This window comes from Haliotis cracherodii, unplaced genomic scaffold, assembly GCF_022045235.1.
Source record: "Haliotis cracherodii isolate W230 unplaced genomic scaffold, xgHalCrac1.p SCAF_5, whole genome shotgun sequence".
NCBI lineage: Eukaryota > Metazoa > Mollusca > Gastropoda > Lepetellida > Haliotidae > Haliotis > Haliotis cracherodii.
The window spans coordinates 40,051,446-40,123,534 of record NW_027266308.1 but is presented as its reverse complement, the minus strand read 5'-3'; the positions used below and the strand labels follow the sequence as shown (position 1 = coordinate 40,123,534).

Below are 72,089 nucleotides of genomic sequence, written 5' to 3'. Positions count from 1 at the left end.
GATATAACTGGAATAATGTCAAAAGCAGCGTTAAACCCAACTCACTCACTCAGGTGTCCCCCGCCTTGATATAACTGGAATATTGCTAAAAGCGGCGTAAAACCATACTCACTCACTTGAGCGTTTGCCATATTGCTATGCTATGCAATATCAATGTCTATGATTATCTTGTACTTATACTCAAATTGAATAGATTCGCTCACTGAAATAAATGAATCTATAGTCAGTATAGCCTGTGTTCACTCAGCGTATCAGCGACAGTAAAAGATAACCGGCTGACATGAGTTTCGTCGGGGCCCCTTTCACCAGAATAGACTATAGTCGGCCAACTACCGATGCGTTACAAAGTTCCAGTTCTTTATGATATTAACATATGTATTTCCATAAAGTGGAGGGATTGGCAAAAAGGCAAATTTTGCTTAACTGAATGCCTCTCCCAAACATGATACACATACAAATTACAATGTATTAAAGTGATATGAGAAATAGCATACATGATATAATTGACATTAAAGATGATTATTGTTCTGTAAGTATTTTATTACTGGATTATCTTTCGAAACTACAGCGACTACTAACGGGATCGGGTGGTCAGACTCGCTGACTTGGTTGATGCATATCATCGATCCCAATTGCGTGGATCGCTGCTGATGATGTCAATCACTGGATTGTCTGGTCCAGACTCGATTATTTACTGGCCGCCGTCATATAGCTGCAATATTGCTGAGTGCGGCATTATACAACAACAACAAAATTAACTTCTGAAATATGCAACCAATATACTTACTTAAACGAATGAGTGTTCAACTATCAGTAGTTGTGAATAAGCATCGGAGTTTATAAAAGACAATAGTTAGGTAATAATTTTCTTTCAAATCTAAAACAAGTATACTGGAACATGTGATATTCATTTCCCCTTGTACGCGAGTCACAATTCGGGCAGAGTCTCAATCAAAGGAACATTCTGCCTCGACCCGTTCTCTACGGACAAAATAGTTTTACAAAATTCAAAAACTTGTATTGAAGGACACTTGACTTATAAAAATCATCCATTGTCTTTGGAATTATATAAACGTCAAAACTTGCATCCAAATAACATAAAATAGCAAATATTTCAGTCGGAGGCTTGGAGGCTTGCTCATTGTTACCTCAGACTGTCACTGGCTACAATCATTAATGGCTATGTATGACTCCCTGTTGCAATTTTCTTGAGGTTGGCCATTTATTTCGACCAAAATGACCGGACTAAGTACTTTTAAAACAATTAGGTAACAAAAAGCGCCCTCTGCCCAGTTCTCACGCACTTCAGGGTTACAGTGACTGTGCCAGAGCGTCCTGCCACATAAACCGATCTGTTTGAGGACATTTATCATGGAGTTTTTTTCTTTGTCTGTAACGTTGCCTTGTGGCTGCATTACGACAGCACGACTATATCTTGTCTTACGTGCTATTTTGGGAGTACTGGTGACACATTGGTCTTCCGAAGACGACACAACGTGGCGTGTTGGGCTCTATCTCTCAGTTGGCAGATCCTCTGAACCTTAAAACAAACTCACTCATATTGATCCGGTTGTTCTGAGATTATGCACTGGGGAATTGTGGGGAGCAGTTATTTTTATGTGACAAAAGCTTCCTGTCCAAATTAATGGAAGCAGGAGAAAGATATGATAAAAAAGGTGTAGTATAATATCATTTTAAACAATACATAAATTCTAGAAATATTTTGCATTTTTGTACGGAGGTGTGGGGTGGGGTTTGGGTGGGTGAGGAGGACAGTGACGGGCTAATTATCTAATGCGCCCCCAAACACTGTGAAGACTTAGCTACCAAGAATGCCAAGATTCGCAGATCGTGAATTTGAAATCTAAGATTGGACCCTATTATTTCCCTTGGTTTGCTATGCTCATTGGTGTTGATCAAAGTAGTACTACATGTATTGGACGTTTTAACCGTACCTATTTTGGGCAATCTCATTAGTCCATAGGGACGGTTGGGTAGCCTAGTGGTTAAAGCGTTGGCCCATCACGCCGAAGATCCAGGTCCGATTCCCGACATGGGTACAATGTGTGATTCCCGACATGGGTACAATGTGTGAAGCCCATTTCTGGTGTCCCCCGCCGTCATATTGCTGGAATATTGCTAAAAACGTCGTAAAATCAAACTCACTCACTCACTCATTAGTCCATGGGAGGTTACGTAAGGTGAGCCCTGAGCGAACTTAAACCGCCCAATCAAAATGAAAGCCAATATCCAATCAGATGTCAGCTTTCTAAAGGAGTTAGCTTGATGTACTCTTACGTTTGTCAACACGATCGTAATTCTCAGTCACAACTGATATTCCGGCTTTCCAAATTTCGGTCTGGACAGACGAAACTCCCTTTCAAAAACACACGTGTTTCTTCCATAATACACCCGGTCCTACTTTAAAGTGAAAAACAGCGTTTAATATTACTTTCTTAATTTCCATTTAGATATGCCCATTAACTTTCAGATTCGAAATCATTTATTCCGCTTCAAACGCTTCGATGTGGCACGGGTAACTAGTCGTTTTCGCTGTCTAGAGTTGCGTCCCTTGGGCACCAACAAACCAATTGTCTTGGTTTGGGGTCCCGGTTCTCCCCGAGTACGTTTCTGGGTTTGTCAGCACCATACCCGTACTTGTGGGTTTCACCTAAGTGGAAAACGTCTGAAAGCAGCATCACTTCGGGCTTTCCTCCCTCATTTAACTGACACGCTGTGGTATTACTGGAATACTGTTCAAAGCGGCGTCAAACCCAACTCATTCACTCACTAGAACGCTTCGAACACGTCTCTTACACGTGCCAAACATTTAGAAAAATCACGCTGATTTGCTTATCAGAAAGTTCAAATGACGCGACTTCCTATGGGAGGACTCTCAAATCGTAACGGACATGCTTTCGACTTGGATTTGAATATCTGATTATGAATAGATTGTATTTGTAAACTCACGACCTAATATTTTATTGGCAATTTAAAAAAATCAGATTCAGGAACATATAGTTCACCAGAAGTAAAATGTGAAAAAATAATAGTGCGCAGTGTGGATTTTCTCGCGTCGAAAAGACACAATAACTTAGATTTAGTCTGTCTTACAGACCCTGATACAAATATATATCAAATACAGCCCATGCAAGTCTATAGTGTTTGGCAAGTCTAGATCACTGCAGTATCTGAAAATGAAGAGAGTCACTGGGCTCCTTTTTATTATATTTTTATTAAGATAACTGAACAACTGTTTTTATGTACGATATGTTCATTTCAGAGACTAGATTTTAGTCTAACTTAGATTATTTAATGTCAATTGAAATGTAAAGACTGATTCTTGATTGTGTTATTCCAAATATAAATATTGTGGTTTTAAACCTTAGCAGAAACTCACAATCGTGTCGGCATGTTCACTGATATCCTATTTCGTTGGCTTTTACATATTCGTTATCAGATGAGGTATGCCATTCACAACATATGTTCTGTGACCGTGTGAAGCAGGACATGTTTGACGTCAATGCTCGAGTTTGCCTCGTATATTTTATAATGACGTATTCTGTTGAACTTTCGCTTGGGGTTAGTCTGTGAATGTGCCACATTTCAGCCGAGCAGACAGTCACACGCGTCCCTTCCTTCCACAGTTTGTTGTCATTATCAGTGGTTCATTGATACTCAAGGCACAGCTGTCTGAAAGGTCTACAGGTGTAGTTGTAGGTTATATCATGATGGGCTTCACCTTGGTGTGCCTTTTAAGACAATTTGATAGCATTGGTTTGAGTGTGTGTTTGTGGGGTGGGGGGTGGGGGTGGGGGGTGGGGTGGAGGGTGATATGGAAGTGTTCATTGTGATCTACATAAGAGTATGAACCACACACTCTCACACAATCAATAACCCCCCCCCCCCCTTCCACCCCACCCACCCACCCACCCCCAAGAAAAACGGAACCGAAACAAAAGTAACAACAACAAAGAACGCGCTGCACTGACGTTCTTTAGTACACATTGTTCTTTCTTTTCACATGACGTCTTTTGCTTGAGTGTTGCTCCTTGTTATTCTTTTGTTTTTCGAATTCATTATTCGTATGTCAATACTGACCTTTACATGTTGCATTCATTCTTTATTCGTAACATTTGACAACCATTGCGTATTTTTGCCCTTTTCAAGTGAAGGTACATGGGTTACGTGATTCAAGTGATAAGGAAAGTTGTGTGAAGGTCAAACATATCAAAACCTGCTGTCCTAGTTCGTGACATAAACCTGGTCCTAACCCAAATGAAAAAATGACAAAACTAGACTGCATTTATTACACACACTCATCGGACTCTGGAAGCTGACAAGTAATTCAAGATTTATGATCAAGAGAAATTCAGCTAGCACAACTATATTATCCTGATTAGAAAAAAAATCATGTCTCATTTCACACAGAGCACGTAAATAAAGCCTAATGTTTGAAAGAAATTGTTTCAGTAAAAGATATATTCAATCCAAAATAATATACATTTTATGGACATCATTGGTCACATCCCGACTGAATTACGCTGTCTAACCTTTCCGGATTTTAGCAAATTGCCAAGGTAGATAACTCTAAAATTTATTACCACAATTTATATCCATGCCACGATGAGACCTGATGAGCATAAGAAGAAAAAGAACACACAGTATAAAAAGAAACATGGAATAAAGTCAGGAAATAATGAAGCAACGGAAACGAAGCCGGATGACAGAAAAAGAAATGTCAGTAGTCGAAGGGGAGGCAAGAGTGCTGACGGAAGAGCGCGTGAAGTTGCTGCCCCGTTCGGATTTCGATCCGGACAAAGTTTTGGCCAAGCCTCAGAGAAAAAATCTGATGCCTCTGATTCTGACGTAAGATGACATCCGAAAAAATACATACATGACACTGTGTAATAAATTCGATAATCATATGTCACAAATACAGTGTTTCTCAGCGCTTCATTTGACGGGTACCTCAGTCACTTAGCGGACCAGACGATTTGGGCGGTTTTGTACAATGGCGCATTTCAGCATTTTTTTTAGTCAGTTAGGTTAAACTGTAAGTCAATGTTTTGTCAACATCCAAATCCTAAGTGACTGAGATTGGTCTCAGGACTGACACATCCAAATGTCTACGGTGTGAGGGAAGGTTACCCCGAAATCTATCCTTAGCCCTTGGATGCCTTTACGATCAATCACCCCTTTACAATCATTAGGGTTAGGTAACCGTTTAGTGGCTATATAAGGTTACCCAAACTCTATCCTTAGCCCTTGGATCCCTTTAAGATCAATCACCCCTTTACAATCATTAGGGTTAGGTAACCGTTTAGTGGCTATAAGGTTACCCAAACTCTATCCTTAGCCCTTGGATCCCTTTACGATCAATCACCCCTTTACAATCATTAGGGTTAGGTAACCGTTTAGTGGCTATAAGGTTACCCAAACTCTATCCTTAGCCTTTGGATCCCTTTACGATCAATCACCCCTTTACAATCATTAGGGTTAGGTAACCGTTTAGTGGCTATAAGGTTACCCAAACTCTATCTTTAGCCCTTGGATCCCTTTACGATCAATCACCCCTTTACAATCATTAGGGTTAGGTAACCGTTTAGTGGCTATAAGGTTACCCAAACTCTATCCTTAGCATTTGGATACCTTTATGATCTATCAACCCTAGCTTCACAATCATTTGTTTTAGGTACCCGTTTAGTGGCTATTATCAGATTATAGATTCAATAGTGACTTCAAATAATCTTCACACAAAGACATCGAGGAAAAAAGTATGAAATGGTTTAATGTAAAATATTTTGGCTACTAGAAACTGACCTGGTACGTTCACACGAGCCACTTTCACCCACTACATTTATTCGGTACTGATTCAAAAGTGAACCCGCCCTTGTGTCGTCACTAGCTATGCTTATACCTCCCTCTTCCTTACAATTATCCACATTATCCTGTCAGTGTTCCCTACCATGCTTTTCTGTCACAAAAATCACCCGACGAATTGTTAGATACCATGTCATTCATGCGTACCCACGAGTTCGACATTTTACGCCAAGAGCAGTTTTCAGTTCACGCCATATCAGCTCATTCCTCACCACCTGGTTATGGAATGGGACGTGCCAAATGGCATCGGGATCACTCGTCCGTTATCAAAAGTCACATGACACCATGCCTACCCATTACCTTCATAAGCGTCTGCAATCTATTCCACCCTTTTCGTTCAGTTCTGTAACGGCGAAGACATCACTAGGTCAATTTGCACTTCGTTTCACACTGTAGATGTAGCTCATTCAGATAGCTGTCGGGCTAACAATTCGTAGGTCGCGAGTTTGTGTCAGACAAATTCCAGACAAAACTAAAACAAGATGCTGGTCTTTGACACACATGACCTGTGACAGAAATCGTCCTCACTTGAAGTTATGGAACTGTATTCTAAAGGTGCTCCATATGTGTCTTTTGCCCCTATAAATAGTGAGTTTTTTCATTATCTGTCATTGCTCTAGACTGAGTCAAGTGATCCAAGAGGCCCTGTGTATGAGCGGCGGACATTCAGCCGGCGACAGATTGTCAGTAACTGGGACAAGTATGATCTGCCAGACCAGGGGGAGGAGTCTGCATCATCTCGGGGGGAGGACTTCAGCAGGCTGTTGTCTTCAGCAGGTCAGTATCCATGATGCATGATAAGGGACAAATAGTCAGGAACTGGGACACGTAAGATCTTCCGAACTGATGGGGAGGAGACTGCATCATCTCGGGGGGAGGACACTGCAGTTTTAGGTCATTTTAGATGTTTTATATATTAACCATACTTTTTGTTTCTCGAAATCAGCTATCTATCAAGCTATGTATCTCTGAAAAAAACTGCATTCTAGTATAATGATATAAGTCCTTCACATTGTAACTTGGGAGTTGTCTATACATGTTTATTACTTGCCCGTGAAGAGATCACCCGTTTAATAAACATACAGCTGTATTACACATTGTGTAATACCAAAACACGTGCTTATGTACTCTCGGAACACGTTTCACGAACAAATATTGAAAGCTCTCAACATCCCTTGGCTTATTCAACGACATTGAGTGTGGAGATGATAGATCACTGAGAGGAGCTTATGCACACTCGATGACCCCAGCAACCTTGTTGCTAGGTTGACGTCACATGGCATTGTTTCGCCGAAGGATCTTGCAACACAATTCCACAAATTATGTCATCGGTATTGTGACGTCATTGTAAACTTTGAGGTGCAAGGCCCAGTTCCACAAGGTGATCGTACGGTAGCGCAACGACAGTCGGTCTAAGTTAAAGTATATGAGTTGGGATAACCTTAACGCTACGATAATTTTGTGGAACGGACGCCTGAATTCTAAAGGTGGACCGTTGGATGGTATTAAAGTCATACGTTTCAACTTTTGACGTATTTGAATTATTACTGTGTTAAACTCAGTTGGATTATGCCGTGGATCGTGTAGGTGTCAGCCTATTTACACTCAACAGTATAATTCTAAAAATGTTATAAATAGCAAGTAATAAATAAAATACTAAACTCGCTCCCGTGTAAAACCAATTTTATGAAACTCGTGAATAGCTGTGGTATCTGACTCGCTTTCGCTCGTCAGATACCAGAACTATTCACTCGTTTCATAAAATTGTTATTACATGGGAGCTCGTTTAGTATTCTATATATATGTAAATGTCTTTCAGGGGATGCTTTCGCACAGTTTCGATTTAAGGATGAGAGGGATTGGGAAGATGGACCCTCCCCTGCTGTTGATAACAGTCAAATTATCTCCCTTGATTGTCCAAGTTTAGCCACAGCCATTGACTGCATTCCACTATACCGGAGACTCGGGGTAGACAAGGACACTTTTACAGTAGGTATATTACACTATTTGTTTTTATTGGGGGATCACAGATTTACTCCAAGGGTATTCGGGTTAGAATAGGTTCCCAGCAACCTATTCTGTTTGGAAGGGGCAGCTGAATGGATCAGTTGGTCAGACGTAATGATTTGGTTGATTGCGTGTTATTGAACCCAATGGCATTGATCGTGGCTCACAATAGTGATCACTGGATTGTCTGGTCTAGACTCGGTTGTTTATGGTTAGTCGTCATATGGTTGGAATATTGCTGTGTGTGGCGTGAAAAAAACACAGAATTTTCATGCCAACATCAGAAGTCAGTTGTGGGTGGGTGGGCGGGTTTGATTTTGTGGGTGGGAGAAATAATAGACATCAACAACAACGATACAATTGCTGTGGTTGCTGTAAATAACGGTGTGTTGTGCGATCTACCGATCACTTCGCATACGATTTCGCCAAAATTATTGAATGAAATTTTGAATATAATTTATCAAATATATTGCAAACATTAGTCCATATATACAATGAACACTTTTTATTACCAGATATTATAATAATGGGATTGCATACTTCAGTCAGATTTGTTGACTGGTATTTCCGTTGTTACGCGATCGGGGTGATCAGCTGATAATGTTTTCTGAGATTGGGTGAAAACATTGTGTCATTGGAAAACTTGAGTTTATTTAATATGTTAGTAAATTTTGGGAGCCATGCTTTACCACGCGCTATAACCGAAGCGTGCATTAACGAGGGAATACTTATGTAACAACTTGTAATGTGTGTGAAAAGTCGTACTTTAATATGCTATTTGAAAGGGGCGTGGCCTAAATGCAAATGTCCGATTGGGATTTTAAATTTTCCGGACCCCTGCAATTGCTGTATGTTATCATCATAAAGACTAAGGGACTAAACATGTTACTATTGCCGTGAACTCTGTACGGTGTAAAACATCACTTATTCTCTGAAGACTAAGGGAGCTAATTGAACCATGTATAAAGGACGAGGGACAGAACTCTGGATAGATTATGAATGCAATCAGCTATGACTGATCGTCGGGGATAAATATGAATGTCAAATTGAGCAAAATTATTTTTAACATTTCAAACAATAAAATGTTGGTATACATTAAACTCTCATGGCTATTTATAAGATAACTTTGCCTGTTAATAAGACATCTACCTCCCCATGATTTGAAGCAAAATGTATTAGCTTTACCATGTTTACAGAGATTTGATAGACGCCCCTGATAGAAAAATAGGAAAGAAACATATTGTGCAAAATTAAGGATTTATTTTCCGTTCATATTTCCTATATTTACAGTAGAGGTATTTTTTATTGCATAAATGTAAAACTAAGTATAAAATCATGTTATTTTAGTTCCAGCTTTACTATACATTTGAAATAAATTAACAACTATAAGCGTAGCACTTTGGTACAGCTGATCGCTATTACTCGATATTTTTTCATATGGAACAATTTGACCAAACTGTGCTTGTGATAGTGAAAACTTTATGTTGGCATATAATAGTACAACTACAACAAATATGACTTTCAAAGAGTCAATACATGGTATTTATGATATATATATCCATTAAATATATCCACTAAAGTTCGTTTCATAGCGTCATTAGCGGTAATCTGACCCTTGTTGCTGTAAATAACGGTGAGTTGTGCGGTCTATTAAATGTAAGTTAATGTGTCTTTATTTGTAACAATAAGGTGCATTTTTTAACATGTTTAATGAGGGCCTAAATAGGTTAGACAGGGCCTGCCACTTCTAAAGTCTGTGGGTCCTGATGGCAGCCTGGCAATTTGTTTTACTTCATACATTGAACATAAATTTGGAAATTCGAAGTTCCAGGTTGGGAATATTAACTGACATTTTCTGGAGACGTATGACTGGCTATTACCCTGAGCAGGTTGAAAACAATACCTGGTTCCCCAGAGAAGTCTTTTTGAATATTGTACATATTAATGACAATCAAGGACAAATGTAGAATGATGATGTTAATATCTAGATGTTTAGAGTTGTGGAAAATTGAAAATTTCTTTGCTGTAGTATAAAATTTGACCGCATTTATGATAAATGTAAGGTGCTGTTTTCGCATTTCTTTCAGTGTTTTCATATCAAATGACGATGACCCTGTTGGTGGTAAAAATATAATTTTCCGTGTTCGATTTGGTCTTCAGCAATGCATTCTTGTCATAAGAGGCAACTATGCTTGTCGTAAGCGGCGACAAATGGGATCAGGTGGTCAGGCTCGCTGACTTGGTTGATGCATGTAATTGTGTCTGAATTGCGTTGACCAATGCTCATGATATCAATCACTGAACTGAATGGTCCTGACTCTATATTTACAAAATGACATTATATAGCTGGAATATTGCTGATTGGGTAGTTAAACAACAAATAAACAAGATAATTCCAAACTATGTATTTTTCAGGAAAACCAGATCATTCTTCAGGATCTAGAAGCAAAGAAAAACCTTGATTTGTATTACAGCTCTCCAGGTCTGCCAATACCAAGTGATAAGGAACACTCTGATAGTTCACCTATCTTAACAGATACCACAGGAACAAGTAGTCTCAACCTGAAGCAGAAAGCTAAAGGGGAGATAACTCTAACAGACTTAGTTAAATCAACAAGCACTTCTCTGGACTTTAGAAAACCAACTCCAGGTGTGTGTCAGGATGGTGCACAGAGAACAGTGAATGTAGGAAATGTGAAAGTGGAAATGGAAGATCAAACTAAGCTAGATGATGATTTAGACTTCCTGTTGTCCCTGGATGCCCCTAGCAACAAGACACGGACGGATGCCCCTAGCAACAAGACACGGACAGCAGTTTCAGCACAGGAAAAGACTGGTAGGAATTTATGCTTGTTAGCTATAATTGTAGATGAGGCATGGAGAAATTGCTTGCAGATAACTCTATCATGAGGTCAGATCAATTCAACTTGTTTTATGGATTGCCCACAATGTCTTTTGACCTATTTGTTTTGGCAAATACTTCACCCAAGCAAATAGTGTGATGGGAATGCTTCTGTTATCGTTTACATGGTTTAGTCATTTCGTATTCATTACGAAAGTACATATTTACTTGTGACATAAAATCGGTTGTTTACGACCTCTATTTCTTATTGGTTGGTTTAAAAAATATTTGGCCTATTTTCAGTGTAGGTGGTATAAAAAAAATGGAAAACTTCCAAATTACTGCTTGGTCTACAAACTGAAGACTTGGTTCATCTTGTTGATTTGACAACATTCATTTATCCAGCTTAAAATACAGCAAAAAATATGTTTGAGAAAGGTCTTTAATTCTTGCTCCAAATGTCTCTAGATTGCATCATTCGCAGTTCAAATTTTAAATTTTTCAATGGGTGCATGCCCCTGCACTCCCCAAGACTTCCAAATTGCATGTTTCTTATGTCGGGGAGGGGCGGTGGGGTAGCTAAGTGGTTCACACTCCACACCGAAGACCCTTGTTCGATCCCCGATGTGGGTACAATGTGTCTAGCCATTTCTGGTGTCCCCTGTCATTATATTGCTGGAATATTGCTAAAAGTGACGTAAAACCATACTCAATCAACCAATGTTCTTGGCCTTCCATAATACATTTCTTTATAGCCCAATGGGCTATAAATGAAATTTCTTGGTGACATACACTGCATCTTCCATCTCACTGGGGCTCCTTTTCAATTTAAATGGAGATATTTGTTTCTGTCAAAATTATATATTTTCAGAGAATAAGCAGTTTTCTAGAGTGGAGTGAGTGAGCGAATAAGGTTAAAAACTTGCTGACATTAGAATCATAGAAAGGATAATTTACCTTTGTATGTACCATACATAGAAAATTTTTTTGTATACTTGGAGTCATGGAGTCTGAAGAAAAACATTAATGAAAAACCATTGAGGCAAGCAGAGCTGAAGATAACTTTTTGAGCAATTGAGTTTTTACTCTTTTTTACTTTTATAATTGGGTTAATACATTTTTCATTGGGTAACTAATATTTTTTCACTCCTCTATTCATCTCTTTATTGGGTTCTTCCTAAAATTAGTGAACATTTTAAGATTTAAAAAAAATGAAATGATGTTTTAGATGTATATAACTGTTCTAAATATATAGGCTTGACTCGGAACGTAAATTAGCTAATAATTGCATTACAGAAATTAGCTTCTTTGTGCACATGCTGAAACAGTTTCATCGGGTATTTACTCGTGCTGTTTTTATATATTTGTGTTTTTTATTTAATGCATGCGTTTCTGTATGCAGGTTGGAAGGGAAAATAATATGGTTCGGGGACTGTGAGACAGACTAACTCCACTCCACTCGGCCCTGCTTCAAGCTAATTCGCTAACTCACTCCACTCCACACTACTCCCCTCTGCTTCAGGGACATTCCCTCACTCGCTCAACTCCACTTTGCTTCATACTCATTCACTCTGTCCACTCCGCTTAACTCCACTCCACTCGCTCAACTGCACTTCGCTTCATACTCATTCACTCTGTCCACTCCACTCCACTCCACTCCGCTCCACTCGCTCAACTCCATTCTGCTTCATACTCATTCACTCTGTCCACTCCACTCCACTCCACTCCGCTCCACTCGCTCAACTCCACTCTGCTTCATACTCATTCACTCTGTCCACTCCACTCCGCTCCACTCGCTCAACTCCACTCTGCTTCATACTCATTCACTCTGTCCACTCCACTTCACTCCGCTCCGCTCTACTCGCTCAACTCCGCTCTGCTTCATACTCATTCACTCTGTCCACTCCACTCCACTCAACTCACTCAACTCCACTCTGCTTCTTCATACTCATTCACTCGGTCAACTCCGCTCCACTCCACTCAACTCAACTCCATTCCACTCCACTCCACTCCACTCCACTCCACTCCACTCCACTCCACTCCGCTTCACTGGCTCAACTCCACTCTGCTTCATACTCATTCACTCGGTCCACTCCGCTTCACTCCACTCCACTCCAAATCATCATAGGGGTTCTGTACATGAAGTATTTGAGATCACGTTTCCCACTTTGTGTCTTACTAATTTCTACATGTAATTTCGCGGGTGATTTAGCTGAGTGGTTAAAGTGTTCGCTCGTCATGCCGAAGGCAAGGGTTCGATTCCCTACATGGGTACAATGTGTGAAGCCCATTTCTGGTGTCCGTTGATGTGCTACTGCTGGAATATTGCTAAAAGCAGCATAAAAGCATACTCACTCACTCCCTCACCCCATGTATTTTCAGGTACATCTAATCCAGTGACAACAGACGCCCCAACCAAACCCAACTCGAGTACCAAAATAATTCCATCTGCAGCCAAATCAGGTTGGTTGCACAGCAATAGTGATAATTGATGGAAGCCAAGTCTAAGGAACATTTAATCTAAAGACAATTTCAAATTTATAAAAATCCTGATTTATAATTTATGCATTACAAGAACTTGTATGAGAATATATATATCGGAATATTCTACACTGCAGAGTGTATTCTGTTTCTTGAATCGGGGGCACGGCTGGCCCAGTCGTCTAAGGAGTCACGATTCGCTGTGCCGAGTTGCATCCCTAGGGCATGCCAGAAACCTAAGATTGTAGGTTCGAAACCCGGTTCGCCCCAATTATGTTTCTAGGTTTGTCAGCACCGTACGGTGCTCGTGGGCTTCACCAAAGTGGTAAACGTCTGAGACCTGCATCACTTCGGGCTTTCCTCCCACATTAAGCTGACACGCCGTGATAGAACTGGAATAATGTTAAAAGCGGCGTTAAACCCAACTCACTCACTCACTGTTTCTTGAATGCATATTGTGCTTGTGATGTGAAGGTTGTTATTCTCGTTTAATGTTTGTCAGGTGGTGTCAAGGAGGAGGACCTAGAGGATTGGCTGGACAGTGTACTTGCTGACTGACACCCTCACAGACATATCAGCCAGGTTCCTGACCAGGGGAGGGAGTGGTTGAGGGAATCTGGGTTATAATTGGTCAATGCTTGTCGTAAATGGATCAGGTGGTCAGGCCAGGTGACTTGATTATTTACAGGGCGTCCTCATTCAGCTTGAATGTTGCTGAGTTCGATGTTAAACAACAGTCTGATAATAGTGTAATAGAATTTCAGATTCACCCTGCTTAGATCATCTTCCGTAGTTGAGGGCGTTAGCTGACTATAAAGTTCCAGTTTCCACCCTTGCCGAACTTGGCTGGAATTCCGGAGTTATATTTTGACTGGACTAATGAGTCTATGCATGGAATCTGATTGGTCAATAGGAGGGACAAAGAAGGCCATTGGTGCCTCTACGATCGAGCCTGGAAATTCCAGCCTAATTTGGAAGATGGCTTAGATTCATTCAGCCCTCTGCTTATGGGTTTCACCAAGTGGATTAGTGTATGGCCTATATCATTTTGGGCTGTCTACTCATAAGCTGACTTGCTTTGATGTAACTGAAGTACTGTTTATGGCAGGGTAAAACCAGACTCACTCACTGTGCCAGTAAGAGAATTTAAAATATCAATTGCTGTGTTATTGTCATTAATTCTGTATCTCTGAACAAGCTGAATATATGATGGAGATAGTGAATTGTACACGGTGTTGTGCTGTATGTAAATATATACATATGTAAATGCTTTGTATTAAACGTGATAAAGGAATTGTGGTGTGTTTGTATGCTTCTCACAGTAATGGTTTGTTCACTTGACAATAGCCATGGCTAGAAGTGGGTCCCAGTGACCTATGATGGTCGTAAGGGACGACAACATGGATCTGGTGGTCAGACTCAGTTACTTGGTTGATGGCATGATTGATGTTGATCCTTGTCCACAATGTCAATCACTTGATTGTCTGGCCAGATTTGATTATTTACAGGCCTCCCTTATCAAGTAAAAAGATCGAATATTCCTGTGTGCAGCTTTAAACAACGACAGTTGACAATGGCTTGACAATAGCCATGGCTAGAAGTGGTTCCCAGTGACCTTTGCTGGTCGTAAGGGACGACAACATGGATCAGTGGTCAGACTCAGTTACTTGGTTGATGGCATGATTGAAGTTGATCCTTGTTCACTATGTCAATCATTTGATTGTCTGGTCCAGATTTGATTATTAACAGGCCACCCTTATCGTGTATATAGCTGGAATATTGCTGAGTGCAGCATTAAACAACAACAATCGATAATGGCTTGAAATGAAATTTGTACTTTTGAGGTTAAGCACTATATGACAGAATTGTATACTGCTTTTAAGGAAAAACATAATCAATATGATATCAAGGGAGCCAGTGTCTGAAACTCAGCAGAGTAAACTGAGAGCCTTAAGGGCCAGCACATTTAGCAAACTGTAGGCCCAGTGGAAAAACTGTATGGCCAAACCTTTTTGCTGAAGACATACTCTTGCAATATAAATTGCAAAACACGGTCAACCTGAAGCTTTTATTGCAATCACACCGAGTTCCCAGAGCCTCGGTAGTGATAGATGAAGCCAATGCATTTATCAGGAAATTATAAGCTTGTTAAACATCTTTGCGACTACATGTCATCCGAAAGGTGTAATCCTACTGTTTATAAATATGAAGGTTATGGTTATGACATTACTTGAATAATGTTTAATAAATAATTACTTAAATAAACTGCAGGACCTAAGGGCCTGCTGAAATTTAAATTTATCAGCCCGAGAACAATTCTGTCGGCCTCGGGCCTATGGGCCAATGTCTATTTCGAACGCTGCAGGGAGCACACTTTCACTTTAAAACCCCGTTAGCACAAAATTGTAAACCGTTTAATCAAAATAGTATGGCTTTATTTTTATGCTTTGTAGTTAATATCCGTTTGTGATTCCTCCAGATCGATTTTATGGCACATCAGGACACAGTACCCCAAACCTGAAACAGGAGTGTGTACCCAAAACTTGTAAGAGTTCATCAAGCTGGGACCTTGGTGCTGCTCAGTATGATAATAATAGTAATAAGCTACATCACTTGTCTTGAAGAGTTACTGTGTGTTTTATAATCTTTGAATCAGTGTTAGACAGGGCCAAAGTACTAGCGACACTCGGAAGTCAGACCGCCTCCTTGGCCTAGTGGTTACAGGGTCTTCCGGGAGAGCGGAAGGTCGGTGGTTCGATCCCCAGGGCGAGTCATACCAAAAAAAAAGTTGAAATATCGTACTTGTTAACGCCTGGTGCTTAGCTTTCACACCGAAAGGTCGGTTCGGAGTCAGGGCATGGCATCTCAGTGGGGTAACACTTTAAAACCGATGAACAAGTACAAGCAGTCACACACACTCATGTATGCACGTTGTTATATAAGTGTAATAATCTTCAACGCGACGTTAATCTCCATTTCGACCGCCTCCGTGGCCTAGTGGTAGAGCGTCCGCCCGGAGAGAGGAAGGTCCGAGGTTCGATCCCTGCCGCGTCATACCAAAAGACGTTAAAAGATGGTACTTGTTGGTACCCTGTCTGGCTCTCGGCATTAAGGGACTAAAACAAGGACTGGTCGGCTCGGAGCCAGTATACTGTGTCTGAGTAGGGTATTCATGCTAAACTACGGCATGGTATCTCAGTGGGATAGCACTATAAATCGATATCAGTCCGGACTAGTACAAGCAGCCACACACGCACACGCACGTACATGCACGTCGCAATATGAGTGCAATAATCTTGGACGCGACGTTAAGCCCCATTTCACCTCACGTAATCCCATTTCACCTCACCTGACCTCCCCTCAGAAGTCTCGTTTACTTGTCGCTCATCTATCTACCCTTAAGATCGCCTGAACTGTGCACAATACCATTTTTTATCACAAAAAGTTATCCGGAGCTGATAGCTGTGGAAGAAGAAGAATATCCCGCTGGTCACTCGTGTCTTGGTTAATATGATAGCTTCTAACTGCCACTACCTGATGTAGCTATGGGTCGGATGACCGTCATTAAAGCCCAAGTGGTCACACTGTGGATCATCGGTTTGGATGATACAGACTTGATCACGTGCTACAAGAGTGCATGGTTGGCTGATGGTGGTTGTTATGTCAGCCTACAAGACTGCATGGGTACAGCTGTAATAGGATCAACTCATAAACGTCTGATGTGTCGTGTTTTGTTTGTTGTTGACACTACACATAGCTATATTCCAAGCTTTGTGACGGCGGTCTGTAAATAATCGAGTCTGGGACAGATAATCCGGTGATTGACAGCATGAGCATCGATTTACGCAAAGGGGATACGATTACATGCATAAACCAGCGAGCCTGAACACCCCATTATGTATTTTTGAGACCGGTTCTGACCCAGATCTTTTCAAGGGCTGATGTGTCAATGTGAGATAAAGACGTGATTTTGTGTTTGATTAAAAAGGACAAAATAGAGTCAGTTTGATACATTTATTACAAAAATGAAATACAAATGGTAGAAAAGCACAAGCGTTCCTTTAGTGAGTTGTCATTGGTTGTTAAAGGACAAGGGTATAGCTGAAGACCTGCACATCTGCACTATATTACTACCCAAAGCATGGCCTATTGGACGTAGTTTAAGATACACCAAGCAGAGTTCACGGAGCCTGCAGAATTGAATAATACACCCATTATACAGTATGTCCTGCACTTCCAGTGCCAACATAATATATGGTTCTTCATGTCAAATTGTTTAATGGGTGCATATTACGTTGTCAGAATAAATCCAAAGGGTGAGTCTGGATTAAGCCCACTTTTAACAGTATTCTAGTTATATCACGGCGTGTCAGCTTCATGTGGGAAGTAATGCAGGTCTTGACGTTTACCACTTTGGTTAAACCGACGAGAACTGTTATGGTGCTGACAAACATAGAAACAGTTCGGGCGATCTCGGAATCGTACGCACAATCATTGCTGACTGGTCTCTGTTTTATTTTCATCAAATGGACAACCGTCTTGGTTGTGTGACCTTGCAAACACACAAACATCGATGTTGATAGCCTGTTTTTGTCGCACGAAAACCATGATTTCTGCGTTCAACCTGTACAACACTATTTACACTGAATGGACTGTACAAGCAGAAAGTAAAATTGAAAGCAAGTGTATAAACCAGTACAAAATGATAAAATGCATTATGCTTAAAGTATTTCCAACACATTGTCATTAAATCGATTAACTCTTTGATACAAACTTCTACATAGTATATCTTAAAATGTATCATTCAATATCCAAGAATAAAATTAAAATATACCACTGAGCATTGTGGGATCATTTGTTTACCACAATATTTAAACTGAATCTGAACAATTTAGAAAGGAAGAATTATTTTTTATTATCCCTTCATCATGGAAAGTATTTTATAGTGGAAATTTAGAGTTTTACAAATCTGAACTCTATTTGCCTAGATGCATGTATTATATTACATTATTAATTACTAAAGCCAATATAATACATATATATAGAATGGTAATATTTGGATTAATCCATAGATGTGAATAAACTATTAAACGTTCTAAGACACTGCATACATCAAATGAAAACAAGATTAATAGATATGGCAATAACCTGTTGAAAAGGACATGAATCTCTTAATGAAAATGATTGAGACAATGTGTTGAAATATGACTCATAGTAAGACTGCATTTAAGCTATCTTCTTGATAAATATGGAAACGATATGTACATGTTGATATATTTACATAGAAGAGTTGTTAAATGTTTATATGACATCGACCCAGTCATTGGCAATATTTAAAAAAATAAATATACATTTGATATATACAATATATGCAGTATGTACATCATTTCATGTAAGTGTATTGAGAAGCTTAGGCATAAACGACAGAGGGATATTGTAATTGCACTTTGCAAAGTTCATTTTCTTTAAAATAAATGCGGCTAAAATGCAGGGAATTAGTGATCTATATTGAAGTTCTTGGTGTAAACTCTGATAGAAGCCCTGTTATATTAAAATCAGATCATTCACTCTGATTCGTTTCCGTATCAGTCAATCCCTGACAAACCTACCGGAGGTGTCGTCATTTGAGTCTTCCTCTGAGCCAGTCAGCGTGGAGGCTTTTCAAATATCGGTACGAGCGAGTGGCACTCGGGGCATCATGTCTGATTTCCAAATTGTCTTTTTTTATTTGTTAAGGTAAAGTGATGAACTCAATCGTTTTAGAGCTGAAACCTGACTTGCCCAAGAGCCCACGTTTCCTTCATTTTGCTCATGGTGTCTTGATCTCCTATTGATCTTTACGGAGAGAGGAATCGAATCGGAGTAAAATATCTCATTCTGATTAAAAGGAACGTGACCAAGAAGATATACCAGTTGACTACAATGGTATACAGTTCTTGTGCAATACCATTCAGATAACGAACAAGGAATGTAGAAAAATGGAACAATGGATTCATTGAAGAAGGTTCCCAACACAGAAGCCGAAATACATTACTCCTTTGAAAGATCACTATAAGAATTCACAAGAACACTAGGAGTGTGTTTTGTCCAGGGTTGGTTGATATTTCAAACACATTTTCCTTACCACTTTTAATCTCTGGATATTATGTTTCCTCTGAAGAATGATATTTTCATTTACAACAATAATGAAATTCGCATTGAAGAGATTGTGCAAATGCACCTGTCATTAAGCAGAGTACTGGTTCAGGAACCCTTTACTAGACACGTGCTGCTATCAGAACCATCGGACCAACCCAGCTGTGACAATGATGCATCCGTGATTAATATCTCTCTGAGCTGAAGGTGCTCTCGTGCCAATTGTCAAACAGCTGCCTATACATGGACGAAGGCAAGGCGAAACAGAAGTCTCTGGGGCCTTTCCTTTGACTCACACAGAGCCAGATGAGGCCGATGATGACGACGATGAAGGCGATGAGGAAGATGATACCGAGGAGGATGGCGAGGGTGATAGGGTTGATGCCGTACCGACCTCTTCTGACTCCAATAGGCGTCACTGGCTCCACGTATGTCGTGATGTTATCTGTGAAGGAGGGAGGTTGTTTCAAGTGAACAGTAGATAGGAGACATGTATATTTATGAGAACTGTCTGTCTTTGTTTACGGTTCTACCATGTTCATGTCGGTTGCTTGTAGACACTATATAACGACAAGGCTGAGGTGAGTGAGTGAATGTTGTTTTACACCACTGTCAGCAATATTTCTGCTATATCACGATGGCATGTAAATAATCGAATTTGAGATAGTCAAACCTATTGCTGATAGCACTAATAAAACACACAATCCCAACAAGTTGATTAACGAGGGACCAATAGCAACAAAGCTAGACAAAAAACTAGATACGGTCGGTTGCTAGATGTAAACTGAGGTGAAATAGGGTTTAACGTCGCGTCCAAGATTATTGCACTTATATAGCGACGTGCATGCACGTGTATGTGTGTGTGTGTGTGTGTGTGTGGCTGCTTGTACTTGTCCGGACTGATGCCGAGTTATAGTGCTAGCCCACTGAGGTACCATGCCGCAGTTTAACATGAATACCCCACTCAGACACAGTTTACTGACTCCGAGTCAACCAGTCCTTGTTTTAGTCCCTTAATGCCGAGCGCCAGACAGGTTTACAACAAGTACCATCTTTTAACGTCTTTTGGTATGACGCGGTCGGGGGTCGAACCCCGGACCTTCCGCTCTCCGGGCGGACGCTTTACCACTAGACCACGGAGGCGGTCTCGGTTGCTAGAAGAATGTGAGCTAGTAAACCACCTACCGCACACTTTCCCGTATGTCCAGGCAGGGCAATGACAGTAGAAGTCATCAATCCAGTCGATGCACTGGGCTCCAGACAGGCATGGAGAGGGGATGCAGTTCTCCAGGTTGGTTTCACATTTCGTACCTGTGAAACCTGCATCGGAAGACAACGACAGGGGTGAGCAGGTGGAGCTATATGGACTCACATAGACCTTCTTAGAGAGAATTATTATTCAACGTTGTGTAGTGACCTTGGGCATCCAAGGTCAAGCTTTGCCACAACCACCATCAGGTGGTTGAGTTAGTTAATATACAACGTTTATAGAGATCTTGTTGGACATCCAAGGTCAAGCTTTGCCACAACCACCATCAGTTGGTTGAGTTAGTTAATATACAACGTTTATAGAGATCTTATTGGACACCCAAGGACAAGCTTTGCCACAACCACCATCAGTTGGTTGAGTTAGTTAATATACAACGTTTATAGAGATCTTATTGGACACCCAAGGTCAAGCTTTGCCACAACCACCATCAGGTGGTTGAGTTAGTTAATATACAACGTTTATAGAGATCTTATTGGACATCCAAGGTCAAGCTTTGCCACAACCACCATCAGTTGGTTGAGTTAGTTAATATACAACGTTTATAGAGATCTTACTGGACATCCAAGGTCAAGCTTTGCCACAACCACCATCAGTTGGTTGAGTTAGTTAATATACAACGTTTATAGAGATCTTATTGGACATCCATGGTCAAGCTTTGCCACAACCACCACCATCAGTTGGTTGAGTTAGTTAATATACAACGTTTATAGAGATCTTATTGGAATCCAAGGTCAAGCTTTGCCATAACCACCATCAGTTGGTTGAGTTAGTTAATATACAACGTTTATAGAGATCTTATTGGACACCCAAGGACAAGCTTTGCCACAACCACCATCAGTTGGTTGAGTTAGTTAATATACAACGTTTATAGAGATCTTATTGGACACCCAAGGTCAAGCTTTGCCACAACCACCATCAGGTGGTTGAGTTAGTTAATATACAACGTTTATAGAGATCTTATTGGACATCCAAGGTCAAGCTTTGCCACAACCACCATCAGTTGGTTGAGTTAGTTAATATACAACGTTTATAGAGATCTTACTGGACATCCAAGGTCAAGCTTTGCCACAACCACCATCAGTTGGTTGGGTTAGTTAATATACAACGTTTATTTAAATGTAACACACTTAATTCTGTGTTAATATTACAGGCACCAATTTGACTATCTTGTTTAATTTACAGTATATCAAAGATGTCATATTCCCGAGGAAAGGGTGTTAGCTGACAATAAAAGACCAGTTTTCACCCTTGCCGAACTAGGCTGGAATCTCCAGGCTCGATCGTAGCACCAACCGTTGCTATTGTGAGTTATGTTCCTTCCATGTCCCTCCTATTGACCAATCATATTTAATCTCTCACATCACACATTTGCTTCAAACAAAATGGCGACGCCCAGTCAAGACGATCTGATCTATATTTCCAATCTATGTTGTAATAAAACGTGTCTTACCACACGAATAGCATCAGATCACTTGAGCACCTTGAACAGATTTGCAAAATATCTGTCGACGCCCAGCTGACAGTACACATGCTTTGCAAATCCTGTAGTTGACCGAAATCTGCTCAATGTTGTTTTCGAACCGGATGTTTGGTTCGTTACGCGTTACTGTCCTGCCAAGATGTTACTCCGGAATTCCAGCCTAGTTCGGCAAGAGTTGAAACTGGACTTTTATAGTCGGTTAACGCCCTTGCCTCGGGAAGATGACTATTGTATGCGTTCTGAGGTTAACAAAGTTTCATAATCACTTAGATGTTTACTGGGAGATGATTCAATGGTGGCATGAGACCATGATGGTTGGTCTGCTATTCAACATTTTCTAGTCTAGTGAGTGTTGCTATAATGGAGCATGAGAAATCTTACCTTTTGGACATTCACATCTGAAAGTATTGTCGGCGTTCAGCCAACAGACACCCTCATTCAGACACTGATTTTTCTCGCATGGTCGGTAAACCCTGCCAGGCGAGGACTCATCTGAAATACCACGATATATATGTGTACTCCGATTATAGTGTTTTGACTGGGTAAAAATGTGTGAAAGCCAAGTTTCATATAAGTGTTGGAACGGTTCGCATAAACTCTTCCACATATATAGGTAAGACTTAGATCTAAATAAAACTCAAATGCATGGCCTAGAGCCTAAAATAAAAAGCAGGATTCTGTCATACTCGATTCTGATTGGTCAAGCAGAGGTTCTAAACCACAATAACCACCTCTGATTCAAACAGCTGATTTAGAGGCCTCATTACCACGGGAGGTAATATTCACAGAACAGTTCTTCTATCACAACCATTGTCAACACAAACAAGGTTACAAAATGCAGATTGCGCTCTGTGCAGTATTCATATCATGTTGAAAACACGAAAGAAAACCCAGTATGTTCATCTCCTAAATTACATCATTTATATGTATTAGAACGTCATACTACAACATGAGTGTATATATCTGCCACGAATTAGACACAATGTCTCTCATAAGAGACACGCCATATATCTGGGTCTTTCTTATAAACCTCCAGTGACGTCATCCTATTGTTCTCCAGTAGGGTTAAATCTCAAAAATAGGGACGTTATACTAACCCCGGTATTTTACATAATATCCCAGTGATATTTGCTATATTATGTTATAATATCGCCGGGATTTTTAATAATAACCCAGGGATTTTATTAATACAACTTCCGTTAAGATTGTAACATAAGAATGTCCGCTAGAAATTTATGTCGTATTTTAACACAATGTAATGAAATTTAAAATCAAATGACTAATGTTTCTTTATATTCCCGAGGATCCAACAAGCCACCTTCGTATCTGTAGCCCAGTAAGTGTACCACAAGGCTACAGAGGCACTGATAAATCATGTTTTTAGGATGTCCTTTTCAAGTACGCCAGCAACAGATATTTTACGCCCGTTTCTTAAGGTTCATGGAACGTACGTTTGAAACATAAAAATGTTGATAATTGTTGTTTTAAGTTTTCTTTTGTCGGTTTATAAGTTAGATTAAACACTTCCCCTCGGGTTTTTATGATATTTAAACCCCATTTTGGATAAAATCTCAGGGCTGTCGGCCCTCGGGTTTTAAATATCACACAAACCCTCTGACGTGCGTTATCCTTCGCACATTCAGTAAACTACGGTTATAACGAACTCAAAGGGGCCACTAATTTTAGTTCGTTATAACCGAAGTTCGTTTTAAGCATAAATACAGCATACATACAGTACATTTCCCCGACAAAAAATAGATTCGTCATATCCGTTAGTTCGTTATAGGCATGTTCGTTATAAACGTAATTTACTGTATGCTCAGTAATGATAACGTAGGCGTGACGTACTGCATATTTTGCCGGCGATACCATCAGGGCACATGCAGTAGTAGTCATCTATCCAGTCCACACACGCTGCACCACGGAGACAGGGGCTGGGCTCACAGTCGTTGATGTCCACCTCGCACAAGGCTCCAGTCGTGCCTGTAAGAGAGTCTCAATGACATCACATTCAATCATCTCCTAAACAAAATATTTGTTTGCTCTTTATCCGATATATACTTTGATACGGTTGTTGGTATTTTCTATTTCCTTTGTATCCCTCTGGGATAAACAAAGGGTAGTCCGGTCTTGGACATAATAAAACGGCAAATGAGAATCATCTCGAATATAAATTCCCGATAATGTCACCTTACCTTCTTCCATACCTTCACACTAGTCCTGGTTGATAGTGAGTGTTACCTTACTCTATGCATTATCAGCGGTACTGGTTGACAGTTTCACCTTGTCTTCCATACATTCACAGCGGTACTGGTTGACAGTTTCACCTTACCTTTGATACATTCACAGCGGTACTGGTTGACAGTTTCACCTCACCTTTCATACATTCACAGCGGTACTGATTAACAGTTTCACCTTACCTTTCACACATTAACAGCGGTACTGGTTGACAACTTTCGCCTTATCTTCCATACATTCACAGCGGTAGTGGTTGAAAGTTTCACCTTACCTTTCATACATTCACGGCGGTATTGGTTGACAGTTTCACCTTACCTTTCACACATTAACAGCGGTACTGGTTGACAGTTTCGCCTTATCTTCCATACATTCACAGCGGTAGTGGTTGAAAGTTTCACCTTACCTTTCATACATTCACGGCGGTATTGGTTGACAGTTTCACCTTACCTTTCACACATTAACAGCGGTACTGGTTGACAGTTTCGCCTTACTTATCATGCATTCAAAGCGGTACTGGTTGATAGTTTCACCTTATCTTCCATACATTCACAGCGTTACTGTTTGACAGTTTCACCTTATTTATCATACATTCACAGCGGTACCGGTTGACAGTTTCACCTTACCTTTCATACATTCACAGCGGTACTGGTTGACAGTTTCACCTTACTTTTCATACATTCACAGCGGTACTGGTTGACAGTTTCACCTTACCTTTCATATATTCACAGTGGTACTGGTTGACAGTTTCACCTTACCTTTCATACATTCACAGCGGTACTGGTTGACAGTTTCACCTTACCTTTCATACATTCACAGCGGTACCGGTTGACAGTTTCACCTTACCTTTCATACATTCACAGCGGTACTGGTTGACAGTTTCACCTTACTTTTCATACATTCACAGCGGTACTGGTTGACAGTTTCACCTTACCTTTCATACATTCACAGTGGTACTGGTTGACAGTTTCACCTTACCTTTCATACATTAACAGCGGTACTGGTTGACAGTTTCGCCTTACTTATCATGCATTCACAGCGGTACTGGTTGATAGTTTCACCTTATCTTCCATACATTCACAGCGTTACTGTTTAACAGTTTCGCCTTATTTATCATACATTCACAGTGGTACTGGTTGACAGTTTCACCCTACCTTTCATACATTCACAGCGGTACTGGTTGACAGTTCCACCCTACCTTTCATACATTCACAGCGGTATTGGTTGACAGTTTCACCTTACCTTTCATACATTCACAGCGGTACTGGTTGACAGTTTCACCTTACCTTTCATACATTAACAGCGGTATTGGTTGATAGTTTCACCTTACCTTTCATACATTCACAGCGGTACTGGTTGACAGTTTCACCTTACCTTTCATACATTCACAGCGGTACTGGTTGACAGTTTCACCTTACCTTTCATACATTCACATCGGTACTGGTTGACAGTTTCACCTTACCTTTCATACATTCACAGCGGTACTGGTTGACAGTTTCACCTTACCTTTCATACATTCACAGCGGTACTGGTTGACCATGTCCACACACACACCCATCTGCCTGCACGGGTTACTGTTGCACTCGTCGATGTTGATCTCACACATGCGGCCCGCGAAGCCTGTCACGCACTCACACACATAGTCGTTTGCAATGGCGGTGCCGTTGAACAGTTCCTGCAACAATATACATGGTGTGAAAGCCTATTCACATACTTTACACCACATTAAAGCTGCTTTGTGAGATTCATATATTGCACAATGTTGTAATTAACACGTTTATTGTAAATTATATAAATTATAATTGAAACAAATGTAATTGTAAAAAAATATACATGCACAATGAGTGAGTATTGTTTTACGCTATATTGAGCACTTTTCCAGCTATATCACATGTATAGATCTGAAATTGCGCAGGATTTATTTGTTTGTTTGTTTGTTTGTTTGTTTAACGCCGCACTCAGCAATATTCCAACCATATGACACGGTTTTAAATAATCGAGTCTGGACTAGACAATCCAGTGATTGACATCATAAGCATCGATCGACGCAAATGGGATACAATAACATGCAACCAAGACAGCAAGCCTGACCACCCGATCCCGTTAGTTAGCATAGTCGCCTGTTTTGGCAAACATGGGTTGATATTTGAATATCCGTCATGAAGTTTCGATAAAGAGAGCGAATGAGCACTACAACACAACTGTACCGACGCAAATTAGTTAACATCTAACTTCGACCGAATAAAATTCTGATTCAAAGATAAGTTTAAAATTGACAGCCCATTTTCGGACTATTGGATAACGACCAATTCCAATCTTCCTCATATGCAAATTTTAGACGCTGAGTAAATTCAGAGAGAAACAAATCAATGTTAACTTTTTAACAATGTTTCTTTCCCAAATCCAAAACCACACAACAGCAGTTTTATTTCAGGAGTCAAGTTGATTCCATAAGTTCTTTGATAGGCATTTAGAAGTTGGAGTACTTGGTAAGGATATGAATTTATGAATGAACAACTTTTCGGTGTAGGTTCGTTGTTTATATTACTGGCTTCATCCTTTATTTATGTCACTGACTTCACCCATGATTGTCATCACTACCCTTGTGTATACATAACAGGCTTCTCTACTCCAGTATAACAATATCTACTCTACTGTATAAACATTGCCTCCTACTTGTATATATACTTGTCAACCACACTCTGGATATCACTTACGTGTTAGAACCTACACCGAAACGTCGCTCCTAATTGTAATAAAGAAGTTGTACATCCATAAATTCTTATCCTTACTCAGTTGATACCGGACGTAACATCATATTGTAACTGTTCTTCTGAAATCTAATTTAGGCATAGAAATACGTTTACACCAACACTGTACACCTAACTGATCTTATGACAACCATGAGGCACTGCGGACCTTAGACAGCTATCCTGTAATGGTCGTTAATGAATGCCTCAAAGTAAAAATACTTACTTGACAAGTGCCGCCGTTTTGACACCTGTTGTGACATATCTCCTCTGAAAACAAAACCAAATGTTGCCTCATCATCCGTAATTAGTGCCATACACATTTACAAATGCGAATCTCCAATGTACGTTCACTTGGTAAACATGTATACTCTATTATTTCAGTGTACAGGTATACTGTAAGGACGAGAATTTATGGACGTCAACTTCTTAATGAGGAACACAACGTTTCGGGGTATATACTTTCTCCATCATCAGGTGAATCAGTCACCTTATGAAGTAGTAGGGGGCACGGGTGGCCCAGTCGTCTAAAGCGCCGCTCTTGCAGAGTTGCGTCCCTTGGGCACGCCAGCAACCCATGATTGTAGGTTCGAATCCCGATTATGTTTCTAGATTTGTCAGCGTGCTCGTGGGTTTCACCGAAGTGGTAAAAGCCTGAGACCTGCATCACTTCGGGCTTTCCTCCCACATTAAGCTGACACGCCATGATATAACTGGAATACTGCTAAAAGCGGCGTTAAACCCAACTCACTCACTCACTCACTATGAAGTAGTAAGTACATACTCCGAAACGTTGTGTTCCTCATAATAAAGAAGTTGACATCCACAGATTCTCTTCCTTATGTGTATCACTTCTAAGTGCCTTTCAAAGACTAGGTATACTATACCTTGTTCACAGCGCAGACCAAAGTATCCCGTTGCGCATGTGCAGTTGTATGTTCCTGGTGGTCCCTGTACGCAGGTTGCGCCATTCTGACAGTCATCTGTCAGACACTCGTTCACATCTACAACATTCCACTGATTTAGCATTCGGAGACCAGACTCACACATGTTAGTCTGTTCGTTCAGGGGTTCTGGACCCCCCTCCCTCTTTTGAAAACCAAATGTAGTATTTTGTAGGGAGTACAATTGACTGAGAGAGGATTTTGATATTTTGAACTCTTTGATATTTTGGACTCCTCCATTTTAAAAATGCTGAATCCGAACTTGGTTGATGTGACTTGTGACTGTGTCCTCAACACCAATAAGGGTAAAATATATTCTGTAAAATCCTGTTATCTCAAAGTATTGAAATCTGCCAATTGAAAATCACTGTCTTCCGTAGTTTGATAATGCTATGACACAAACGTGTCCGTTCTTGCAGTGACCATGAACTCACATCGTGGTATATGATATATCGAGTTATAGGTGTTCGACTATAGGTTTTACAGAACATTCAGTGCTCAACTGATTTACATACTAGTCTTGTCACAAGAACTGATACAATATTACGCAAAGAGTCTTAACCATTTCACGGCGACATGGCGGCCCAGGTGTCTGAATCGCTGCAATTCAGCAGAGTGGCGTCCTTAGGGGGTCCAGAAACCTATGATAATAGGCTCGAAAACCAATAACCGTGTTCACGGTGAAGGTCTGAGACAGGCATCACTTCAGGTTTCCCTCTAACATAAAGCTGGCCCGCCCTGATATAACTGAAATACTGTTAAAGCGGCTTGAAATGAAAAACACTCAACCCTTCCTACCTTCAGTACAGTTGACTCCAGTGTACCCTACTTCACATGCGCAGTCGTAGGTTCCTGGGTCGCCTTGGGTACAAGTACCATTGTTCTGACAGGGGTTAATCTCACACTCGTCGATATCTGCAGCCAGAAGGACATGTCGTTGATTACATTACACTCTAACGACAGAACTGTATACACACCGTACACAACGTCAAATAATATTTCTATTTGGCAATTATATTTATAAATGTATGCTTGACATGACAAATGTAAGTATTAAAGCGTATTGGTTGGGTATATTTTGAAACCTCTGTTTAAAGTACATCTATATATTTAAGCTGAGTCTGCATCAAATATGTGATGGTGATGAAAACATGATTTTATACGATGATATGGTAAAGAGTGAGAAAGAAAGCAGTGGGACTGACAGGGGAACTGGAAAGAAACAATTAAAGAGCAACATAAGTACACGGTGAAACAAAAAACTAAAAATAGGCACACGGTGAACGAATAAAACATGATGGCTATACAGAAAACATATGTGAATCGGCGAGTCAGTTCATGGAAGATATGGAACATATATAATAAAACGTATACATGTAAGAGTTTTGGTTTCAAACATATAAACCCTAGTTGGCCATTTTGAAATCGCAAAAAAATACTTTACCAATTTCACAACGATCTCCCATATATCCGCTTGTACACGCGCACTGAAAACTGCCAATGATTGGCTGGGAACAGGTACCACCATTTGTACAAGGGGAACTATCGCACTCGTTCAAATCCTCTTCACAGTTGAGACCGGAAGTTCCCGCAGGGCAGGAGCAGCTGTAACTTCCTCTCCCAAGAGAGTTGCAGGTGCCCGTATTACGACAAGGGTTGGAGTCACAAGGGTCGACCTCGATGTCACAGCGCAGACCTCGGAAGCCGGGGGAACATTGGCAGGAGTACGATCCAATGTTTGGTTGTACACATGTGCCCGAGTTTAAGCATGGGTTGGAGCTGCACTCGTCAATGTCGCGCTCACATGTGGAACCAGTCCAGCCCGGTCGGCATCGACATTCATATGTCCCGGGGGACCCTTGGAAACATAGTCCACCATTTCTGAAAGGAATACATTTGTTTGGTTTTGATGGTAATTCTGAATATATAAAAAGAAACAAAGAAATATTCTGGAAGACACGTGATCATATACTCTGAGTGTGTGTTTGCGTATTTGCTCAATGGGGGTATGGGTCACAGGAACTCGTTATTGGCTATTAAATAAATTCTCTACTTACATATATGCGGTATATATTTTATGCCCGACCAATAACGAGTTCCTGTGGCATGGGTAGGCCTGTCGTCTTAGGCGCCGCAATTTGCTGTGCAGAGTTGCGTCCCTTGTGCACGCCATTTTTGATGATCGTTAAATGGAATTCCTGTTCGTTCTTAGATTTGTCAGCCCCATACCCGTTCTCATGGGTTTCACCAAAGTGGTAAACGTCTGAGGCCTGCATCACTTTGAGATTTCCTCCCACATCGATCTGACACACCGTGATATAACCGAATTACTGTTAACAGCGGCGTTAAAGACAACACACAGCATGCTAAGGGAAGAAACAATACTTACACGAGGCTGTGGTTGAATGCAAGACATGGTTAGTGCGACGTTATATATATATTTTTAGAGCACACTTTATCATCACCTTAATTTGGATCAATGCAATGTGGAGATACCTCTGTTATCATTTCTTAAAAAAATATATGCTTCCCGACTTATATTTGCCAACTCGTTTGCAACATCGTTATTCTCTGTTCCAGACACTTGTGATCACGGGTTCAAATCCAAGATTCGCCCTTTTTATGTTTCTAGGTTTGTCAGCACCATACCTTAGGCAACACTTCTGACACGATGTGATACAACTGAAATGCCTTTAAATGGCGTTAAACCAAACTCCTTCACCTACCCCTGACTTAGTTCCACCAATCCCTATCAACTTTACGGCAACATATCATACCTGCATGGCTGACTGCGACACTCGTCAGTATCAATCTGACAGACATTTCCCTCAAATCCCGTTCGACAGACACACAGGAACATTCCGAAGTCAGGCTCGCTGCAAGTTCCACCATTCTGACAGGGCCTAGACGCACATTCCTGAATGTCATCCTCGCAGTCCCGACCTCGGAATCCACGGGGACAGGTACAGAAATACTGACCCAACCCCTGGCGGCACTCTCCCCTGTTCTGACACGGCCTCTGGGCACAGTAATCAATTTGACCCTCACAGGTTGATCCGTTGAAGTTAGTTGGGCAGGCACACACCCACGTCCCAGGAACACGTCCTTCAGTGCATGTGCCTCCGTTTTTGCAGGGTCGGGCGTCGCATTCATTAATGTCCGTCTCACAGTTGGTACCCGTGAAACCCAAAGGACATGTACACGTATACTCTCCGGCGGCTCCTTCAGCGCATGTCCCACCATTGCGACAAGGTCCGGAGTCACATTCGTTAATATTCGTCTGGCATCGATTCCCCTCATACCCACGAGCGCATTGACAGATGAACTCTCCTGGTTCGCCTTCTCTACAGTCGCCATTGTTGAGACAAGGGCTTGAGGCACACTGGTTGATCCTCTCCTCACACCTCTGCCCCTCCCAACCTCTTGGGCACTGACACAGCCACTGGCCGAATACTGGACTGTTAACACACGTGCCTCTCCTACAGGGGTTGATGAGGCCGCACTCGTCGATGTCATCCTGGCAATTGTCACCAACCAGACCAAGGGGACACTCACAATTGTAGGTTCCAGCTGTGCCTTGTCGACAGGACCCTCCATTCAAGCAAGGACCTGACGCGCACTCGTCGATGTCGTCTTTACAGTCAACACCTTGAGAAAACAATAGCCATATATCAATCCCTACATATGGCTATTTATTTGTGAGCTGTTTAACGCCACACTCAGCGACATTCAAGCCATATGGCGGCAGTCTGTAAATGATCGAGACCAGACAATCCAGTAGCTGACATCGTAAGCATCGATCTACGCAATTGGGATACAATTACATGCATCAACCAAGTCACCGAGTCTGACCACCCGATCCCGTTAGCTTCTTACCTTATGTGGTTGTATGATGCATATTTGTGATCCTGTATGCATATGCTAATTTAGGGATGTACTTCTTTGAACGTTCGTTGCATCTTTGTAATTAAGTATAGTATACCGATTAGAATGAGTTAACGTCCTCATCACGTCTCAAATTATTAAAAACCAATCAATGTGAACAATATCCCTTACAAACAATATAGTACAATATTTGAATAGGACCTTGTGACCCCCAAATCTGCATAATTTATTAAATGAATAAAACTAATTAGGAATTGTTATGGAAGTTATCAGATACACTCTTCAACACTTGCATTCATATGACGTAAAACAGTACTCAGGGAATAGGTAAGGGGTTCGAGGTTTTCGGGGATATTATGTTTATTGGAACGCGATCCAGACTTTGACCAAAACTAATTTTCTTAGAAGTAGATAATGACATTAGAACCATGTGTTACAAATTTTATCTTTGGTCAAGGACTTGTTAATAGTTAGATTCTCCATTGAAGCTGGACAATCCGCCTTTTCATCATTCTTATGTTCTTGAAGATGTCAGAAGTCCAAAGGTTTAAGCGCAATTACGAAAAAAGGCTATTTGTCAGTATTTTTAACATATCTGAGGTAATTCATACATTGGTTACAAAATTGTCGTTTAGTTTAATATTTGACATTTTCAGTGGACCAAACTGGACCTTGTCTTCGTACCTCGTCTTTTCTTTGAACGAGGATGAATAATACATACGTATAACACATTACTAACTCTCTTGTATTTCTGGAGTACGACGCTTACCTGTAAATCCCACGGGGCAGTCGCAGATGTAGGTCCCAGGTGGCCCTTGTCTGCAGGTCCCTTCATTCCAACACGGGCTGAAGACGGCGCACTCATTAATGTCCACCTCACACCGACGTCCGGTGAAACCACTTGGACATATACACTGGTACTTCCCCGGCCTCTCTTGTCTGCAGGTAGCGCCGTTCTGGCAGGGGGACGTGGCACACTCGTCAATGTCTACATGGATGAAAAACAAGGGAAAAGTAATTTGAAAACTATCCTTGTTAGATGTTTGGTTTAACGCCGTTTTGAACAGAATTCCAGTTATACCACGTCGTGTCAGCTTAATGTGGAAGGAAAGCCTGAAGTTATAGCAGGTCTCACAGACGTTTACACTTTGGTGAAACACACGGGCATAGGTATGGTGCTGACAAACCGAGAAACATACATAATTAGATCTTTAATTGACATTTCTGTAATGTCAATCAAGAAAGAACTGATACAGGTTGTACAGATGTCTATGACTTTGGTGAAATCAACAAGTATAGTCATAGGACTGATCCTTGGAACGCAACTCTGCGAAGCCTAACACGGCAAGATAACTCACGCCTCTTCAGTAGGGGGCGGTGGGTAGCTACGTGGCTAAAGCGTTCGCTCGCCATGCCTAATGCCCTGGTTCGATTCACCACACACATGGGGTAAAGGCCAACTCACTCTCTCACACAATATATAAGTTTTGCAATATACAAATGAACACATAGAGCACTTTAAATCACCTTCGTCGCATAACCGTCCTCTGAACCCAGTGTTGCAGGAGCACCTGAAGAAGTTGATCTCGTCGATGCAGAAGCCATTGAGACAAGGATTGCTGGCGCATTCATCAATACCTGAAACATGGAACTTCAGCGATGTAGGCCCCACTCACTGAATGGTGTGCAATCAGCTTAGGTTAATGCATGAAGACATAAACAGCGAAACATATAAAAAAACGGACCCTGGTCCTGAAATTACTGCCTCAATTGAAATCCAAATCATTGCTAAGCTAAAAGTAATTACGTTTCCGGTCTCTCCATATGACCTAAAATAACGCGACGACGTGGATGTAATGGTTCATTGTTTTAGACAAGCCTATTCGCATGACTTTAAGAATCCTTGTATTCTGGAGGTAAAATGTAGTTGTCTCCGGTATTAAAATGTCTCCTGCAACCTCAGGTGCTAGCCCAGGCCCAAGTCAACTAAAATGATTTCGGTTTAATAACGAATGGGAACTTCCCAGCTTATGATGGCAAAATATGATAGCAACTAAACAGTTGGGATATGATACCGCAATACATGATTTGCCAGAATGAGGCTGTGACCCTGACCTCGTTCACACAGAGTGCCCGTATATCCAGGGTTACAGATGCACGTGTAGTTGCCCTGCTCCGCACGAAGCTGCTGACATGTTGCTCCGTTCTTGCACGGCGCCTGTCTACAGGGATCTGTAAGGAGAGTCATTGTTAGCCATTTGCTGAGATGGGATAAAAATTGGATCAAGCTCTATGCTTATAAATAAATAGTTACAGTATTTACACAAGTGTAAATCAAGGAAATTCACTAACTGTCAGAAAGGATAAACATTTGATCAAGTTCTATACTTATACAGTTAACAGTTACAGTATCAACCGAACCTTAAACAAGGTGACTCATCTCACTGAAACCTACGCAATGATATATTACCATTTTCTTTGAGACCATTTGCCATTTTTGTTAGAGACCGTTTACTAAATTTGACTATTTACCATTAATTGGTTCCCGCATCAGGACATAATAATTTTTTCTAAAGAATGAAACCGAACAATATTACCCTTTTCACAACACATTTTTGAACACCAATATTTTGTTTGTCCCTTACAGGCGGACGTTTTTAGTACTCACTTGAATCCACTAGCTGCCGCTTCTGTCTAGAAAGAGTCCCTACGTCGTTGATGATATCGCTGTGGTCTGAGTATAAATATGGCTTCTTCTCGACAGTGTATGTATTGTTCATTGGCGTGGCTGAAAAAATGTGTTTTTACTTTGAACGACCGTTATTAACAAACCTTTGTGTTCTAAAACTATATTAAGAGAAATCGGATGCCCTGGAGTTGGGGTGAATTAATCACCCTCGAAACTGACGACACCGTGTCCTATTTAGTTCTACTAGTAACCTTTCTAACCAATCAATGATCATCTTAGAATAGATCGTGCAACCAATCCGATATCTTGTCCTATAAAGCTGAAAAAAATGTGTGATATTTGTTTCTTCATGTGTTTGTTGTTTAAAGAAGTATTGTTAGCTATATGCCAATCAAGCCTGGACCAGATAATCTAGTGATTGATATTATGAGCAACGCTCCACGTGGGGACACGAGGCTGACCACCCTATCCATTAAGACTACTCTTTTATAAGTTGCTGTAGCTATATTCTAACTTGGAAATACTTCTCAAAGCAGCATTAAATCCAAAGCACTCTCACTACACAGCAATGTGTACCTGTATCACAAAGGATCCCCGTCCATCCAATATCACACTTCCTACTTCCGTCCTCCAGGCAGGTAAAGCGACCTTGACCTGACTCTTCGTCACAGTACACGTCACATCCGGGCCCATGGAAGGTGTCTGCACACTGGATCTGACATCATACATAAAGGTCATTGCATGGCATGTTTCAGATGGTCAATGAGATGATAAATGGACATCATTATACGATGCCTGTTAATGGGGCCAAATATACACATCTTCTTTCTCAGGTGTAGTCTGGGTACAAACTGGTGACTTGAATAGGATGAAGATGGGACTCATCACACAACAGTCACATCAACCTGTTTAATATATTATTAGGGTATATATCTCACCAATCCTGCAATCATTTCTATAAGAAAATACACAGAGCACTCTGAACACAATTCACTCAAAACCCAATGCTTTTAAACATTGGACGAGGCAAATGTTGCTACGTGTTTTATGATAACCACAATTGGCAACCACAACCATCTTTTTGCAAAATGTAAAGAGTGGCAAGTCAAGGACCTTTGACTTTGTTCCGCCTTGGGTATTTACTTTGTGTCAGTCAATCTTTGGATACACTTACTCCTGATGACTCGTTTCCTATCAACCCTGGGAGGGTGCCACACTCTTGCGTTTAAAGTACCTGATTGTCCAACACAATGGCTGCTCTTGCTTCACACCATGCGTGTTTGTTCTCTAGACTTGCCCCACCATAAACAAATTAAGTTACAAGCAAACATTAACAGGCTTTTGGCAAAGTGTAACCCAGAGACTGACAGTAGGTCATACTTTACCTGTTGTACCCGATACTCTGGAATGTCCTTCAAATATCATGACCAGGCTCCAGTTGAGGTGAGGTGAGGTGAAATTGGGGTTAACGTCGCGTCTAAGATTATTGCACTTATAAAGCGACGTTCATGCACGTGTGTGTGTGTGGCTGCCTGTACTAGTCCGGACTGATGCCGATTTATAGTGCTAGCCCACTGAGATACCATGCCGCAGTTTAACATGAATATCACACTTAGACCCTTAATGCCGAGCGCCAGACAGGGTAACAATAAGTACCATCTTTTAGCGTCTTTTGGTAAGACGCGGCCGGGGATCGAACCACGGACCTTCCGCTCTCCGGGCGGACGCTCTACCACTAGACCACGGAGGCGGTCGGCTCCATTTGATCAAATCTAAACACGATACGTTGGGCTTCTGTTCAAGCTTAAGGGATCATTTTTTATAGTAACAGAGATTCCTAAGGGACCCAAATTTAATATTCTGGGGGAGAGGAAGAGTGTCTGGGATATTTTATTAGACACAGGATATTTTTGGGATTACTTCTTTAAAATATACAGAACGAGCCGAGATAGTTTCATACAATATTTTCAGGACATCTAGGATGTTCACCGAACACATTATTTTGGACTTCACAAATTCAACCCAGAATAACAAGTAACGGTTTCTAATTTCTCAGTGGAGCTAGCTTCGCCTAAAAGACCTACTTGGACTCTAACGACGGCATCGTTAACGACGCCCCTCCTTCCTTTCTCCACCCACGTTGTCTGCGGTCTGTGGGAGGTCCAGTCTGCTGTCTGACCTGGGAGCTGGACAATGTGTTGAGCCACTGGCCATGGAAGGTCGGTGCCCGTCTTGTACTCTAGTCTCAGTATGAGTTCCATTGGCTGATAGAAACAAAGATATGATCATCAAAATTCTCTAAACCTGTATTTTGTAAGACACAGACTAATGTGAACATGGCATGACGTTTTATAGGAACAGTCAGGAGTGAGTGATTTTGGTGGAGTCTATGAGGTTACAGTTAGGAGGCAACCAATCAATATTCGGGTGGGGTGTGGGTGTGGATGTGGGTGTGGGTGTGGGTGTGGGTGTAGGTGTGGGTGTGGGTGTTTGTGGGTGTGGGTGTGGTTGTGGTTGTGGTTGCGGGTGTGGGTGTGGGTGTGTCCGTTGCTTGGATTTCTGTTGGTCAGAATACATCTTCGGCCACTGCTTCAGGACATTGTCCACGTCATCCAACATTTCCAGTAAACACGAATTTTGTTTTGTATAACAAGAGGTCAAACTATTTCCGGCACTCTCTGAAATGAATTACCCCCTCACCTTCCCGAATATGAAATGATCCTGTTATCGGTTTCTACTGACGTCTGAATTATTTATAACACTGGTCCGTGAGGAAGGAACAACGCCGTCACATCACCTAGGATTGCCATCCGATGTTGATATTAGGGGACACTTAAGCACATGGTATGGATCCATATTCTGCCCCACCATCCTCACTTTGGCGCGCATACGGATATGTAAGTTATCATTCCTCTATGAACCATGACCCTCACGCCTGGGAATTTATCGAAAACAAATAAATTGTCCCCGACCATTCTTGAAAAAACAAATATGCTTCAGACTGTTAAAAAAAAAAATACTTGCCACTAAATTGACATTGTTGCAAGGTACAAATAAATTGTCCCCGACCATTCTTGAAAAAACAAATATGCTTCAGACTGTTCAAAAAAAAAATACTTGCCACTAAATTGACATTGTTGCAAGGTACAAATAAATTGTCCCCGACAATTCTTGAAAAAACAAATATGCTTCAGACTGTTCAAAAAATAAATTACTTGCCACAAAAATGACATTGTTGCAAGGTATTTTTCTGAAAAGAAATTCAGGCTCATAGTTTTAAATGAAAAAAAAAACAACCCCAAAAATATCTGGTTGTGTAGCTGTAGCTGAAAAATCTCCCAGGCCCACTGGGTATGGTGCTGAAGAAGATAGAAACATGTTCAGGGCGAATCTTGGATTCGACCCCACGATCATACGTTTATGGCACGACTAAGGGCGCCTCTAAGGGAGATAACTCTGTACTGCGAATTAGAGTGCCTCAGACGACTGACCCATCTCTCTTCGTAGGTATACGCTACAGTTGGAAACCGCTCATGTCAACTCCATTTGTAATTGAGTTGTGAAAGGTACACCATGCTCGTCAAAACAAGCTGCTGGCGACACCGTCTTAATTGAAACCCTATAACAATTGAAGGTGGGAGTTGACAGTCCGTGCTTTTAACTATCATTCCAATGTCGACATAGCAATGGTTCCAAACAATTGTCTCGTGCATTTGTTTAAACGTCACAAACACATGGCCGATATACTGACCACGGGCCGGCTGGCTGAATCTGGCCACTTCTCGTGGAATGGCGAAATGTGGCCACAACTCAACAAACATGCGTATGTCTAGAACGACAGAGATGGAGACATCTTGAGGAGTATTAATAGAGACGAGTGTTTGGTTACACATTCCTCACCAAGAACCATGATCATAGTGAGATGTGAATTTGAGGGTAGAATTTGTGGTATGAAAATTCTTTGGGGCGGTGTAATCAAGGGTGATTTCTGAACATTTAAAAAAATATTTTTTGTTATTCATCTCAGCGCAGGTACAGCATTTATATATACATGTCATGTCAATATAATTGTGGTACATTTTTAAAAAAATGTACATCTTTCCATACAATAAATTCTTGCCTGTAAAGTCCAAGTACTGTATCATTGTATCACTGTTCAGTTTTTAAACAAAGTGTGGAAGGAAGACCAAAAACTAAAAAAGTTTGCATAGTTACAATTTGTGAATGACATTACCTTTGTAGCATTGTAATAACTTTTTATCTCATGCTGTATGTGTTCAAAATATGGCCTTAATCCTTTCCTACATTGTCTGTATATTACTTGTTTTGTTATTAAAAGTACAATATTCAATGGGTTGTTGTGTTTGCCTTTAAATCCAAACAAAACATTTTCTCTGTTTAAATCAATGGTTCCTTCCACAACAGATTTTAACCAGATATACAGTTTCTCCCAAATATTTCTTACATGTTCACATGGACTTCTGAACATTGTTTTACGCCATCTGGGGAAGGTGACACCCTAAATCAGTCAGTTCACATATGTGAACTTGTGTTCGCTTGTGTTCACACATGATAACTTGTGTTCGCTTGTGTTCACACATGATAACATGTGTCCCCCTGTGGTCACTCATGTGGTACTTTTCACCCTCTGGTCACCGTTCAGTAACGTGATTAAGTGAGTAAGGTTTGAAGCTGCTTTTCTCAAATTTAATACACCAGCTTCTTCACGATGGGAGCGCGTGTAATGGGCTTCACAGAATGTACCGATGTAGAGAATCGAACACTGGCTTTCGGCTGATGAGCGAAGCTTTAACCACAAGGTCATCCCACCACGCTCTCGATAAGGACAAAACAAGAACATTACTTGGAAGGAAACTATATACGACTAAGCACAAAGATGCACATTTTCTTTCCCGTTCGCGTCATTTTGCACCCCACATCGCGTAATCGTAAAGACTCTGACAAACCCAAAACACTCCTCTGAATACGGTTTTGTGTGAAAATTATACAAAGCAAGGCTACAACGTTTGACTGCAATGTCAGTCCAAGCTATTACTGCTATAGTCCTGGCGGAAAATAGAATGTAGCCTGGGACATCTGTGTGACTGCCTAACACTTGAACCACCTGACTATTCCACCGTTCATTATTAATGGTGTAGTGAGTACGAATTTTAAGGCAATAAAAGGCATACTAATGATGGAGTGAGTTCGTGATTGGTTGAGTACGCATGATGTCACGTCACTTTTAATAATTATTTCGACACTATCACGACCATAGGACATCATAAATATGATTTACACATTGTACACATGTGAAGAATCGAACTCGGGCATCCGGCGTGACGGTCAACGCTTCTCCCACAAGGCTAACCCACCGCCCTAACCCTTAAAGTAAATACATATTCTTATAAGTATATATTTTAATACAATGGAACCCGGACCTTCGGCGCGACGAGCAAACGCTTTAACCACAAAGCCACGCCACTGCCCTTAATAATGTAGGAAAATACAGTGACAAGCGTCCACAGGTCTCGAGAGACGACGAACCTACTGTTCATGAAGTCACAGCAAGATCTCACGGCATGTCACCTACCGAGGTGAGCGTTCCGAGCTGTGGCCGGCTCGTGTTTGTTCTACCTGCCCCGTCAAGGTGTGTAGGTTGGTGGTCTGGGGTCGGGAGGACTAAACACTGCGTCTCCGTGACGGGGACGAAGGTTGGGGGATCGTAAATTGCGTCCATTGACCTTAAGAATAACCGGAGCTGGTTTTAGAGATAATGAGAGTCTTACAGAAGCTTTTCTGTAGGATGAACAGTGTTTACGAGGCTTTGACTCCTAGGAAATGTAATTTGTCGATCATTGAAGTAAATGGCGCTTGAAAAGATTCTTCACGAATGATGTTAACAAATATTTGTTTATTTTTAAATGGAACTAAACGACGAAATATGACACGGATCTGTTATAGTTTAATAGTGAATATTTAAAAATATATATTGGATTGAACGATGTTTTCATAAGAATAAGAATTACACTAATCATAACGACACCACATGTGAAAAAAGTGTTTCTTTTCTAATATTTGACTCAAATTGAGTACAAACGTGTTGTGCTTTACTTTATATCGATCTCTGGATATTAAAAAATATTTGTTTGAAAGTTGTCAGATATGTTCATTAGAATAAAATAGAAACAAATCAGGTTCGTTAAAAAACATGAATGATAAATTTCACGACGCTATTTCAGTTTTTGCTGTAAGTTTTGGTTCTCTGAACTTCAGACAACGTATTTCCATTACGTATAGCGGAGATTTCTTAGACACAAATTTCAGAAGAAGATTTTAAAATAATTTCTTTGTCGTAGTGTTATACAATCTTAACGTAATTTGAATCTCTTTTGTGATATATCCAAACACATACGATTAAAAAATATTTAAAAATCTGCATGAACGGTTTGGGAAAACTAATATTTAGCTTACCCTGGGATCCTGATTTTGCTACTGAAACATCTCAAACTAGCCTCAAGCTGTTGAAATAATTCAGGCTGTGACTAATTGAAAAATAGATTAGTGAGAAAGGTCAAGTTCCGTCTCGCTGCTCCGTAAAACCAAGAATAAACTTTCTGTTTGGGGTTGTCTTAGCAGTGTGGATATTGGCTGTCCTCGTTTGGCTGTCCCCGATATTGGCTGTAGGTGACAAATGTACCAGCAGCCCCTGTGATGAGACAACTATGAGTGACGAGGTTAATGCTGCTGTTGGCAAGGAACTGAGTTTGGAGACAGTAAAGGCGCGACGGGTGGCTCAGATGGCTATGTGTTCTTGCGCACTATATACATGTGAGTTCATGATTCAAGTCAGGGATACCAAAGGTATTCAAGGATTTGCTCATTTTATGTTTCTTATGCTCATGGTGAGATCACGTTGGCCCAGAGGTCTAATAAATCTTAGTTACCAGGTGCTTGTGGGTTCGAATCCCAGGTTTAGTGTGAAAATGATCTTCTGTCTGTCCATACAGTCGGTGATCAAGTAGTCGAAGGCACTGGAATGTACTTTGCAGAGTTACGTCCCTTACATAAGTCAGGATCCACTTATCATAGCTCGAATATTGTTTAAACCTGGTTATGATCCCAATCCGATTATTATGAAATGTTTGACTGTGGCCACCTCTATGGGAGCTCGCGTAGAGGCTACTTAATTCTCAGTACGAGCGAGTAAAACATTCCACCGAGCATATGTGATCTCTGTGTTTTTGTAAACGAAGATCGAGGAGTTCCCAATGCAAAAAACAATAATGCAACATTATCATATTGTAGTTAATATTTGATACATCGTTTCTGAACACAACAGCATCTGTACCCACAAGAGTGTACTATGCAGGGAAGTATTGTGTTCTGTGTCGGGTTTCTTTGCTAAGATCTTTGTTTCTCTAAATCGAGGCGGTATAGACATGAAACCGAATTGGCATCAAAAATCCAAGCATTCTTTATTTGGGTGGTCAGATTTCGTTCAGTGTTCACTTTCTATAGTTCTATGGGGGTGTAGCCAGATGAAGAGTGAGGCATCGTATAGTAAAAGATCTGAGTTTATGAGGCTGATTATGATCCCTGTTTCAGCAACACCATCAGCATTATCTATGACACGCTTCACCTGGGGGTTCCCAAACGTTAATCTTAAGTGCCTTGACATAACAGAAAAATATTTAAGGCGGGGTTAAACCCCAACCCATTCACTCATTCATAATCATACCCTGCTGGACAAAATAACTAAGGGATCATGAATATTTTGGGGGATTTTTTTGTAGTAAAGACTGAGCACACAATTCCATAAAATATATCCGCAAAATATTCATGACCCATTACTTGTTTTATTCAGTATATGTACATGTACAATACCAATCTGAACATGCAGATGAATGAGGCGTATTTACTGTCCCTTGGGAAACGTGCTTCCGATGGAATAACATCGTGGATTAAAAGGGACATTATATATCTATGTCCCCAAGTAGTATGCTTTGTTCCTGGTTCTTCTAACCTATTACCATGCTTGAGGGTGTATAAACAAAGACGTATTTGTAAGAATAATTATTTACTTTAAGGACTAGGGCGGTGGGTTGGCCTAATGGTCAAAGCGGTGGCCCGTCATGCCATAGGCCCGAGTTCGATTCCTCACATGTGTATCATGTGTAAAACACATTGCTGATGTCCCTCGGTCGTGACAGTTTCGGAATATTGGTAAAAGCGGCGTACACCTATTCTCAGTCACATTCACTTGGTGGGCTACCTGCCACCAACATATATTTCATTATGTAATTACATACCCTCACTGGTCCCTTGATGTTGTATTCCCTGCTTGAGACCTTCTCCTTCAGGGTATCCTTATCACCTGAAATACAGAAAGATAATAATCTGAACAATATGAACCTTTGTTTAAGATGAGGAATTTCTGGATTTTCATATTATCAGAGGAAAGAACAACCCATACATGATGACAACCATTACTGACGAAATGGTGAACCTGTGTTTGTATGTTGTTATCACGCTGCATGCAGTCATTTTCCAGTCTGGCTCAGGCGAACCAGTGATTGATATTATGAGCAACGTCCCACATCGTCGGGGTATGAGCAATCGAGCCTGACCGCCCGATCATTTTAGTCACCTCTCACACACATCATGGATTCCCGGGCGCCTGTTCTAACCGCCCCGTGATGATCCGGGTTAGAATTGGTCTTCTGCAACCCATGCTTGCCACAAAAGGCGACTAACGGGATCGGGTGGTCAGGCTCGCTGACTTGGTTGATGCATGTCATCGTGCCCCAATTGCGTGGATCGATGCTCATGATGTCAATCACTGTATTGTCTGTTCCGGACTCGATTATTTACAGACCGCCATCAAATAGCTTGAATATTGCTGAGTGCGGCGTTAAACAACAACCAACCAAACTGTTCTAACATGCAAACACCACGGCGGACGGACGCAGAGACACGATAATTTTAAAACAAAACATGATTCTTATTACATATGAATGAGTGTGAAAATGTTGATAACGCTGTCCTCAGAAATACTTAAACTGTATCACAGCTGTCTGTAAGTAAATGGAATTCATCGCACAAAGTGAGCTCCCTTTGATGTGTCGGGATCCGCTGATGGTAATTCGAAACTGATTCGCAGTGATTGTGATCCTTGTTTTGTCCACACCATACCCGTGTTCATGGACTTCATCAGAACAAATCAGTGGTTGACTGCATGAGCACTGAGCAACACCGTCAGGGTACCACCTTCCACCACACCACACCCCACCCCTCTAGTGACACCCCTCGCAACTCCTCCCCTCTCCCCAAGAATATCAAGCCCTTGTCCCTAAGCTGTCGTGAGACGAGTAATGCAGTGAGTTGGTTAAACACAGCTTCATTCGTATTTCTTTTATACCACGGCGTGTCGGTTTATATGGGAGCAAAGCCCAAATCAAGGGACTCAATTTGTAAAATGTTACTTTGTTGAAATGCGCGAACACAGGTATTGCTTTACTTCACGAGAATCATTATCTTCAAGGGCAACTTTTTTCATCTGAATCCTAGATTTGTAGTTTTCATGAAATCATACAAGAGAGAAGAATGTTTAAACACAAGTTAAAGAAAGGCACCTAGTCACTTTAACAAACCAGACGTTAATATTTGTCGAAGGGTTATTAATATGACGTGTTATTATTTGCTCATATTTGAACGAAAAACATGCATGAGTCGTCTAACAAAGACACATGTAAACAATACATCGGTCTAGAATGGCAAAATCACTGGAATTTCTATTAATTCGTCGCGTCCATTGTTTGGGATCCAAACAATCCAAAATATTTCAATAATGTTTATCTATAATTTGACATAGAAACGCACACTCCTCCAGGATCCTTCGTTCATTTCCGGAAAAGACAAAACAGTTGCTACTGCAGTGTGGGAAAATGTGACATTATCTCTGTGTAATTATATGCAAATTGTTTTCTACATTGTTAAGTTAGCAGACAAAACAAAGTGATGTTTGATTCAAACTTGCCTGGACTGCCAATGGCCTCCTTTAAATCTGGTCAAGACACGTATTTGAAGAATAACATAACTAAGAAAATAAAAAAATTAAGAAAATAAAAATAAAAATTCCACGTTATTTCTGTGATCGAGTATCGTTTATCAATACCCCCAAATATAATTATTTGTAGCATACATGTTAACTGCAACATGCAATCACGCCACAAATCACGTCATTATACCAAAGTATTACAGATGCCATTTGTACTACTTTAAACTATGTTTCAAGTTATTTCCAACTTCAAGGCGTCGCCCCTATGTTTTTTGGGTATAGAGATTTGTATGGGGACTGGCCGAGGTCTGTCCGCCTGCACGGAAACACAAACTCGGGCCGAGCCCATAAACACATTGAGAAGGATTGGTTAGAAGGCTAGGTGTATTTAGAGGCGGACAAAGTAAATTAACTCTGGTGCTTTAGTTGTTTGGTGGTAAACCTGTCACAATTGCGACACCGCTAGAAGTGGTAGCCCTTGAAGAAAGGGGGATACGTGCACTGACAAACCACGGTCTTGGTTGATATACTTTCAGCTAAAAGAACTCCTTTAACAATTGATCATGTAACGGAGAGCGTTTTCGATGCGATAAACCAGTCCGATAAACTTGGCATCACGATCCAATAATTATGCAAACGGATTCACGTAGAAGCAGAAACTCCGTTAATAAGCCAAATACATCGATGTAATATCTGTTGCCTCAATAAACTATCAAAATACGTTCACATGAGGGTGTTCCGATGTTTTGGTGTTTTTGTAAACAAACACGGCGGCAAATTATTTGGCACTATATCATTATGGGGCAGTTTTCTATCTCCATTGTTATATTCATACGCAGTTTGTAAAGTAACTCCAAGTGAGAGAAAACGTCTAAACATATTTTAAGAATCCCATTATTTGAAAAAGAGATTATTACCGTCGTGTATTTCCGTATGGCCGTATGTTAGGAATAATACATAAATTATTTTTGCTCGCAAAGGCTCGTACAATACATTTGTTATTCTAGTAAACTTTGTCGGTTACAACAGAACATTCGGCAACTACGAAGTCTATGTTTAAACTGTTTATTTGTAACGCGCGATGTTGGCCTGAGGTAATTTTAAAAATTTTCTTTGCATTCTGGTTGATATTTGTAATCCTGAGTGTAGATGAATGTTATGTGTCGCTATAGACAACACTATTCCACCTATATCAATGGCTGTATATGCGAGTTTGAACCAGTAAAACCAGTGGTTGAAGGCATGAACAGCTTTCCCAACCGTTTGTGTATGCTACATGATCAGACGGGTATCTTATTGCAGCCATCCGTTCCACAGTATAGTTGTACAATACACCAAGTGTGATGTGGACCATGCTGTTCCCGCATACAGTTATGAACGTGTCCATAACGTTTTGTTAAATAAACTGCCAGGGGAAAGAAAATTAACACCATAAAATAAGGGGGCGGTCGGGTAGCCTAGGGTTTAAAGCGTTCGCTCGTCACGCCGAAGACCCGGGTTCGATTCCCGAAATGGGAACAATGAATGAAGCCCATTTCTGGTGTCCCGCGCCGTGATATTGCTGGATTATTGCTAAACGCGGCGGAAACTAAACTCACTCACTCACACACTTGGATTTGACCGAAACATTACAAATCTTATCAAAACGTTACTAGACTGAAAACGGTTGCCGAAACACTGCAAACTTAAGGTCCATAACACAGCCATGATCCCAGTATCAAATACATCACCCCCGAATACTGGGAACTATTTCGTGCTCGTTTCCTTTTTAGCCACCATCAAACATGGCTGTATACTTTATTTTGCCCGGCAGTTTAAATGTTTGAGAATAACATACCCCTCGGATATCGGAAACTTGGCAAATACATACTATTAGTAACTTTTAATACATTCGTAAATACGAAAACGAAGGGTTTGAATGATCCGCCTGTTTTTTGTTTGATGAATAATTCAACAGAGGACATGATCCACAATGCTTAAATCATGTTTTTATCCAAAGGAAATGTTTGTGATTGGGAAAGGTGCTCCTTGCGCTGTTTATCCGGCGTGCAAGCCTACAGAAAAATCCTGAACAAATAGTGTGTATGGTACGGGGCACTGCCCCGGGAGCGCCACGTTAAGTGTTAAAAACATGCACACGCATTTACCTAAGAGCGATCAAGTTAAGATTACACAGCACCTGGAGGAACTCGGGAGATGCAGTAGTTGAGCATCATGGGGGATTCAGGAAAGACAATGTATCAGTAGTTATGTCAAACATGGTACTCAGAAACCATCGTTATTACATCGCAGCAATACATTGTCAACACATATGCCTGGCCCTATGTATGGGACGGTGGCGACCTCGCTAAGCATTTAACATGTTAATGCCACTTATTAACGATGCATTTGAAAAACAGCAAATGTCAAATATTATCAATACGAGTAACGGAAACATGAGGACAATGTTTGTCAATCTTTTTAATATTAGTTTGGACAGTACCATTTACAAAGGAGGGAGTGAATACTTGAGGCTTTTTTATGGATAGCAATTTCTTTTAAAACACGTTTCAGAGCTACTGCTTGCTCCGTCATCAGGTGAATACCTAGGAAGCACACAGAGCACTATATATCTAAAAATCATGATGTTTACACAACACAAAGTTGGAGAGAGTACCAAACCTGTTACTGTTACTGTTACAGTCGGACAGAGGGACACTGACAGCGCTGCGTGATTGCCTACATACTTCACAACCATATCGAGATATTGCAAGTACGTGTAAATGGAGTCAGCTTACACCTAAACCGTAATTAAACCATGATTCTTCTGTGGCACCCACAGAGACGCTATACAGAGTATATGAGACGCATAATGTTATTGTTAACATAATCCAGGACAATTTGACATCTGCCGAAACTGACTCTATATCGCGTAAAAGACAAAAGTGTGAAAAAGTATGTGAACGGATCACTGAAGATCAGTGATGGTACCAGGCGTAAGCGTGGGGTGTCTTTGTTTGAGACTATATATATTTTTGTCAGCTACATCTGCAAAACCAGATATTTTCGAAGAGTCTAAATATTTTTCCAACAAATAACACAATGCAACAATGTATTTTTTGAGGCAGACAGTCTGAATGAAGCATAATTATTTTTTTCAAGCATTTTCTGGGTCAATAATTTCTTTGGATAAAATCACGAAAAGGACTCATATCCTACTTCGTCCTTTCTCAATGGTTCTTATTGCCACCGATGTATTTTCCTCATTCAAATGGTTAAGATCATTAGTATTCTATGTCAGCTTTGACGTGCAGTATTGACTGACAATCGTTGTATTTGTGTTTACTGAACATGGGATACCCCTCCATGCGGATTGATATATAAACACAGCAAATGTGTAATAAACTGTTCATAATCTATAAGCTAACAACGCTTCTGAATGGAACTCATTGAAAGGGAGACTGTAGGCTGCGGGTCTCTTCTGATAGCGTTTATGTAGGAAATGTGCAGTCGCATGGTGCATTTTCTGTCCTAATCCATGGATTATCTAACAAAGAGAAAGGAGCTTGGAGATTAGGATTAAAAGACACGCAAACCATGTCCCCCAGACACTGTAGTACGTGAGTGGGGTCAGCGAGGAGCGTTCAGGTCAGAAATCAACATGCGGTCAATGTCAAGGACGCATTCTTTAAATGAAGTTGATCAACTGAACGCCATTTCAGCAAGTTTCCTGTGATTTATCTGAAAGCATTTAACAACTTTTAAAGGTGTGAGCTATGTTATAAACTGGCGTAAATAAACATTAAAGTTAAAACATTCAATGAAGACCTTTGATGACATATTCTCGATAATAGTTTCTTTGAACTGTACCTGCGAGGTTGTCCACACAAAGTATACGATCTGTACTTTCGGTGTAATTTAATACTGGTCTTTTATATGAAGATTGCAAGGTAACATTAATTCTTATTTCATAGATTGCATAACGAGAATCCATTTTCACATGGTGTGCTATGCTTAGAATGTAGAAGATAGAAGAACTGTGTCCTACCAACTGAACCATCTACTGTACGTGACATTAACAGAAACACATTAACCTTATTCCTCAAATTCCATGTTTGTCCTTGTCAGAGAGCCAAGTGTGAATTTTCGTGCACCCAACGAAATCTAAAGACTGGGCGAGAGTCGACTTGAAAATGTAGCATCTGCCTCCTATATGATGCAGGGAAATTACGGAACCTGTCTGAAATGTGTTGGCCCGTCGGTGTGACTCCTCAAACCAACAAACAAGGCTCTACAGCATGGCCAGAAGCAGGCCTGGTACGTCATGGGACCATTCTGACCCGGTGGTGACTCCGCTCGAACAGAGCGTTGGGATCAGGCAGGGTGTGTGCTCTGACCAGATCTTTTACATGTTAATGAATATCGTTGACAAAGATGCCCCATAGATTAACTCTAAGTAGTTTCTAGGGAACAAAGGTATGACGATTGTAGCATAACCGTTTGACACACGTTGACATATGTCCTTAAGACGTTTCATTCGTTAGACAAGACACCGATGAAACTATAAATGTATCCACAACACAAAGCTCGAGACCAATGAAATATGATTTTGGGATATTTTGTTGTTGTAGATTCTTCTTGCAACTACCTCTATTTAAAGACAAGTCATTTGCAGTTTGTTTAGGAGGTACATAACACATGTATATGAATGATTTACTCTCATCTGTTTGTTCGTCTAATCATAGATTGAAGGATCTATACATCAGTCTTTGTTAAATACTAGTATTGCATAACAAATCATAGCCCATTAACTGGTGACAGCCACCGGCACTTTGCATCCCCCAAACGCTCCTATAAAACATCTCATCCCCACCGTTTAAGTAGTGACTAACCCAGTATTGACTCACGTCATACGGAAACACCTGTGACACGACACACCTTGTACACCTGTATGTCAGGTCGTGGGAGCCACCTACATGACACTGGTCATTACGAACATGCTAATAAGAACGGGTTAACGTTAACATGAACATGTAAGAAATGAGGTATGTAGAGTTTCATGTCCAATGTCCACGTGGAGCTTCTGTCGTAATAAATAAGTTTCGAAAAGATACTATCTTTAGAAAGCAGGATATATCCCTTGATAAGTACATTTCCTTCTGTCGTCGTCTAAAACATCACGTATAATTTTTAACAGTGCCCAAGGCTTTGTTCCAACAACTATAGTTAACTCTGTTGGTAGGGGTACTAGTTCTACCAACGTGTATACGCAAAACAGCGTGAACTATTTGTTTTCAAGTGTGTAGTACGACGAAAATTACTGAGATACATTCTCAATGTCTGCACAACTGATAATATGGTGAAAAACAATACTCACTCACTAATACAAACTGAATTTGTAACAGTTTGTAACTAAAGGCTTCATGTGATATATACAAAAAACAAAAATCTTGAAATACATATTCAGAACGATTTCGTGATCGACCTTTAGTAAGTATACATTCAGTGTAATGAACACACGAAGGTAAGGTCGGTGAGTGGTGATTGTGTGGCTGATGTCTAGCTCCGTAATCAACAGTAATGCAGCTCTATCAATGTGATCAAAAGGTACTTGTGTCTGGACAAGACAAACCCATGGTAGCTGTCACATCGTAACAGATAGTATCGGTGGACTGATAAGGTTTGGTGGGGTGAACGGTGCAGATTATTGATGGAGATGGAGAGAGGTGATAATTAATGCATTTGATAGAAGGAAAGAGATGGAATAGTGGGGATGGGTGAATGGAAATTGATGGATGAAGATGAGTAATTGAAGATGGGTGAGGTTGGTGAATGGATGGGCATGGACGGGTGGAGATGAAGGGTTGATGATGGACAGGAGAATGAAAATGACGGATGGATGCAGATGGTTGGTCGGAGATAGATGGATGGGTGGATATGGATGGATGGAGATAGAGACAGGTGATAGCTTCTGTTCCCAATATGTTTTTGTTTATTGTTTAACTTACATTCAGCTCTGTAGGCAAAGTGTGCTGTGATGAACATTTGCTTTTAAACTCAGCACTATCGGGTTACCAGTGACAGAGACCTTGATTCTTTTGTAGTATATGATTACAGAGGCTAAAGCTTTTCTTGATTTGGATTTTATGGGGGAGGAAATGTATGCAGGTTTCGAAACACTGAACAATGACGTCGTTCGTATTATGTAAGCTGAAGTACAGGTGTTCCACACAAAAAAAGGAATCTGACACTACAGTATTTATTGAGTAATTATCTTGTCCCATCCTCGTACAGCAAAAAACAATGTAGTTTTATACCTGGAGGATAAAGGGGTTATCTATATGGTAATGTGCCAGATATATCATGACCATGTGTGTAAATATGGCAACACGGTTTACATGATCGGATCTACCCGTACACAAAAGTTATAGGGGTTAAGCCAGAGCTACAGCCAAGTGCATATGACTCACTGCAAAACACTTTCAGTGTGAACGTTTGTTCATTAGGAGAAGTTTTGCTGCAATGCAAAGGGTTGGAGGAGTACATGACACATTTTACTAAAGGCTCTGCCCCATGAAAATAGGACTGTTAATGGTAGGCTCTGGGTCAAATAAAAGCAACAAAACCCTTTCCGTTTTCATATGAAATATCTGCTGAACTGAGTCGATTATATCACGAGCATGTGTTTACGAATTACTATCAAATAGTGATGATACCAGGTGTTCACGAAAGGGTGAGCGTATCCTGCTATTTATTTTGTCATTGGTGCATCAAAAGTGGACATGTTCTCCACATGTCCACCCAAAAAAAGAGGCCTTGAATCTTGTAACCTTCAGCAAACACCTTTTCGTACAACTTATCCTACAAGAGTCGTGTGACGGTTTATGAAATCTTCGAAGAAAGAGCATGCTCGATTGTACCGCAAAGGTTGTAAAATGTAGACACCTAAAGCTTGTGCTGCCGGAATATTGCTCGACATAAATTGAAATTTGACTATTGGAAAGTTGAAGTCATCCCTCTTGTCATACAGCCTTGTGGAGATATATTTGTCACTCTGAATATTAAATATAACACTGAAGAGGAGGCCGCACTGTTCTCCTATATTACTAGTTCAGGAAGTTAAATCAGTGGAGGGGAAATGACAATTTGACCGTAATTGAACGAAATTAGATCATCGATATACCTGAAATCTAAGTTCGAACTCCGTTATCTAGAACATACCGATATCTCGAACCTATTCTCCGATCCCGCCTGCCTTCCTATACAATATTCATGCCTCGTTGCCTCAAGTGTCCGGATATCTCGAAGCTATAACACGGCCCCGATAGGTTCGAGATAACGGGGTTCAACTTTGATCTATCGGAAACTTGTCAGTGGGAACAACTGCACACTTTTCATGTAGAGCAGCCAGACGTTGGTATTACAATTTGATAGGACAGACATGGGATCATTCCAATTCTCTTTCCTCTTTTTCAGTTTAAGCATTCTACCAGTGACAACATACTGGTTGAGTTCAAAACGTGAGTAAAGCAAGAATAGTTTATTGATGATGAGGATAAACGCTGAATGAGATTTTGCATCTGATATAATTTGAAAACAAAGTTTCATTTCGAAATAAATGAACGAGTCTAATGTAGTGCCTGTGGATTTTTTTGCACTTTGATTATGATTCTTGTATAGATGTTCTTAAAAGGAAAACAAAGTGACTTGGCTCAACAACTTGTTCTTTCATGACAGCCTATTACCACATACCTAGGTAAAACACATAATCCATTCTATCCGTAGTGCAAGTACCCATGATAACGCCATGATATAATGTATACTTACAACGCGCTCACACCTCGTGATAGTACGTGGTCCTTCGCCATGACTATGGAATTTATATTTTTCAATTATGTTTTTAGTGAACGTAGGTTAAGTCAACATCAAACTAAACCATGCAAAGTTTCGTTGATTCCATATGTGAAAAAAAGCAGAGGAGGAAAGGTTCTGTCGAAAAAGAAATATTTCAAATATTTTAAATAAATGTTTTTAGACTTAAGGTTAGTCTAGATAGCACACTATTTTCATTGCTTAATTTGATGGAAAAGCCATATAAAGGCTGATACTTTTCAACGGGCCATATGTTGGATGATACTTGTAACGTGACATTATCATCATTTTATGTTGAGGTGAAATGGGGTATAATGTCGCGTTCAAGATTATTGTATAGCGACGTGCATGCACGTGCATGCCAATCCACTGAGATACCATTCCGCAGTTTAACATGAATACCCCACTCAGACACAGTTTACTGACTCCGAGCCGACCAGTTCTTGTTTTATCCCCTTAATGCTGAGCGCCAGACAAGATAACAAGTACCATCTTTTGGTATGACGCCGCCAGGGATCGAACCCTTGCCCTTCCGCTCTCCGGGCATATACTCTACCGCTACACCACGTAGGCTGTTCTTCATTTTGAAACAAAACCAAAATAAGACAAAAGATAAGAAGTCAAAGTCGACAGCCTTAAACCATTAAATACTAAACCAAGAATGACCCAAGATATGAAAAATATCAAATTATCATGATAACATTGGATCTTCATACCTGTCGAACGCGTTTATTCTTTCATAAAATACGGTTTTGGGTGTCAGAATCATAATAAAGCCTTTCTGCCAACATTACTTCTATTCATAGGAACAAAGTCTGCATATATACCAACGACCAGCATTTTACAAACGATGTAATAATTAGCAAGCAACAAGAAGCACGTCATCAAGTGTCATTCACAGCCACTGTACAGAAGCTGTTGTGAATCATTCTAGGATAATTTGGCTGTGTGGACATCATGTCATGGCTATAATTATAAACCCATGTTCTCCTGAGTAATTAAGCTTAGATCTGGCAGTATTTCCATGATCTTTCTAAGGCTTTAAACTGTAAAAACCAAAGAAACCCGGATGTAAGCATGATAGGCAAAACGAATGGCATTGCGTGAAACACGTACGGCTTATGCACTCGACGACAGTTAAGACTATTCATATCTGTCTGGTCACGACAGTTTCATTAAATGGATGAGGACCTCAGTCAGTTTCTATTTTGTAGGGGATTTTAATGCTGCAAACGCATGATAAAGTAGTTAGCGGTTATAAGAATGTCATTATTTATATGGTTAAACTTGTTCGTTGAATATTTACAGCACCAAAAATCACGTAATTTCCTAAATTGTCCAAGTAAATACCAAGGTTTTCTGATGCAGGATATTTTGTTTTCTTTTCCTTTATTTAAAAAAGAAAGCTAACCTTGCGCATTGTATTTCAACACAGCGTGTCATATGCCAATATAGTTAATGCTTGAAAGATCTAATGACTAAAGACGAAATGCTAGTGCAATACAATGAGATGGCACATGTGCAATGCTTACTGTAAACTACTCTGATCTTTTAATAAACTGCACTGATCACATTAGATCTACAGTAGGAAACACCATGAGAAGCTTGAGTTCACCGAACTGAAATTTGACACCAGGTGGTGTGTTTATTAATAACACAGGTGACTTAAACAGTGCATTAACATGTTTCTTTAAATATTTGGTTGAAAACTTTCAAATATACAAAAAGACTGAATAACTGGAAATAAAGTATACATTTTTTCCATTATTTTCATGATGACATACTTTGCATGGATATAAAAACATACAATATTGGATATATAATTCTGATAATATACCTCGTACAATTAATTGAGTTGAACACTGTAAGTCCGGTTAACCATTTCCTTCTTATCATAGATAACAATAGAAACGCACATCCTTGCATTTGTAAAAACGTGATTGTGGTATCAATATTTGTCCAATGTATCCTGATCAATATTTTCATGATTTATTTTATATTTATTTTATATTGGTATTTTATATTGAACAGCAAACCAACATACAACCATGAACATACAGAAAGCATTTTATGATTTTAACGTGTTGATTATGCATGCACGACACGCGCGTCAACGCACACCTAGTCAATCCCAACTAGAATTAGTAACAACAGCAGAGAAACGCTGTCAGCATGCGTAAAGGCCCGAATTTACCTTTCTTCCTCTTAAAGGTTCTGAGATGAAAAAAGGTACTGTTTTCAATATGTATCTTGTTTATGAAATTATTTAAAAAGTTGTTTTTTTTGCTATAGTTTTCCATTTGTCTTTAATTCCAAAGTATAATTTGCTGTACAAAAATGAATTGCACATCTTATATTTATGTGACTCCTTTTCTGACTCAGGAAAAAGTTCATTGTGGTTCGTATTTTAGTAAATATAAACTTTATTTCTGTCATATAGAGTAGGAGCATTGATATCATTTAAAGTGTCTGTCTATTTCTATATTATGTAAATAAAAAAAGAAACATCCAATTGTAAATCCGATATAAAATGCGCATGCATGTTCATGCTTTTGTATGCATTTGGCCCAGAAAGCTTTTACTGAATAAATCTGCCTGTTTGTTTGTCTTATCTCGTATCCTTGACTAGTACTGGTGTTTGAACAAGCACCATGCCAAGCATACAGTGTATATGCAACAAGAAAAACATACCTCCAAATAAAAGCGACAAAACCCTTTTCCATATTCGATTGTGCAAGACATGCGGTCGAATTAGAACATCTGCACAATGTCATTTTCAAGTAAAATATACAAAAAAACACTACAGGATATGTACCGTAGGGATACAAATGAAGTTTCTGGCAAATGATGTTTTATGCTTACAAAAGCAACGAAGCCAACGTGACATACAAATCCTTAACTCGTCTGTAAATTGCAATGTTGTCTGAGAAAATTGACTGTGTTCATTACGGCACTGACATTCAGCACTTAGAGCGGTTTTATCGCCCAAAATTGACCATTGCTTAAGGAGTGACCTACATTTGACCTTCGAAAGGTGTGGAAAATCAGAATCTGTAGCCTATTTGTAAACTTCTTTGTCGAATCGAGGCTCTACAGCCAACATGGCAACCATTGAAATCAATGTAAGATGTGTACATCAAACATTTAAATAGTTAAGGGGATTTCATCTGTTTGTTTTGTGAAAGGATTGTTTTTGCATTTAATAGATTTTTTTGTCTTACATGTGTAAAATTCCCCTTTACTTGAATTCTTTTCACATTTTGCGGACTTTCACCGTTGAAATACTTTCCAATATTGTTTAAGGAATTCAGGGGACGTTTTTAGGATTTGCTTTTATTTACATTGGCATGTTTTGTTTTCTGGAACCCTCAAATGTCGGGAAGGAGTAGTTTGAAATGCCACCTTTGTCATTATCACACATTAACATCTAATTCATTCTAAAGATTTACTTTAAGAAAATGCATTTTTCCTGGGATATTATGTGTGTTGTTTTTATTCATATCATGGTTTGTTTCAGTGAATTAGCTATGAATGCACACATTTGATATTTTAATGAAGTTAGTGTATCTATATCTTGGAATAGTAAAAGGTTATAACCATTTAAACATTTATACACAGTTTCGATGTCAAGGAAAAATAATATAAAGAAGTTCTCATTTAATAGGTAACCACATATATGTATAAATTCTAAACCTAGATACAAGGCGTAAATATGTATACTGTCGTCATTTTTTATTTATCATTATTTGTTTACCTTTCGTCGCACACAGAAAAAAACAAAGTCAAACTGATAGTTAATACGTTAAAGAGTCAGAAACAATTTTGAAAGTTTCACTATCGTTCCTTTTTTAGCAACATTACTAATAATATATTATTTGGATATTAATCGATAAAGGTTATCTTTATTCGGATTATTAATGTGTGAGATAGGGATTACTTTAAAATTACCAATTGCCCATATATAACGTACGTTTTACAATGGGAGGAGTATGTGTGGATGTGAGAGGTGGGTGGGTCCACCTCCTCCCCATCCCCTAACATACGCACACATGCACCCACACAAACTCTACATCCTGTTATGTTTTAAATGTTAGATTATGGTCAATTTGAACCATGTGTTTCAGTATACAGCTAGGATAAATGACTTGGCTTAATTCAAAGTTACATAGGTAAATATTTGTTGGTTGTAAACCATCAAACACATGTGTGTCTTAATGTCAGGGCGGATACACACCAAACATGTTACCATCGAACAGCAATACAAAGTCTCTGGTGTTTTAGTTTTATCCAAAGAATACACGAATACAATGGCTAAAAAATCCCAATCAAACATCATGTAAACCAATTCAAATACATCCTAGCATAATGAACACGACCAAATTCGCTCTTTCCGCGTCTACGCCCGACAAATGTCAGCTATTTACGGTGATAAACATATTGTTGACAAATATTTAACCACATCATGCTATGCCCATCATCCCAAAGACATGATTACCGCCGAAGGGCCTCCCATAAAAAACAAACACAAGAAGACAATTTCAAATTCCGAACATTGGCCGGGTTTAGCGAAAGGCACACGACATTGTTTAAGCTTTGCGAGAGGAAGACTTTATATGACACTGTATGCTGACGGAGGTATTGGTGTGACCGTCTTGTCCAGTATTGTCCAAAAGAGGGTTGGACAGGCAGAGATCGGGCGTACCAGCGGTCAAAAATAACATGCGGTAGCTTCACACGTCTACTGTTTAACGTTTATATTGATCTACATGGGCAGTTTCGTTTGCATTATGTAGCGGTATTTCCTCCAGGAAACGGTTATGGTTATCTGAAATAGGTAGCTATATATAGGTGGTAGGTAAATAATACATGCACCTTGTGTCAGAGTTATATGTCCGAACACATTTTTCTTGAAATACAAATGCGGTCAATTCAGAACAAATAGTTGTTGATCAGAAAAAGAGCAAATAAGACAGATCGGATCTAGGCAACAAACCAGGAAGAACAAGAAAACTTAAAGGTCCATGTGCAGTAAAAACTTTCCTTCAATAAATTAAAACGACAAAACCATTTCCATATTCATAAGAAAAATCTCTTAAAAAAACGGTTCGAAAGCACTATCAATGAGTGATGATACCAGGTGTTCGCGAAAAGGTGAGCGTATCTTGCCCCACCGGTCGGGCCTGTCACAAACACATGCAAAGACAAGTCAGTTGTTCAGCTGAAAAAGAACACGGGAACATATGGTTCAAGACAAAATAAGGAATTGACATCGGACATCGTTCTTGTCGCTATTGTGAGGCGATTCGGAAATACCCTCCACATGCCTACCATAAACTTTTTGAAAGCTTTACTGAGGCCTGGAATGTTGTAACCTTGATCAAACAACTTCTCAGCAAGAGTCGTATGACGCTTTTTGAAATCTTGGTAAAAAGAGCATGCTTGATTGTACCTCAAAAGTTGTGAAATGTAGAAGCTGCAGGAATATTGCTCGACATGAAAGGAAAGTTTACAATAGGAAAGTTGAAGTCATCCCTCTTGTCATACAGTCACAAAACACAGTTAATGTATGACTAGTATTTACTCAAATCAACATGCTCACTATACTGTATGAGGAACGTTATGCCTTAAAGGTGCGTTAATATTTTTATCTTCGCAAAACTTATAAGTTGTTCGGGCAATATTCCAGCATTTCCATCCTTTGATGTATACATTCACAACCTTTGAGGTACAATCATCCATACTCTTTCTACGAAGATTTCAAGAGCGTTTCAAGGCCTCAGTGAAGCTTTCAAAGCTTTTATGGTAGACTTTGGCTCAGACAAGACGCTATCATTCGATACATGAACAGTTAAAGGGCATTAGGCTTTGGGGAAAAGTGAAGTCACGTAGTTGAAACATTATTTTGTCTATATGGTACCTCAGTTGTATATCAATATATCAGTTGATGAGAAACAATGTCTTAGTTTATTCAACCTGAGCAAAGGTCCCTGAACATATCCCCTCTTTAACGAACGATCATTCATGTTCGTACCTCGGTCACAATATAGTTCATTATTGCCTGATAGACGGAAGATGCAATCGGTCAATTGTGTAAGCGGTTAACTAACACACGTTAAGAAGTAAGGGCCAACAAACGCCAACTGCAGTGTCCCTGTTGGGATGTGCATTGGGATAAGTGATGGTTTTATGCACACAAACACAGCTGCATGTGCTTACGTTCAGCTGTTTACGTATTCGTTTGCATAACTTTGAGATCGAACAAACATTGGACTGTTGATGCATATGGTCATGTTAACATGGCATCGGGACATGTATTGCGTCTAGCGTTGTTTACATGTCATAGACCTATGCCATGACGAAATGTGCTCTGTGAACATAAGAATCCTCATTATGTAAGCATACACACATTCGTACATTTGATAACAGGGTGTTAGTAAACTAGCATTATGTGTTAGTCCCTGGAGATCTTTAAAAGAAAGTGGGGTACCGCAATACCATATATTTCTTGTACATTTGATAACAGGGTGTTAGTAAACTAGTATTATGTGTTAGTCCACGAAGATCTTTTAAATAAATTGGGGTACCGCAAAATGGTTCCATATATCTCTTGCTACACAGAGATGAATCTATTCCATCTCGATGTATGCCACTGAAATACATACTATAAACCAACTCTCGCGCCATCCCTCTCCCTCTCTCCCCCCTCTCTCTCTCAACCCCCCCCTCTCTCTCACTCTCTCCCACAGACACATAAACTAAACTGTCAAGGTGTTTTAACTGTATTCCTACAACATAGCATGAACGTGTACAGCTTTAAACTTTGAAAGATGATCTCACCTGTGAATGTAAGGGTATCAGAGGTAAGAGAACAAAACTGTTCGCTCAGGTCCATATTATGCTCGGAATACTCTTCTACACACAGAAATAACAACCCCACACATGGCCTGTCCTTTCCGTCAGAACACGGGGATTTGTGGAGATCTGTCGACTGGTGATGCACAAACTTCGACAAATCAAGCCCCAGAATAAAGTCAGAGTGTACAACACCCAGCTGTGAAAAAATAAAAATAAGTAAAGAATACAGAAAATATATGAAAACACACCAGACATAACTAATATAGAAAATGATGACTTATGAAAGAGATTTGGTGGAATCTATTTCCTAGTCTATTTTTATAGAAGTATAAGCAGGAACAATGACGACGAAATGATAAATTGCTTTAACATAAACACAATGCGTGTTACTACTGCTGGAGAACTCGGAAGCCACATTTATTAAGGTGTTAAAGGTGTGAAGAAGACAAAACAGTGGCTGAGCATACAGGTATAAGGATCAGTTAGAAGACAATGTTTACAGCCACACTTTTGTTTTCCAGTTATACATAAACTGCCGATCAAAGGAAAGTACGCACCTATGTTTGGTGGTGGCTAAAATGAAACAAACAAGAAATGCTATTCGATGGTAATGTATTTAATACGGGAATGGTAATTGTGTTTTGAACCTTGCGTTTGCAGTGTGTCGGCTACTGCTTTCAGTCTAATAACGTTTTGATAACGTTTGTAATGTTTTGGTCACGTTTGTAATGTCTTGGTCACAACCTCGTTTCAAGTGTATACTTTCTTTTGTGCGGCAGTGTAGGTACTTAACATGGCGTGTTACACACGTTCATGCACACACATGGCAAGGAATAACAAACTAGTTACGATATAATTTAAAAACGGTTATTTCAACGAATATTTTGAGACCATTTCTTTTTTGGTGTTTCTATGAATGAAATGAATGTTCATGTATGTTTTATTTGTATATTTCCTGGTTAATAAGACAACTAAGTTCATGTCAATACATATGTATTCATTAATCTATTGCAATCTTTAGTGTCTATGGATTACAAAAGCTTAGCATTGCACTAAAATTGCACAAACATACACATACAATATACGCGCATATTCAAGTACTAAATGTATTTGCATGGGATAGGATTTTAAATGATTGTAAATTTAACAATACCGTGATTAATGGCAACTAAATAAAATAAAATGTCTTGCTCATATGACATGAAGTCATGTAATGAAATAACTCAGGATTGTGACTCCGATATCCATTAACAGTGCATGAATATTCATAAAGGAGTAGTATTATGTATTTATACATGTGTTAACATAAAATATCACAGTACACAGTAGTTATACAGAATAAAGTAATACTTTACAGCAAAGTTAACACTGTTTATGATTCGGCTATTTGTTCAGGGAAATAGTTATAAGGATGGGAATAATAGTTTAGACTGCGTCCTTCCTCCTCAGTTGACATACCTATTCTGGGAAGCTTATATTCAAATAATATTTTACAATTCATAATAAATAACACGAATACTCAATACCAAAAAACACAATTATAGAGTAATATCGAGTATACATATATGTACAATGTACATGTATATATGTATATAGGTATTTAGTTATTTTGCAAGAAGTATAGCTTGCGCTGTGCCACTTCACAATGTAATATTATTATACTATTTAACCTCGAATTTTATTTTACAAATTAATAAAGAATGTGGATGTTATTATTTTCTTTAGCATCATCATATATTTAATAAAACAATTTGTACGTTTTCAGTTTTACAAAAATTAACATAAATAAAAACATAAAAATAAGAAACATGTCATGATAAATTCTCACAAGTTAGACTGACTACAAGAAAAATAAAATTTACTGAAACACTTACCTTTAGTACGCTGATCACAAGTAATATAACAGTTACATTCCTCCAAACTCGTTTCATTTTGATTTTTTTCACAGAGCTGTAAATTCCAATAAATTTCCAAAAGTATCTTCACAAGCTGAACCGTCTTCTCATCATGTCTATCTCACCATACAGAACTTGGTTTCACAAACTCTGTCAAACGACTGTGTAATTTCTACTGGTATTTGGCAGCTGCTTACTCAAGGATTGCTCCGAAACCAAGCCTCCCTCAATGCAAACAAAATCAAAATTAACAGCACCAGGCCCGCGGTAGTGAACCGTATGCGTCAGCTTCGACTTCTTTGTAGACAATAGTTAGCGTTAGGGATGCGACGCTTTCAGAGGAGACGGACGAGGACTGCGTAGGAATACTTAACACAAATCGTGACCTTCCGCGACTAGCAGTAGTTCCAACGCCGTAAACACATAGCGATGTGAAAACTCTCATGGACTTTGTCGAGTAAATAACACACTCACGAATTCATTTCAAAGACATTTAAGAGAAGCTAATGAAGTCGGTACGTAAGACTACGTGCGACATTTCAACCGCTAGACACCAGGTGACGTTACCTTAACGTGGAAAAAGGACATCTTAAAATTCATGTCTTATGCTGCAAAGTAGCTGATGAAAGGGTGTTGAATTTTAAGTGTCTTAAAGTTTCAGATTTTGTTGTCCTCGGAGGACGTTGAATTTGGGAGGTATACGTGTTTGATATGAGCAAGAAATTATTGTTATATGAAGAATTGCTTTCAAATGATTTTTTTCTTTGATAATATGACAGTAAATCCTGTATTTGGAGACTATATTCATGAATTGTTCTAATGTGTATCTGTATCTGAAAGAACGTACACTTTGAATTGCAACGCAGGTAGGAGTAAGCATGTATTTCACTTTATATTTGAAAATGTCAATGAGTAATGAACAAAAATAGAAACTTAAATTGACAAACAAGAAGGGAGTGTTGATTAACTGCATATGGACTTGGTCATAACAGCCTTTCACTTTACCTGCATTCACGTACAATTAGCTTAAACGTTAATTAAGAAGCTTGACTGAATGGACAAGGAGGGAGTGTCCCAGGTTTTTTGCTTCCGACATATACATGTCTATACAGTAGTTGTTAAACAGTAGTTAGTTATCCATTTCGTAAAGAGGCATTGACCCAACAACTCCCGAGTTTGGGACCAAAAAGTGCACCTGTGGCCAACTTTTCGATTACCGTTTTTGGTTACCAAAGCATGTACCTAATGTACAAGCAAAGCTAACATGTGATATGTTATTTCGACTGGTACTGTAGTTTCAGTATCTGTGAAAAAACACAAGACCGTTTGGGAAGAGGAATGTCTTCATTTCACAACGTTTAAGGTGGAGGGGGCACGGATGGCCCAGTCGTCTAAGGCGCCGCGATTCGCTGTCCAGAGTTGCGTCCCTTGGGCACGCCAGAAACCTATGATTGTGGGTTCGAATCCCCGAATATGTTTCTAGGTTTGTCAGGACCTTACCCGTGCTCGTGGGTTTCACCGAAGTGGTAAACGTCTGAGACTTGCATCACTTCGATCGGGCTTTCCTCCCACATTAAGCTGACACGCCGCGATATAACTGGAATACTGATAAAAGCGGCGTTAAACCCAACTCACTCACTGACTCACTTAAGGTTCACTCGAGCATGCCCTTTCTACCAAGATTTCAATGAGTATACAACTCGTACACAGAAGTTGTTTGATCAAGGTTACAACATTAAAGGCCTCAGTAAAAAGGCCTTTCAAAAGGTTTTATGCAGACAGGAACAGGACATTTTCAAATCTGACTCATAGGTGACAAGAATGATATTCGATGCAATTCCCGATTTTGACCTCTACTATATGCACTCATGTTTTTTTCAGCAACCATTGACGTGCCTTTGCATGTGTCTGTAACGGGTGCCACCGGTTGAGCTGGATACGCGTACCTTTTCGCGAACACCTGGGATCATCACTATTTGATTGTGATTCATGACCACATGATCATGATATAGCCGGAATCGTAATATCGACTCTGTTTTATGCAGAGATTTCTATTGGAGGGTTTTTATCGCTTTATTTGTTTTCAACGGACAGAAGATACCATAAACAGTATGTCTCGACACTATCCGTGTGCATTGAAACATCTTTATTCGAAAGCTGGTAACTTGATGTATCGTTTTAAAGATGTATATTTATGGTAAAGGCACTTTATCCTCACTTTGACCTGATATCAGTACTCCGCTTGTTGCGAACTACCGATATCTCGAAACAGTTATATGGTACGTACCAACCTAAAAATAGCAGAGAACCCTCAACAATTGAACAAAACATTATTGAAATAATAATGATAATAACATAGTCATCATCATGCATATGAGGCAAAATTCAGCCTCTGTTCATTAGAAGCAATTTAAGTCAATCTCCAAAGGAGCATTTTGCCATCTTCTTCAAACACTTGGCCGAAGCCAAATCCGTTGTTCTGAAACCTTAGCAAATAATTCCTAACCTTGATCACAATCTAAAAATAACACGCCTAAAGGGAAATATGAATTCTTCAAACACAACAAAGTATTTAATTCCTCTTGAACTATATCGGCGCTACAACGTTCTGGATCCGTCTTTGCGTGATGAGCACCAAGATTATCACTCGTGCGGTAAGGTGACAAGACAAAGGCCATCTGTTTATACAAGATACGTGTTGGCCAAAAGGTATTTCTATATGTAAAATGATACTTTGAATATCTCGAGTGCCAAACTGTGTTTTGCATTGATATTATTAGACCAGGAAGGAGTGTTTGTACATTTTATATAAAACCCTGGTTATCATTAAAACGGTTTGATCTAATATTGAGTGTCGAATTGCTACTAACCAATCTTGTCGTTTCTTCTCTCACACGAAATACAATAGCATTCACAAAACATTTGCTCGAAAAGACAAGGTATGATAAAAATCCTTTTTGCCCAATGATTTGCATAATTTCAGAAATGACGAACCTTAAGCTTTATGTTGAATATACCTAGTCAAACGCTCTTATGTATCTTTATATTGACCCCAACAGACAAAACACCAGCTTAAGATCTACAAGTAGAAGTAATTCGTGAGAGTTGTAGTTGTAGCTTAAGTTTAATGTGTGATTAGGGTTTTGAGACGATTTTGGCAAGTTATTCAATGAATCTGACGATGCTGGGCCAGAAACAGAGCCCATCGGTATAACAGGTTAGCAACCTATGTTTGTCGACTTACTGGATCCGGTTGTCAGGTTTGGTGACTTGGTTGCTAGCGTGTCATCTTACCCGACAGCGTGGACAGTTGCTCATACTAGCAGTGACTAAAATTTGCCTGGTCCCAAGTTGATTATTTGTAGACCGCCGTCAAGTACATGAAGCTCGAATATTGCGGCGTTGACAAACAAACAAACAAAAAGGCGTTACACATTGTTCCCATGTGGCTACCATTAGGCTACCCCGCCGCCCTGCTGACTTATTTGGTCTTCGGACAATGAATTTGACTTACAATTGTTACGTCACGCGATTTACTATGTGTACGTCCTATATATGGGTGTAGGAATCTGTTGTTGATGAAAACGTAACATTAACGTTTCAATTATGTATGTAACATTTATTCCGTTGAAGGTCCGTGTGCGATCCCCGGTCGTGTTATACTGCTCGTGTCACGGTCTAGTGACCTCTCGGCTCCCCGGCTTATTTCCGACATCGTTCGACAAAGTCCATTGTGTCCTTACATTCTGGGTCAGGGACTTAGTGGCCCAATTATTTCATTGTCCTGTGATGTAATGGCACTCTCAAACCATGTATTGACTTGATGTATGTTATTTCTTATAGGTTCGCAACCTTATTCTTGTATTGACAATGCTTTTTTGTAACTATGATTTTCAAACATTAATGCACGGATATTTCCCATGTACTAATGATCATGTTTGCCTCATCAATAATTGTACATACCATTGGATAGCTTATGTTCAGCGCTTGATTTCGATACTTACAGTGTGGATATAGTAGTTAGTTTGCTATTCATGGTTTCCCCGTGTTAGAAACACAGTTTGTGCGCCTCAGACTCTTTCATTCCCCTGCTGTCCAGGAGAGATTGACCTCTCTGACGTCCGCGCGCAGTATATGTATTCTTCTGTCAGGATCTATCTTGTGTCTTTATCCCCAGGCTTCGTTAAATCGTTTACTACGAGTGTCTCGCCACTTTGTGGTCACTTAAGAAACTCGTTTCGTTAGTCAGTGGTTACGGGGCACTGCTGTTCTAAGTTCTGACTTACTCTGACTGTACTGAACTAAAGTTAGTAGCTAGTGTTTGTAACATTCAGTTTTTCTAGTAATCTGTGGATAACCCACCTTCCCGTGATTTTTTAGCTGGTTGGGAATTTTAGTGTTCCCTTGTTCACCTAAAGTGACTGAATCTTAAGTCGATTAGACTAGTTTCATATTCAGACGTTGTCCAAGTCCAAGTGACTTATTTAAGGAATATACATTTATTAATCTCACCTCACGTCTCAAACTATTTATTCAAAGGGTGGAACTTTTTTATTACATTCAAATGACTGAGATTTTTAATTTCGTTGTTTATTTGTCGATTAATTCTACGGTTGCACGTCGGAAGTCGTAAGTGCTGAGTCGAGCCGGGACTCGAGTCTGGAGTCCCAAGTCCAAGCTCAAGTCCATGATGGGATTTCGTGTCCTGTAACCATGTCAAGGGGCAAACTAGGGACGGAGTGCTAGTCGGGATTCGGAATTGGGTTCGGAAATTCCCATCGTGAGTTGATTTCAGGAGAGCCGGACATCCAACCAGGTCGTGGTATCGGAGTTGGAAGCCAGTAGTTGGTATTGGGAGTCGGAAATCGGAAGTCTGAAGTCAATTTTAAGTCGGGATTTTAAGTTGGTGATTTCGGGCGCCTAGGATGGGCACACACTATTACAACACGCACTTCGTACTATACTAGGGGACACGGTTGGCCCAGTCGTATAAGGCGCCACGATTCGCTGTCCAGAGTTGCGTCCCTTGGAAACGCCAGAAACCTATGATTGTGGGTTCGAATCCCGGTTCGCCCCGAATATGTTTCTAGGTTTGTCAGCACCATACCCGTGCTCGTGGGTTTCACCGAAGTGGCAAACGTCTGAGACTTGCATCACTTCGGGCTTTCCTCCCACATTAAGCTGACTCACCGTGATATAACTGGGACACTGTTAAAAGCGGCGTTGAACCCAACTCACTCACTCACTCGTAATATACTATGCCAAAAACGTAGGGGATAGTGGGCATCATCAAGACATATCTTCTGATCTATATGATATTGGCAAATGGAAATGATATGATCATATCTGTTGGGGCGTAGGTGATCAGATCTAATGGATTCTAATGGTTGATGTAATGAGATGGTGGCTCACCAGGTCGTTAAAGAGGTCGGGATCAAATTCGAAATTTGCATTTTGTAGCAAACGTCACTTGTATCGGGAAGAATCCACCTATGTTGGTCAGACATGCACGATTCCTTTAAGGCATGCATCTGATGAGTCGACCAATGTCACTCATCAGTGACAGCAACACCGAGTTCATTGAGAGTGGTGGGTAGATTTTGACGTTGACCTTAACATATTCCAGTGACGTCCCTGATGTGTTTAATGGGGGAAAGGTCAGGACTGAGTGCTGACCATGGCTCGCCATAGGTGATAAGCTGTTGGAGGAATTGGGTCACAATCCTTGCACGATGTGCACGTGCATTATCATCTTGAAAGACGTTGCCAAACACGTTGTGCAAATGTCCCCACAATAGTATTGACTCTGTCTTGGACAAAATGGTACGCAGTTCGACCAGTCATTGTGATACCATCTCACACCATTATGGAGCAACCCCCCAGAAGGACCATGCTGTACGACGTTAACGTCCATAAAACGTATATTAGGACGTCTAAAAAATCTATTCCTTCTGTCATGGAAGTCGAGAATGAACATCGATTCATCAGATAATATGCCATTAGCCCAACATCGATTATCCCAGTGCTGACATTTCCAATATTAGGGACGCCTCTGACTCAAATGACGTGCAGTAAGCTGCGGGATGACACGTGGGCGTCGTGTACGCAAATCTGGGCATGTATTCTGCACACATTCCCTTTATTTCAGTGACACTTTGCGACCGATTTCTTAATGCCACCGTTCTGACCAATCTGTTCTGGGCTGGATCTGTTGCTCTTTGGTCTCCAGAGCGGCCTCGATCATCGACGTTATGTGTTTGTTGGTATCGGTCCCACAATCTGCTGATGACAGATTGACAAACATGAAGCGTTAAGGCAACAGTATTCTGACGTGTTCCCATCTGCAACATGCCTATGGCACGTACACGCTCAGCACGTAAGCGTCGCATGATCAATGTTATTGCTCCCTTAGTGATCAAATGCGTTTGGTTCCAAGAAAACGATATGCGTCTCCTCACAACCAAGTGTGAGTGACAATGGTAAATCTGACACCAAATATACACCAGATTGCACGTGCAGTCCGAGGTCACGTGCTACACGACTGTCACGATGTTGTGTTTGGGAGCTTGATTTCTTCGGAAATGTTCCAGCCACATAAATAACTTACTTTCATTATCAGACATTGCTGTATTTTGCCGTAGTTCCACCTCAAAACAAAATATATAGTGGCCTTACTTTGGTTGCTGGCAATCTATAGCCCTTTTTATATTATGCCTTTAATTGATAGATTATTCTTTTACATGCTACCAAACTAGTTTTGGGCGGTCGGGTAGCCTCGCGGTTAAAGCGTTAGCTCGTCACGCCGAAAACCCGGGTTCGATTCCTGACATGGGTACAATGTGTGAAGCCCATTTCTGGTGTCCCCGCCCTGATATTGCTGGAATATTGCTAAAAGCGGCGTAAAACCATACTCACTCACTCACTACATGCTCTCAAACTAGTTTTAAATACAATCTGTGATAATCTAGTTATTGTACTGTCCTTCGATGAAAAGATTTTAAACACTCTAAATATATCTGTTATTGATGTATATTTTTGAAACGTCACGATATGGCTAAAATATTGCCGATGTGACTAAAAGTTTTACTCAGTCAGTGACTCAGAACAAAATAACCCTTACTTGTATGTGCATGGTATATACCCACAGCAAGACCTTGTTTAGATTTTACGAGCGGTTCTGGTAATAAAGCCATTGTTTCCTTTCTACAAACAAGCAAACATGTAACTTGTAACATATACATGTACACAGATGTATACATTTATAAATGAATATATCATTTACATAAGCAAAAGAATTCTTATTATATTCAATTTTATTTTTTTAAACGTCCGATGTCACGTTCTGCTGTTGCGAATTCAATGTCTTCAGTAGAAAATATCGACCAAGCAGAGTCCTCAGGCTAGGATGTGGTTCTCGTCTAAATGACACAAAAATGAAAATCTTTAACCCTATTAACGTCTGCATTTTCAAATATCCATCTCGTAACAAATACAGTTTGTAATTGTTTGAAGCGTTTGTAAAATCCTCCACAAATATCCCGTCGGCTGTCCCGTTGTGTACGCATTACTGGAACGATTTGATTTATTTCTTATGTAAGCCGCACTCAGCAACAGTCCGGATCTATGACACCTGCCTGTAATTCATTAATAGACCAGACAATCCAGTGATCGATACTGTGGCGAGCAAAGGTTTTAACCACTAGGCTACCACACCGCCCCATTGGTTACAAGCGTTGCCTATGCCTATGCGGGTTCGATATCCCATATAGCAATGGTGTATGCATCATATTGGTTCTGTTCATATTGTGCCATTGTTGCAGTGCTTATTTCACTTGTCAGCAAGTAACGACGCATTGTTGATAATAATTTCGGAACAATAGTGGGTTACCTCCCCTACACCACTTTAAAAAGATCTCGTTTATGTTTCAAGGTGATCAGCACCATACCGTGCTAAGAGGTAAACGTCTAAGACCTGTATCACCTTCCTTCCAGAGGAAGCAGACGCGCCATGATACTAGTATTACTGAAATATTGTTCATGGGACATTAAACCAAACTCGCTCACACACTCACTAGAATTGAGGCAGTTTTTGAAATGAATAAGTGAAACACTTCATGAAAAGCGAAAACGAACCCTTTCAAAATCCTAAGAGATCTCTATTGTCTACGATTCCGATACCGCCAAAAGTAGTTTTTAATGAATCAATATCAAACAGTGATGATAGATGATTTTCGCCAAAAGGTGAACGTATCCTGCCCCACAAATGCCAACTGTCACAACACATGCAAAGGGAAGTCATTCGTTCTCCTCAAGCAAAACATCTAGGGAACATACATGTATGGTACAGGTCAAAGTTAGGGAAGTGCATCGAACATCCTTTTTTGTCAGTGATGCGTCAAATTTGGAACTGTCCTCGAAGTGGTTACCATAGAACTTTTGACAGCTTCACAATTGCCTTGAATGCTGTAACTCTGATCAAATATACCTGAAGTTTCAAATCTTAATAGAAAGAACATGCTCGATTATACCTCTAAAGACTGGAATTGCGGGAATATTGCTCGACATGAAGGGAATGTTGACGATTTGAAAGTTGAAGCCCTTACTATTGTAATACAATCGTATTAATATTTTCCCAGAATCGTTATGCATAGATCTTAATATTAAACAAATGAGGCTGCGTCACTGGCCTCTTTTATTTATAGTTCAGGGTGTTAATCAGTAGAAGTGATTTGACCATTATTGAACGATATCAGATCATCGATATAACTGATGGTTAAGTTAATTTTTTTGGTTAAATTTTCTCTTTGCCCGTCAGAGCAGACATTCTTAAGCATAAGGACACACATCAGCAAGCATGGCACATGGGGATGCCCAACTTCTTGCCTAAATGTCTTATTCCCAAATTTCACATTTTTTACATTTTTCACAAGATGTTATCAATGAGGATTGGTTGGTTGGTTGGTTTGTTGTTAACGCCGCACTCAGCAATATTCCAGCTATATGACGGCGGTCTGGAAATAATCGAGTCTGGACCAGACAATCCAGTGATAAATATCATGAGCATCGATCCACGCAATTGGGATTGATGACATGCATCAACCAAGTCAGCGAGCCTGACCACCCGATCCCGTTAGTCGCCTGTTACGACAAGCATAGTCGCCCTTTACCCCAAGCATGGGTTGCTGAAGATCTACTCTACCCCGGAATCGTCAAGGATTCTCAGGAAACGTCAAGGATATTTTGCATTCATTTCTGAATAATTGTCCAGAATATTGGATGAGTTGTATCTATATCTATGACCATCGTTATAAATGAAGTTTTCCTTCGTGTTTTCTCTGTTGGGATAGTGATGTACACAGCTGAACAATCAAATGTTTTGTCATAATATAGTTGGTTCGCTTCTGAGATAGCCAAACAATGAAGTCATTCCTTTGAGTTTTTGCCAATTCACACAGTATTCCACTTATCTCAAATACGTTTTGTGAATTTTAGTCCTTCTCGATTGTATTAAGAATTGTGGTTAATCTTTGAGACATGGATAATGTGCTCCATTTGCTGGTTGCACTGTGTTTGTTTGCTTGTATCAAGTAATGTCAGATTTAATTTTTAGTTTATTAGAAAACAAATAGACCCGTCCAGTCTATCACCCACTCATTCATGGCGAAGAAAGGAAATAAGTCGATGTATATTTGTAAACGCAAATACTGTCAAGGCAAAGCTGAACGTGTAAAATACAGCTTTTGGTGCAGTGTCCCGTCTTTAGTATGTAGGTGATGACCACTTGATTGACTTCAGTTATCACAGCAATAGTTTACTTGTCTGTAGCTTCATGTTTGTTAATCCTGCTCAATTTGGCAATTCTGGTTACTGTCACTGCAAGGAGACAGATTCCTAATTTCACACATAACGCTACAATACACCAATTATATTGACAGTCTGCACCTAGACTTGATGCGGACGACATCGACCTTCCATCGATCTGTCCTACTCTCTGGAAGATGCCTTCAACAAACGAATGACAAACTCTTGGCGCAATACAATATGTATAATTGTTGAATTATAGGTTATATGTTTATCATCTATACTACCGACAAAAACTAAGAAAAGATGAAATGATAGTGAAGGTGTGATGAAGATAAATGTCTTTAAAATATATTTCGGGGGTGGATCAATATCTAGTGCGTCCACCATGTTAGGTGATACATTCACGAAATCCAAATGACATACTCGTGATTAACTTGGGTATGGTTGCACTTGGTTTTGCCTGCCATTCCACCTGAAGACCTTCCCCAAGAGACCCGTGAAAATCCGGGATAGAATAGGTCTTCAGCAACCCAAGCTTGCCGTAAAAAGTGACTTTGCTTGTCGTAAGAGGCGACTAACGGGATCGGGTGGTCAGACTCGCTGACTTGGTTGATGCATGTCATCGTATCCCCCATGGATTGATGCTCATGATGTCAATCACTGGATTGTCTGTTCCAGACTCCATTATTTACAGATTGTCCTCATATAGCTGGAATATTGCTGAGTGTGATGTTAAACAACAAACAAACAAACAACCCTTCCCAAGCTTGACCACGTTTGCGGGTAATGGTCTCTGGAGAACACTCTCCGCCCGAGGACAGCCCACAGATGCTCTATTGGGTACTTGTGCTGGGCCTTGGCGGGGCAGTCCGGTGACGACCTTGTCCTGACGATGTGATCTGGCATTGTCGACTTTCAGTTCAAATTTCTGCCGATGATTCCAGCGAATGAAGCAATTGCAACGACGCAAAATGTCGTAAACATATCGCTTACCAGTCACATGTCCATTCACAATAACCAGAT

The 72,089-nt window shown here is 40.1% G+C and overlaps 2 protein-coding genes across 2 annotated transcripts; one reads left to right on the top strand and one right to left on the bottom strand.

The window, feature by feature from the left end:
• The first annotated feature begins 4,598 nt into the window (after positions 1 to 4,598).
• On the top strand, positions 4,599 to 14,493 carry LOC139443002 (cell death regulator Aven-like). Its single transcript, XM_071223929.1, has 6 exons — positions 4,599 to 4,869; positions 6,504 to 6,660; positions 7,703 to 7,872; positions 10,306 to 10,726; positions 13,115 to 13,195; positions 13,716 to 14,493. Exons 1-6 carry the CDS (start codon positions 4,627 to 4,629, stop codon positions 13,769 to 13,771), a joined length of 1,128 nt encoding a protein of 375 aa, XP_071080030.1. The 5' UTR covers positions 4,599 to 4,626; the 3' UTR covers positions 13,772 to 14,493.
• A 2,781-nt stretch (positions 14,494 to 17,274) lies between these two features.
• On the bottom strand, positions 17,275 to 61,551 carry LOC139442975 (fibropellin-1-like). Its single transcript, XM_071223900.1, has 19 exons — positions 61,242 to 61,551; positions 59,350 to 59,563; positions 42,914 to 42,978; positions 36,686 to 36,865; positions 35,178 to 35,316; positions 34,581 to 34,700; positions 34,028 to 34,144; positions 33,440 to 33,550; positions 32,682 to 32,900; positions 30,805 to 31,675; positions 29,472 to 29,908; positions 28,826 to 28,942; positions 27,971 to 28,087; positions 27,310 to 27,353; positions 25,840 to 26,008; positions 23,947 to 24,081; positions 22,480 to 22,590; positions 20,534 to 20,668; positions 17,275 to 19,793 (listed from the first exon to the last, which is right to left on the bottom strand). Exons 1-19 carry the CDS (start codon positions 61,296 to 61,298, stop codon positions 19,534 to 19,536), a joined length of 3,618 nt encoding a protein of 1,205 aa, XP_071080001.1. The 5' UTR covers positions 61,299 to 61,551; the 3' UTR covers positions 17,275 to 19,533.
• Positions 61,552 to 72,089: the final 10,538 nt, after the last annotated feature.

Excerpts from the sequence above, each read along its gene's own strand:
- LOC139443002 (XM_071223929.1), top strand. The coding sequence starts at position 4,627 with ATGAGACCTGATGAGCATAAGAAGAAAAAGAACACACAGTATAAAAAG. Across the intron at positions 4,870-6,503 it reads CTGATGCCTCTGATTCTGAC|ACTGAGTCAAGTGATCCAAG; the intron begins GTAAGATGACAT and ends TCATTGCTCTAG. Across the intron at positions 6,661-7,702 it reads CAGGCTGTTGTCTTCAGCAG|GGGATGCTTTCGCACAGTTT; the intron begins GTCAGTATCCAT and ends AATGTCTTTCAG.
- LOC139442975 (XM_071223900.1), bottom strand. The coding sequence starts at position 61,298 with ATGAAACGAGTTTGGAGGAATGTAACTGTTATATTACTTGTGATCAGC. Across the intron at positions 34,701-35,177 it reads GGGGATCCTTTGTGATACAG|CCACGCCAATGAACAATACA; the intron begins GTACACATTGCT and ends ACATTTTTTCAG. Across the intron at positions 27,354-27,970 it reads TGGTCTGCGCTGTGAACAAG|AGGAGATATGTCACAACAGG; the intron begins GTATAGTATACC and ends TTTTGTTTTCAG.